Below are 69084 nucleotides of genomic sequence, written 5' to 3' on the forward strand. Positions count from 1 at the left end.
TAGTTCTGCGTCCACGGCCTCGACCACTTCGCGTGCCTTCCATCAATCTAAGTCAATATAGGTCACCAAATAAATATACTGTTAAAGGGCACCTAACCCTCCTTTCCGTAGCACCAGACAGGAACAATGAAACAAGAATAAGTAACTCAAACAATTACCGCGAAGAGCATTTAAACACATAACACGTATACATAGATCACATAACCAGATTAAGCAATTATACGGAACAGTCAGTCAAGTACATACGAAGTCATTCCATGAAACAAAAGGGTCCTCCAAAAGTACTATAGACACCTAGGTCACAAGTGCAAAAGAACTCACGAAAAGCTTTTCCCCTTCTAGGGCTTCGTCCAAATATTTATATCTTAATCAAGGTCGATCACGCTTAACCACACCCGAACAAACCACACGAAGTTCCATAGAATCTCCTTTCTAGTTCACCAAATCCTTTCTAACCTAGGCCCTCATATCTTTCGTATCCGGGCGCAAGAATCTCGTCTAAGATAATTCACATCTCGAGCCGGCCGGTCCCAAGAGTAAACCATCCTTATTAAAGATTCCTACCCGACATACATACCTAACTTCCTCGAGTCCCATAATAATGATTCGTACACTTATCACATGCCCGGTTCATAACTTACGCTCAAACGAGCACTTAGACATATTCATGAAATTAGGACCACAACACCACTTGGCCCAGTCTCACTCCGCGCAGAGACCACGCGAAGTGGCTCTGATACCACTTGTAACAGCCCCACTTTCCCCTAAGGCGAACCAAAAGGGTTAGCGGACTGTCTGCCCAGCTCTCGCCAGGACTAACGATGCAGACTAGAACTATCTATAGCGATCCGGAACTTACAAACGAGCGTAAACAGGTCAAAATGGTAAAATAACCTAAAATAAAAAAAATGAAATCCGGAGTCGGCCATGAATAGTAACCGACCCGTCAGAACCCAACCGAAATAGCTAACAAACATTCACATCTGCACTTTAGCGTTTACAAATCAAAATAACATACAAAAGCTTTCAAAAGTTAATACATATACACGGTTTGCCAAATCAAAAGAGAAAACGCCCCAAAAGTACACTTAGGGTTTTAATGGGTTTTAAAGTGATGATATTTGTGGTTTATTTCTTGGTTTGAAGTGATTTGGTGAAGTTTTTATTTTTTTGAGGAATTTTCTGGTTTAATATGAATGTGATGTTGTGGTCATCTATGATGGTTGATAATGAGGGGTAATGACTCTAGTAGGTGTGAATTAGTGATAATTGCAACCAATTTTGGGTTTGGATTGAAATGAGAAAAGTTAGGGTTTCATAACCCCCTTTTCTGTCCGGCTTTGGATCATAGGGTTAGAGGCTGAATTGGCTTTTGCTCAAAACATTAAAGTTGTAGGTATTGATGAGTTTGAGGTGTCTGTAAAATTTCAGGTCATTTGGAGTAGTGTAGAGTGAGATATGTCGATTTTACTGTTGCTGTTCTGGGTTGATCAGGATGGCAGAACTGCACTTGTAATTGGCCATTTTGACTGGAATTGGTTTGGATTTTGGATGTTGATGTCTTCTGATGAAATGTAGCTGGATGTCTTAGCTACCATATGCCTTTGGAATCAATGCATTTGGACCTGTATAGATTGAGTTGTACAAATTACAGCATAGTGTGATTTGTAAACCTGCAATTACGGTTCTGATTTGGTATTCTGCATTTTTGACCTAGTTGTGCTAGGATTTGGACTGAGTGGCCTTATACATTGTTGTAGCCCTGTCTTTTAGCTTCGAGATGGTGGGTTTTACACCCTCATCCGATAAGCGTAGCGCATTTTGTGCCATTACCGCATTAGGAGGCCAAAACTGTTTTTGTTGTTGGGTCAAATGAGTTGTATTTCCTGATTTTCTGGTTTGCTATAATGCTTGTATATGTTTGTAAAACCCTATTGGGGTTGTGATTGGCATTGCTTTATGACTCGTTATCGAGTCTCATTGTACTTGCTTACATGTTCTAGGGCGTGACGGTGGTTCACGACATTCTCCTGACGGAAGTGCATGAAATAGCACTTAATTGATTGGTGAGTATACTACTCACTTAAATGTTACAATGTGGCTTTCTTATATGTGCATTTGATGCCTTGACGGCTAATATGGCTATTGAAAATGATTGAGGTGAGGGTGTACTTGGCCGCCCTCACCCTCTTGTGATTCCATTCATGACTGTTTACCGTTTTACTGAAATACTGCACTTGCTATATGAGATATTGAATTCCATTCATGGAAAACTGATTTGGTGTCGTTTGGACGAATGTCCAACGGCCTTACTGTATTACTGAGCTCAACCCCGTAGGTAGTCAATTGGATCGAGCCGGCGAGGGCTTGGTCGTGAATATTGACGTGCCACGGGGACTGTACTGGGGAATCTTGTAGTAATGACACTCTTGGTTCCGGTATACTCGAGTATTATCAAAATGACTGATTGGAGTGCGGGCCCGGTTGGGGTATGTTTGGTGGAAGGAATGGAGTGAAGTGAGGTCTACGGTTGGTACTCATAAACGTTGACGGAGAGTCAATGAGATTGGATCAAGAATGTAAGCGTGGAAATGGGCTCTTGAGAGCCGTCCGTATCCTTTTACCGACTTGTTTTACTTCTTAATTGTGTACTTGAAATGAAAGATTATACTTATGTGATCTTTGTTGCTTATGTGGTAGTAACTCACTGGGCTTAAGCTCATTCCGTTCCATTTGTTTTCCTTACAGGAAAATGATCACTTTTGGAAGGGTTGTACTAGCAAGTTGAGCTCATGTAAATGTATCTTTTGAATAGCTCTTCGAATGAAACCCTAATGTGTATTGGGTTCACTTTCTTTTGATTGGCAAACCGAACATGTATATTCGTAATGAATGGTTTGATATGCCGCTTTGGCTTGAAAATGTTACATTTCAATGTATGTATGTTTGGTTGATATTTGGTTGAATTTCGGATCAACTCGTATTTCAAACGGCAAAAGAAAAATTTTGGCTACTCTCGGCCTAGTATCTGGATTCTGACGTGGCCGGTACTGTTCATCATCGGCTTCGATTTTTCTTCATTTTTTTTTATTTTTATTTTGTGATTTTGACTTGGTTGCGCGCATCGGTAAGTTCCGGAACGTATTAGATCGACGTAAACTGATCCGTTAGTCCTGGCGAGAGTTGGGCAGGCAGTCCGCTAACCCCTTTGGTTCGCCTTAGGGGAAGGTGGGGTTGTTACATTAATGGAATTAATAATAAATTATAATGAGTTTTAATTTATCTAGTTCTTATTTATTAAGAATTATAACTCATACATATTGTCAACGTATATGAGTATCTAATGGGCCACACACATTAAGAATTTCTATAGTTGGATTAAACAAATTTCAAGTGAGATTTGAAAGATAAATTTCATAACTTATAGTTTAATTTGCTAGACAAATTAAACTTGAGCGACTTATAATGTAAATAAGTTTAACTCTTCTAAATATAAATGTTGTATTAGAATAAGGAAACTAAACATTGTAAACTGGTTTTAGGTTTCCATAAGGCTATGGATATGAGGACCCGAAAAATTATTTTATAGTTATTTTATTTCTCTGAATGCATTCTCTTTATTTTAAATTATCACCTTAATTTCTTCGATATTTTTATAAGTGAGTCAAGTTTTAAATCATTTGGCGAGGTGCTGGCGGGGATCGCTGGCGAGGTGGCCCAGGTTGCTTCGCCGATGGGCCAGCTTCCTGATTTGATGGTATGGAGACCGTCACAATCTGGTCGATTCAATCTATGGACTACGTTTGAGCTGGTCTGTCGGCACGTCAATTCATCCTTCATGTTTCAGTGAATATGGCATCCGGTTTTACCCTTGAAGATTTCTTTCTTCTTAGTACGATTACTATGTGGGCGATTACCAGTGGACTGCTCTCTATGGAAATTTGGAATTTAGGGGCCCTCCGGGTGTGGGTGTTGTCTGTCCCCAAGTGTGGAAACGGTAGATCATGTGTTTGCTGGGGGTGGTATGGCGTCACAGGTGTGGCGCTTTTTCGGGGATGCTGTCGGTATTTCGTGGAAGGGCGTCGTTCCGCATGTGTATGACAACCTGGTGGTATGGGAAGAGGGGCAATCGGTACCTGACGTTTGTCCATCATGTGCTTCCATTGCTGGTTTGTTGGCATCTGTGGAAATTCAGGAATGCCAGGAAATATGAAGGGGTCCAGATTGGGTTGGATAGGGTATGCACCTTGGTCTTCACCGACCTCCTTGAGTTGTTTGCTCTTTTCTGTCTGAGACGTAGGTTTTTTCCCGCGACTTGGGTAGCTTTTATACGGAGATTTTCGGGTGGGCGCCACGTTTTATCTACAAGCCGGTAAGATGCGTTCGGCCTCTCTTTAGTGGTCCTAAACTCAATACTGATGGGTGTTCCAAGAGCAATCCCGGTATGAGTGGGGTGGAGGGGTTCTTCAGGATGGCGGCGGCAAGGTTTGCCCGGCGTTCTCTTGCCATTTTGGTCAGGCAACCAGTTTGCAGGCCGAAATGAGAGCACTTCTTGTGGGAGTATAGCTATGCGCTAAAAGGGGGTTTAACACCTTTGAAGTGGAACTCGATTCGCTCGTGCTGGTCAACATTTTGCTCGAAAAGGTAGGCTGCCCATGGAGTGTTTACAACGAGATGCAACAGCTGTGTGCCTTGAAGGATCGGTTTCTTCGGATAAGCCATTGCTTTCGCCAAGCGAATCGGGTTGCTGATGCTTTATCCAATATAGGGTGCTATCATCAGGGGGGTGGTTTACATTTCCCCATCAGATTTACCTTAGACAACTAGGGGTGCCATGGGCCTAGATAGATTAGGGGTTCCTTCCCTTCGACAATACCCTCAGGATCAGGAAGTCGGTCCTTTGTGACTTCCTCGTTTGTTTTCCCAACTTTCGTGGTAATAAAGTGACAAGGAGCATTTGAAAAAAAAAGTTTTAAATCATTTTCTTTGCATAAGTTAGTTCATGTTTAGTTTCAATTGCATTATGTGGGATCTGTGAGATCCCGGTTAACCTCTGATTTCAATATCATGTGATATTAAGGGCATTTTGTTCTATTTTGTATGAATTTAGTAGAAAACTCCAGTTTTCTTTTTGTATTGTGATAACTCAAAAAACAATTTAAAATTACATGTATGTTATGAATTCTTTTATTTTAATTGCTTAGATATTAGAAAATTACATGTAACAAATGAATGGTTAAAATAAATGCATAATTGAATTTCTATAACAGATTGAAAATTTAAACGCCACTTGAGTTATGCAAAATCCTAACTACAAATCCACTCTTACTACCTGAGCTTTAGGTCCCAATTTGATGCTCATTCACCTAGCAAAATATGCTAGAAAACTTGTGAGGAGCAAAGATGAAAACCGTTTAAGATTCAAGGATCAAATGATGAATACCGAAATTGCACTTCGGCCCTTTACTATATTTAGCCAAAAAAAAAAAAAAGAAGCCAAAAAAATCTTACTCCGATTCTGGTCATCTTGGCCGAGAATACCAAGGCTGGAAAGCCTTGAATCTTCATGATTTTTGCCCAGCCAAAGCATGACAAAGCGGGTAGGAACACTTGTCAATTTTCCAAGCCATTGAGTTGGCAAAACTCCAATCCTTGTCATGCTAGCTTAGGCTGCTATAAATACCAGACATCCAGGCTTAGTAAACACTTGGGCAATCTTCTTATTTTCACCGAAACTAGCAAGAAACTATCAGCTCACTTACTACAAAAATTGCACACAAAGCTGGCCAAAACCAATTCTGTTGAGAGCCGATTAAGCTGGATTTTTGCTGCACATCTGGTGGAATTTTTTCTTGCACTTTACTACCCTTTTATTAAAAGGTACCATGAGCTATACACCTATTTCATTTATAATTCATTTAAGCATCTTATATATTTAGAAAATCAAGTATCCCTGCTGAAAAACAAAAAAAAAATCCTATTATAAACATGCATATGAGCAGTTAGTGATTTTCCAGCTTTGTAGTTCAATTTCTATGCCAATTTTATGATGATTCTTGCCTGAATTTTGGCTATATATGTTTGCTATGCATGCTGGATACTAGGTGTACTTGTTTGATTGATAAGCTCTTGAGCAACCAAGACTAATTTGGGAATCAAAAAAAAAATGGAACCATATGCCACAAACTCGGTTTCTTCGGATGAAACAGTGGCCTGAAATCAGTTTTGGTAGAGCGACTATATCTTGGGCTAAAAAAAAAACTAGGATTGGGACGCCATTTGTAGCGTTAGAAACTAGCTTCACAGAACTATCTCTGGTATAAAAATCAGTTCCAAATTCATTCCCTATAAATACCAGTAAATCGGCAAAGTTTGCTGTTTTTTTTTCGGAACCTATTTTACTAGACCATTTGAGCACCTGTTTGCAACGAATTTTGACCCAACTCTGATCAGAATTTGAACCTGAGCCCTTCGGAGAAATTGTAGCTTCTTAAGTGCTTGTTGTGCCTACAAAATTTCAGGTCAAACGGAGGTGTGTAGGCTGAGTTATAGCCGAAACCCTCACTTAGCTTTCAAATTCTGGTTTGACCACGTTTTGTAGATTAGCTTCTGACCATGCTCAGTTCGCATGGATAATGATGAAACTGGGTAGTGGTGTCTTCATAAGAACTGTATATCTCTGTTTCACATTCAAAACGGTATAAAGTGCGTCCAAATCCGAGCTTCGTAGCTCCAGTTATAGCGAAAACAAGATCGTGTGTCAGAACTGCCTGGAACACTGGGCAGTTCTGACAGGTACTTTGACACCCACCTTTCGTTTGGTTCTGAGTTGATCCAAGTCTTGGCCAAAATATAAAAGTTTTAGCCTTATGTCTTAGCTTTCCAATGCCTTTGGAATTTCTTGATTTGGGTCTATGAGTTGTGAGTTATGGTTCTTCCACTAGACCCTGTCTGTCATCTAAACGTGCGAACACCTGGCACGTTTTTTCATACTTATGACCTGATTTTGTTCAGAACTGGATTGAGGTGTCTTCATGAAAGTTATAGAATTTCTCCTTAGCTTCGTGACGGTATCTCATAAGCCTCGATCTGACAATCGTAACCTACATTGTGTTGAAAACAGTTCTTGACGCCAAAACGGACAAGTTGCCGTTTCCGTTTCCATTTCCATTTCCATTTCCGTTTCCGTTTTCCATTTCCGCGCGCACATGGGTCGCATTTGCTGTTTTCCTTATTCGTATGCATTTGGATACCTGTTTGAGCAATGTTATGACTCAACCTTCTGTCACAGACGGTAACGAAGTGCTCGGAGACGGTGGGACCCACTGACGATTGAGTTTGACCAAGTGCGGTTTTTGTCTATTTTGTATTCTAAGTAAGTAACTGGAACGTTTATGTGTTAAATGTCACCAATGTGAATTGTGTGTGATATAAGGGTGCTTAGGCGAGCATGTACTTTATCTAATTCGACCTAAACCCTAATTTGTATTGCAATAGATATGAATTATGATATATGAACTGTGTTGGGACTGAATCCCTGAAGCATATGGCTTGGGATGACCTTTTGTGTGTGTGTGTTGTGGAACTATGAGTGGGCCCGATCTAAAGGCTAGACGAACTATTCGAACCAGTTAGGGATTGGTCGAAATTAGTCCAAGCTATCGTTAAGATCACCAATTTTGTGAATACAATTCGAATACGATTCGAAGCTCGAGCCATTTGTGTGTGTGTGGATATTGGCCAGAGTGGGCGTAAGGTGGTCGGAGGAAGAAAGCGGAGTTCTACGGACCATTCCTTGTGGTCGACGGAGGGTCAACAGGTGATCACGCGTAGCGAATGACTTGGCTTTGGAGCCAATCCGTATCCTTGAATTGTTTTGTTACTTTTGCTTTGATTTTGATGTATTTGTGGCATAAATATCTGACTTGATGCAAAATTACCATTTTGCCCCTGCTTGTTTACTAAGCTTTAAGTTTACCCGTTTTTCTTTGTTATTTCCTTAACAGGGGTCGTACGCGGGGATCACACTTCACAAGAGTTATAACCCTAGAATTTACCTTTGAAATTATACTAGTTGGACTTTCTAGGATGTTTTTCTTTATTCTCACAGTTAGGGTTAGGACTCTGCGTAAGATCCACTTTGTGGTTTTAGTCTTCACTTTTGTGTGATGTAGTGGACTGGAATGTCTTTTTTGAAGATGTACATATTGTAAATGGTACTTTTGGAGATGTATAAATGTGAATAGTATCTTTTGGTATTGGGATTCTTTTGTTGGACAAATTTATGTTTTACACTGATTGGAGATGTACTTGAGAGTGAATGTTCAGTTGTCCAATAGTAATGTTATCTTTGAAATTAATGTGAGTGAGTGAGTCCTGACGCGAGTTAGGCAAGCGGTCCGCCAAACCCTTTGGTACGTCTCTGGGTGCGGTGGGGTCGTCATAGTTGGTATCAGAGCGCCTAGGTTAAAGGATTTGGGTAATCGAGGCATATGCGATAGACACTAGGCAGATTTGATTCGTTTAAGATGAACTCTATAATTTAAACTGAGATGCCAGCGAACTAACGAATTAATGTTTTGTAGGTATGGATCCGGGTAGTTCGAGTGGTACGAGACCCAGCAACATGGGACCCAGACCGGGACTGAGACCTCCGAGCGTGGGGGGCCCGGTGAACCAGGTAGCGCGTAGACGGGTGATCCGTTACCAGAAGAAATCGGGGGAACCCTACACTCTATATTTACCCTTTGGTCAGATGTCACACCGACCTTGTGAGTGTCGTCTCACCTATGGCTACCCAGATGCCGTCGTCCTGGCGGTGGACGACGAGAGACGCCGCCTGGGGAAGGCAGTTGATCGCCTAAGCAGGCAGCTTGATGAGACCAGGGGAGTGACCCACGGCCAGACTATACACCTTAGTGAGATGGAGCGGAACCTTAGGGATGAGGAGGAGAGAACGGATTCCCTCCGTCGACAGTTACACGACACGCACCAGCACCTCTTCGCCATGAAGAGGCAGCTACGGGAGCGGGTCCAGAGCGTGATAGCCGACTGTGAGATTGTACTAGATGTGGTCGCAGAGGCGCCACCGAGGGCCACCGGTTCGGAGCCGATGGAGGATGCCGATACTTTGGGCTCGGTTGGGGATTGGGCCCCTAGGGGAGACGCTTTAGGGCCGCCTATGTGACTCTTATTCTACCTATCCATCTTTTGTATCTGGATTTGATCTGCTAGTTTTTGGGAGCCGAGGTGCTCTTGTATATAATGGGTTTTGCCCCGACTGGATGTCGGGTAACTTGTATAGTTTTGGCGTGCATTTGTATATGTGTGTACATATTGTTTTGGCTGGTATATATAAGCGTTTGCTTTCCATTTTACGAAATATTTTGTGTTTCATGTTTTTTTTTTGTAATTCATTTCTATTTTTTTTCCTTTTAGCTTTTTGAACTTAAAAATGGACTCCGGTAGTCGAGGTCAAGGTAGGGGGCGAGGTCGAGACCTCGAGGGAGAAAACGAACCTGAAAATAACCAGGTAGCTACAGCCATCTAGCGAACGGCTGATTTACTTGAGCAAATGGTCGCCCAACAGGGCTAGAATCAGGGAAATAACTCCGAAAATCCTGGGAGTAGTAGGGGGAACCATGAGGGGGAGGATCGTGTTTTAGAGCGATTTCAAAAATTTGCACCCCCTAAATTCATAGAAGGACCCAACCCTGATGTGGCAGAGGGCTGGCTGGAGCGTATGCTGGATATTTTTGCCGCCTTGGGATATATGGAGGAGCGGCAAGTATTATTCACTACCTTTCAATTCGAAGGGCCAGCTCGGGCGTGGTGAAATGTGGTAAAAGCCAAATGGGAACGAGAGCGGACCCCCTGGACCTGGAATAACTTTACCAGGGAATTTCATGAGAAATACCTTTCGCCGATGGTACAGGAGAGACGGGAAGACGATTTCATTCGCCTGCGCCAAGGGGCGTTGTCGCGCCCCATTTTTTGATAAATAAATAAATGGTTTAAAAATGTATTTTTGATTCAATTTGTGATTGGAAAATGAATTGTGATTTAAAAGAAAAAATGGGTCTAAATGGGGGTTTGAGAATGCGACGATTTGACCCAAAATTTATAGTTTAAAAAGGGTTTTTAAAATAAAAAAAATCGGAGTCGCCACTTGGTAATGAGTTAAGGTGTACCAAGTCACCTAAAATGAATTTTTAAAGAAAAAATAGGAAAAAGTAGTAAAAAACCCCTTTTAAACGACTCCTAGTCCACGTAAACCAAAGAAAAAGGTTCGGGAGTCACATTTGACAAAGGGGAAGGCAAGGATAAAATCCAAGGCACCCCTTTGACCTAGCCAAGGCTAGTTGCATGATTTAATCAAAGATTTTCTTGTTTTAACCAAAGAATTTATTACATTTGGATGCACTACATGAATGCAAACCTAAACCTAGGGGTATTGGGGGAAATTTCTCTTCAAAGGTTGAGTGGTGCCAATCACATTAATTGTGAAGCCCAATAACGATCCTTTGAAGAAGTCACGAATAATGCGAGTGGGATGCAAATGAATGGAATGCATGTATGCAATGTGAGGACATGAGTTTGACAAAGTAATAAAAGACAATAAATATGTAAATGAAAATGTGCACGTGAGTGGGCAAGGTACGGTATGTGAAATGATAATATGAAGTGCATGTGTGCAAGTGATGATAAAAGTGTTTGTGTGCAAGTGAAGAAACATAAAGGTGCACGTGTGCAAAATGAGAGGAAAAATGAAAGTGTGATGAGGGTATAAAATGGTAGAGTGGATTTAAAAATGCATGAGCCTAAGGAATTCAGGCATATTGGGTATGGGGAGACCTAAATCGTGACTCAATTTGCCCTTTTATAGAGGGAATACAAGCGTGCTAAGGCTTAGAAAAAGCCACACTCGTCTATATCCCATATTTAAGGGGACTCTCAAGCAAATGAACCCTATAACTAGCATGAAATGCAAAAATCCTAAAATGGAGGGAAAAGGGGTTCGAGGGGCATGCAAAATGATAAAACTAAAAAGAATGCATGACATGCAATGAACATGCAGACATGTACTAACGAGGGGAAATTCCTAAGGGTCTAGCGTTGGACTAGCCCATTCTATGAATTCCGACTAGCGTTGGACTAGCGAAAACGTACATTCATCCATCACATTCATTCATGGTTATGGAAAGTGAGTAGACATGCCAAACACTCGTAAACACATAGCACATAACATTTAGCATGCTCGACTAGATGCAAGGCCCTAACAAAGCAAATTAACACGTAGCAACTAAGCATGCAAGACACATAAGGCAATTAAAGCCCTAACTATTACATTTGCTAGCTAGGCACACGTCTTCGATAGGTCTTCATTGAATGCTCCTCCAAGCCCTATCTATTACAAGCCAAGAGGTGTACACATACCCCATAAAGAATAACTTAAATAAAAAGCAAAAGTAAATGACATAAATAAAAGAAATTAAAGAAAGGTTAGGAAAGCAAAGTAGACATGTATTTCTCATGTAGCACGTTGGATCACATAGGGGAGACAAGAAAGATAAAAGAAATTATACCGCCCTTGAGTTGATGCCTTAAATGGAGTGAAATCACTTATTCATCCTCCAAAATAAAAGAAATGATCAAGGTACCAATTTATTTGGAAAAATTAAAGAAAATGTACAAACACAAGCTCAATTGATCATAAAACCTTTAAAATTGTGACTTAAGTGCAATTTAAGCAAAGCATGGTAGCTAATTAAAGCAAACAAGTAATGAAGTTGTAAAAATTAAAACTATCAAGGACCAAATTGATGAAATTATTCAATTGATTGGGTCCTAGTGGAACAAGGGGAGACTTGGGGGGTCAAAGTGCAAATTTTCTGGAAATTATTCATGCAGATGCATGCAAACCAACGTGAAAGAACATCCTACAACAAAACAAACAAATTTGCTGCACCTTTGTTCCACTTTCAAACACTAAAATCCAAATTTGATCTCATACCTTAACCCAGGGCTTACTTGATCCAACATCAAATTTTGAACCAAACACACAAAACATGAAATTGACATCCGAACTAGCAAAATCATAAAAGGGAATCATGCAAACATAGAAAAACTTCAAGCAAGAAGGCATGAAGAAGCTTTCTGCCAGCGAAAGTTTGATGCCTCTCCATTTACAAATGCATGTTTATGGTCCGAAAGCATGGCTCCAATCTAGACATCTTTTCAAAATCCTAAACTAAACAACCAAAAACCAATGTTTACTTTTCTGGAAAACAACAAGGAAAACTGAACATAGAATCAGTAAAAAACTTGGAGCAGTGAGTACTTAACAAAGCTGGTGCTATGGCCTGCTATTATGCCATATTTTGCTGCAACAAACGCACACAATGGTATCGCCATCCAACAACGAACAGACCCAACAGAAAAATATCGAACCACAACAGCATTTTAATCACCCAAAGGAACCAGTCTTGTCGACCTCGCTGCAATAAGCCAAAACTTTGAACTTATTGCAGCAAAATTTATGTGCAAAAATCAGTTAAACCACATTTGAAATCAGCCAACAAAATCTCCGAACAGTCTTCCTACTTTGCAAAGGTAAAACCTGTGAATTTAGGCACAAAATTTAGAAACAAACATGCAAACTTGCGGCAAGAATTTTCTGCATTTTCTGGGTTTCATACCCGTCGCCTCTTATCAGATGAAAAACGCCAAACTAGCACAATAGTTAACATATACAGATTCAAATGGGTCGAGCCTGTGAGGACTCGCAAATTTCTTGTATTTTCCTCAAAAATTCCCTTTTATTTGAAAATTATTTGGTAACTATTATTTCATGTTATCCATGGTTCAATCACCCTAGAAAAAGTACCAATAACCATAGGAAATTAGGGTTTTCCTATTCGTTTTCAATTCAAGGTGAAATTGGATTTTTCGTGTAACCGCAGTATAATTATCCGGTACCGAGTAGGGATCAAATTTGGTGCTTAAGAGTGACTTTTAAGTGAGAAATAATATGTGATTAGAAGCAATGAAATAAAGTTAGTGAATGGGAAGTAAAAACCCTAGTGCGGGTGTTTTTAAGGAAAACGGCGCGAACTGACGGGTCCCGCGCACTACCGTTTGAACGCACCATTTGACCACCACTTTCTTACCCTACAAGCTCATTGATTTTTGAGCAAAATATCCTCTCAATATCAGCTAAGTCTGACCGAAAATGTTGACTAATTATGCAAGGAAAGAAAGAAATAAATTGAGTGGATGTGGTAGTGCCAAGTGTTGGCAAATGAATGACCAAGACCTTACTTAACCATCTTACCTTCTTATATCCCAAATTAGCTAAGTCTTCCACCTTATTTCTGCTGCTAAGAGCCGAGAGAGGGAGAGAGGAAGAATAAGAGAGAAACCTCTTCATTTCTTCTTGGATTCATCTATAAAGCAAGAATCAAACCAAACCAAACCGATTAATCTTCTCCTTGAGTGATTAGCTAGTGTTTGGTGGTGAAATTTTGGAAAGAGAAGGCTTGGGCTACCCTTGGAGAACTCAAATCAAGGTAAGAGGATGATATCTCTCTAACTTTCTCTTTCAATCATGGTTAAAGTAAGCTTAGTAGCTTGATTGGTGGTGGATTCATGGATGCTAGCATGTGTAGAAGTTTTTCCCCAATTTAATTGATGAACTAGGGCTGTGGAATTTCTGCCCAACTTGATGTGTGATACTTGTATGTTACCATTGAGGTTTTATAAGGTGTTTTGGGAGTGATTGGAGTGAGAAATTAGGGAAAATTTCACTAGAAACTACAAATTCCAGATTTCTGGAAAATTCTTGATCATTTCTGTCCGAATTTGTATCTATGTGTTAGAGGCCGAATTGGCCTTGGGTCAAAGAAGTAAAGTTGTAGGAAATGATGTTTTATAGGTGCCTATAAAATTTCAGCTCAATCGGAGCAACGCAGAATGTGAAAAGTCCAAAATACCCTTACTATTTTAAGTATTTCCTAAGCAGTCCGTGTGATCAGTTAAGTCCAGTTTATCCCATTTTTTGACTAGGATTCATTCTGATTTAGTGTTTTGCCAAAACATGAAAGTTGTAGCATTCTGAATTAGCTTTCAAATGCCTCTAAGAACACCTGATTCGGACTTGTGTACTCTGAGATATGTCCATTACAGTGTTCTGCGTTTAAACAGCCAACGAATTGGTTTCTGGTTTAGTAATTTGAGCATTTGACCAAGTTACATTAGAAACTGGACTAAGTGACCTTCATGAACATTGTAGCCCTGAGTCTTAGCTTCGAAACGGCATAGGTTGCGTCTTAATCCGATAAGCGTAGCCTCGGATAAGTTATTTCCGCTTTCATACGTCAAATCTGTCTTTTGCTAAATTGAATTTCTGCACTTGTTATTACTGTATTTCTTATTCTTATGATATTGTGAGCCTATGGAACGGCTCTTGACTTGAATTGCTTATGTGTGATGCTGGGTTGTGGTTGATGAAAAATAATGAAGCCGAAATGGCTGGAAAATTTGGTAAACACAAAGGGCGTGCTGCCCAAATTTTCGCTCGAGGGCTAGGTTTCTATTTGAACTTGTATACTTTTGTTTAGCCAATACCATGACCGGTTTTCCATTTTAAAACATGATTTTTCATCCTTGGGTTCAAACAACCCTCTTCTTACTTGAAAGTGATCTTTACACGTTTCATTCCTAATTAGTCGGGTTTCTTTGTTTCCCTTAAATGTTTTGCTCGATAAACTGTAATATGCTCTCTTGTTCAACCATAGGTTTCATTGGGGACTAAGGGTAATATCCGGAAGGATATTTTGCACGTTATTGTGCGTAAATAGGTGAGTGTTCTATATACGTTTTGTTTCTATGACTATGTGGATTGTTGGATCTATGTGATTATTTGTGACTATTTGATTAAATGTTACTTGTTTTCTATGATTTTTAAAATGAACTTTTGCTAGGTGAGTGTGTACTTTATCGCACTCGACCTAAATAAATATGAAATTTTCGGTGATTAAATGTTGAAATACTAGTTGCGCATGAATGTAAGCCTTTTGGCTGAACTGGGCCCTTGCTCTTGTTACCGATCGACTCGAGCCAGAAGCGGACTCGGTCGGGCGATATGGTGACCTGGGTGAATTTGGTATATTCGAGTATTACCTTGTAGTCCGGCTACGTCCGGATGGGTGGAGTCCGGCCAATGTCCGGATGGGTGGAGTCCGGTCAACGTCCGGAAAAGGGGATGAACGAACAAAAGGATGAACGAGGAATTCTACTTACAAAAAATGTATTTTCAAACGATTGGAGGAATAAGGGGAAATGTCAGGGGAACGAACGAACAAACAAATAGCTCCTCGTGAGCCTGTATCCTTTTAATGAATGTATTATCATTGCTTTATATTGGACATGTTTTCTGGATTAAATGTTATTACATGACTAATGTTCCTTGTTTAATTACTTGTTTATATATATAGAACCTCACTGGGCTTTTTAGCTCATACCACGTCAATTGTTTTCCTTAGCAGGGGAAGGCGAGCAAGGACGAGCGTTCTGTATAGTCTAGTTGATCTAGTTCTTTGGCCTTGTAATGGTTCTCGCCCTAGTGCTTGGCACGGGCTGGTTGTATGAGGAATGAGAACCCTTGTATATTCGATGTTTGTACTTGAATGGTAAAAAACTTTGAAGACTTCTGGTGTGTAGAAGTTTCTTATCTTTTACTTGAGCATCTATTGTCTATGGATGTATATACATGATTCGAGTTCCATAGTGAGTGAGTCCTGGCGAGAGCTGGGCAGGCGACCCGCTGAACCCTGGGGTACGCCCTAGGGGGAAGTGGGGCCGTCACAGGTGGTATCAGAGCTTAGGCTTCAGATCTCTGTAGTGTATCCTAGATTAAAGATTAGAATACCGGACTGTGGGATTTGATTGGACTTGAAAGTTAAGCGATTGAGGGATAAAATTTATAGTTGCTTCGCGTGGTTTCTACGTGGAGTGACCCTGGACTAAGTGGTGAATAAGTATGAGGGACTAAGTAAAGCTATGAATTGCGAATGTTATAGGTCTTTAATCTTTTCCATGGTATTTGAGGATCATAGATAGGTACGTCGGGTAGGAATTTCGATTGTAGATAGTTTGCTCTTGAGACTGCAGCTCGAGATGTGAATTATCTTATTTCGGATTCTTGTGCCTGAGTACTCTAGAGTTGAGGCGCTGCTAAGTACTTGAGACTTGCATTTTGAGAACATGAACAGGCTTTGTCTGACTAGAATGAGCACAAGAGATCAGGGACATCTAGTTTGGATAGTAAGTGACGTGAGAGACCGGACGGGCTGATACGGGGACGACTTCACCTTTTCCTTTTGATTTACCTGTATATTGTTACTACATGACGTTAGTATACCTGTATGTACATGGTTATCTGTCCAACTTGATACGTATTTGTGTATTTGCTTATCCGTCATCTTGGTATGGCGTGTTATGTGGGTATATGTTTATTTGAATATTTGGTGCCCTCAATAGTTACTTTAGTAACCTTATCGTGTTTATTTACTAAAAGTTCCGGACTTGTCTGAGGCAACTGAAGGTAAAATTTCGAGGACGAAATTTTTTTAAGGGGGAGAGAATGTGAGGACTCGCAAATTTCTTGTATTTTCCTCAAAAATTCCCTTTTATTTGAAAATTATTTGGTAACTATTATTTCATGTTATCCATGGTTCAATCACCCTAGAAAAAGTACCAATAACCATAGGAAATTAGGGTTTTCCTATTCGTTTTCAATTCAAGGTGAAATTGGATTTTTCGTGTAACCGCAGTATAATTATCCGGTACCGAGTAGGGATCAAATTTGGTGCTTAAGAGTGACTTTTAAGTGAGAAATAATATGTGATTAGAAGCAATGAAATAAAGTTAGTGAATGGGAAGTAAAAACCCTAGTGCGGGTGTTTTTAAGGAAAACGGCGCGAACTGACGGGTCCCGCGCACTACCGTTTGAACGCACCATTTGACCACCACTTTCTTACCCTACAAGCTCATTGATTTTTGAGCAAAATATCCTCTCAATATCAGCTAAGTCTGACCGAAAATGTTGACTAATTATGCAAGGAAAGAAAGAAATAAATTGAGTGGATGTGGTAGTGCCAAGTGTTGGCAAATGAATGACCAAGACCTTACTTAACCATCTTACCTTCTTATATCCCAAATTAGCTAAGTCTTCCACCTTATTTCTGCTGCTAAGAGCCGAGAGAGGGAGAGAGGAAGAATAAGAGAGAAACCTCTTCATTTCTTCTTGGATTCATCTATAAAGCAAGAATCAAACCAAACCAAACCGATTAATCTTCTCCTTGAGTGATTAGCTAGTGTTTGGTGGTGAAATTTTGGAAAGAGAAGGCTTGGGCTACCCTTGGAGAACTCAAATCAAGGTAAGAGGATGATATCTCTCTAACTTTCTCTTTCAATCATGGTTAAAGTAAGCTTAGTAGCTTGATTGGTGGTGGATTCATGGATGCTAGCATGTGTAGAAGTTTTTCCCCAATTTAATTGATGAACTAGGGCTGTGGAATTTCTGCCCAACTTGATGTGTGATACTTGTATGTTACCATTGAGGTTTTATAAGGTGTTTTGGGAGTGATTGGAGTGAGAAATTAGGGAAAATTTCACTAGAAACTACAAATTCCAGATTTCTGGAAAATTCTTGATCATTTCTGTCCGAATTTGTATCTATGTGTTAGAGGCCGAATTGGCCTTGGGTCAAAGAAGGAAAGTTGTAGGAAATGATGTTTTATAGGTGCCTATAAAATTTCAGCTCAATCGGAGCAACGCAGAATGTGAAAAGTCCAAAATACCCTTACTATTTTAAGTATTTCCTAAGCAGTCCGTGTGATCAGTTAAGTCCAGTTTATCCCATTTTTTGACTAGGATTCATTCTGATTTAGTGTTTTGCCAAAACATGAAAGTTGTAGCATTCTGAATTAGCTTTCAAATGCCTCTAAGAACACCTGATTCGGACTTGTGTACTCTGAGATATGTCCATTACAGTGTTCTGCGTTTAAACAGCCAACGAATTGGTTTCTGGTTTAGTAATTTGAGCATTTGACCAAGTTACATTAGAAACTGGACTAAGTGACCTTCATGAACATTGTAGCCCTGAGTCTTAGCTTCGAAACGGCATAGGTTGCGTCTTAGTCCGATAAGCGTAGCCTCGGATAAGTTATTTCCGCTTTCATACGTCAAATCTGTCTTTTGCTAAATTGAATTTCTGCACTTGTTATTACTGTATTTCTTATTCTTATGATATTGTGAGCCTATGGAACGGCTCTTGACTTGAATTGCTTATGTGTGATGTTGGGTTGTGGTTGATGAAAAATAATGAAGCCGAAATGGCTGGAAAATTTGGTAAACACAAAGGGCGTGCTGCCCAAATTTTCGCTCGAGGGCTAGGTTTCTATTTGAACTTGTATACTTTTGTTTAGCCAATACCATGACCGGTTTTCCATTTTAAAACATGATTTTTCATCCTTGGGTTCAAACAACCCTCTTCTTACTTGAAAGTGATCTTTACACGTTTCATTCCTAATTAGTCGGGTTTCTTTGTTTCCCTTAAATGTTTTGCTCGATAAACTGTAATATGCTCTCTTGTTCAACCATAGGTTTCATTGGGGACTAAGGGTAATATCCGGAAGGATATTTTGCACGTTATTGTGCGTAAATAGGTGAGTGTTCTATATACGTTTTGTTTCTATGACTATGTGGATTGTTGGATCTATGTGATTATTTGTGACTATTTGATTAAATGTTACTTGTTTTCTATGATTTTTAAAATGAACTTTTGCTAGGTGAGTGTGTACTTTATCGCACTCGACCTAAATAAATATGAAATTTTCGGTGATTAAATGTTGAAATACTAGTTGCGCATGAATGTAAGCCTTTTGGCTGAACTGGGCCCTTGCTCTTGTTACCGATCGACTCGAGCCAGAAGCGGACTCGGTCGGGCGATATGGTGACCTGGGTGAATTTGGTATACTCGAGTATTACCTTGTAGTCCGGCTACGTCCGGATGGGTGGAGTCCGGCCAATGTCCGGATGGGTGGAGTCCGGTCAACGTCCGGAAAAGGGGATGAACGAACAAAAGGATGAACGAGGGATTCTACTTACAAAAAATGTATTTTCAAACGATTGGAGGAATAAGGGGAAATGTCAGGGGAACGAACGAACAAACAAATAGCTCCTCGTGAGCCTGTATCCTTTTAATGAATGTATTATCATTGCTTTATATTGGACATGTTTTCTGGATTAAATGTTATTACATGACTAATGTTCCTTGTTTAATTACTTGTTTATATATATAGAACCTCACTGGGCTTTTTAGCTCATACCACGTCAATTGTTTTCCTTAGCAGGGGAAGGCGAGCAAGGACGAGCGTTCTGTATAGTCTAGTTGATCTAGTTCTTTGGCCTTGTAATGGTTCTCGCCCTAGTGCTTGGCACGGGCTGGTTGTATGAGGAATGAGAACCCTTGTATATTCGATGTTTGTACTTGAATGGTAAAAAACTTTGAAGACTTCTGGTGTGTAGAAGTTTCTTATCTTTTACTTGAGCATCTATTGTCTATGGATGTATATACATGATTCGAGTTCCATAGTGAGTGAGTCCTGGCGAGAGCTGGGCAGGCGACCCGCTGAACCCTGGGGTACGCCCTAGGGGGAAGTGGGGCCGTCACAGGTGGTATCAGAGCTTAGGCTTCAGATCTCTGTAGTGTATCCTAGATTAAAGATTAGAATACCGGACTGTGGGATTTGATTGGACTTGAAAGTTAAGCGATTGAGGGATAAAATTTATAGTTGCTTCGCGTGGTTTCTACGTGGAGTGACCCTGGACTAAGTGGTGAATAAGTATGAGGGACTAAGTAAAGCTATGAATTGCGAATGTTATAGGTCTTTAATCTTTTCCATGGTATTTGAGGATCATAGATAGGTACGTCGGGTAGGAATTTCGATTGTAGATAGTTTGCTCTTGAGACTGCAGCTCGAGATGTGAATTATCTTATTTCGGATTCTTGTGCCTGAGTACTCTAGAGTTAAGGCGCTGCTAAGTACTTGAGACTTGCATTTTGAGAACATGAACAGGCTTTGTCTGACTAGAATGAGCACAAGAGATCAGGGACATCTAGTTTGGATAGTAAGTGACGTGAGAGACCGGACGGGCTGATACGGGGACGACTTCACCTTTTCCTTTTGATTTACCGGTATATTGTTACTACATGACGTTAGTATACCTGTATGTACATGGTTATCTGTCCAACTTGATACGTATTTGTGTATTTGCTTATCCGTCATCTTGGTATGGCGTGTTATGTGGGTATATGTTTATTTGAATATTTGGTGCCCTCAATAGTTACTTTAGTAACCTTATCGTGTTTATTTACTAAAAGTTCCGGACTTGTCTGAGGCAACTGAAGGTAAAATTTCGAGGACGAAATTTTTTTAAGGGGGAGAGAATGTGAGGACTCGCAAATTTCTTGTATTTTCCTCAAAAATTCCCTTTTATTTGAAAATTATTTGGTAACTATTATTTCATGTTATCCATGGTTCAATCACCCTAGAAAAAGTACCAATAACTATAGGAAATTAGGGTTTTCCTATTCGTTTTCAATTCAAGGTGAAATTGGATTTTTCGTGTAACCGCAGTATAATTATCCGGTACCGAGTAGGGATCAAATTTGGTGCTTAAGAGTGACTTTTAAGTGAGAAATAATATGTGATTAGAAGCAATGAAATAAAGTTAGTGAATGGGAAGTAAAAACCCTAGTGCGGGTGTTTTTAAGGAAAACGGCACGAACTGACGGGTCCCGCGCACTACCGTTTGAACGCACCATTTGACCACCACTTTCTTACCCTACAAGCTCATTGATTTTTGAGCAAAATATCCTCTCAATATCAGCTAAGTCTGACCGAAAATGTTGACTAATTATGCAAGGAAAGAAAGAAATAAATTGAGTGGATGTGGTAGTGCCAAGTGTTGGCAAATGAATGACCAAGACCTTACTTAACCATCTTACCTTCTTATATCCCAAATTAGCTAAGTCTTCCACCTTATTTCTGCTGCTAAGAGCCGAGAGAGGGAGAGAGGAAGAATAAGAGAGAAACCTCTTCATTTCTTCTTGGATTCATCTATAAAGCAAGAATCAAACCAAACCAAACCGATTAATCTTCTCCTTGAGTGATTAGCTAGTGTTTGGTGGTGAAATTTTGGAAAGAGAAGGCTTGGGCTACCCTTGGAGAACTCAAATCAAGGTAAGAGGATGATATCTCTCTAACTTTCTCTTTCAATCATGGTTAAAGTAAGCTTAGTAGCTTGATTGGTGGTGGATTCATGGATGCTAGCATGTGTAGAAGTTTTTCCCCAATTTAATTGATGAACTAGGGCTGTGGAATTTCTGCCCAACTTGATGTGTGATACTTGTATGTTACCATTGAGGTTTTATAAGGTGTTTTGGGAGTGATTGGAGTGAGAAATTAGGGAAAATTTCACTAGAAACTACAAATTCCAGATTTCTGGAAAATTCTTGATCATTTCTGTCCGAATTTGTATCTATGTGTTAGAGGCCGAATTGGCCTTGGGTCAAAGAAGGAAAGTTGTAGGAAATGATGTTTTATAGGTGCCTATAAAATTTCAGCTCAATCGGAGCAACGTAGAATGTGAAAAGTCCAAAATACCCTTACTATTTTAAGTATTTCCTAAGCAGTCCGTGTGATCAGTTAAGTCCAGTTTATCCCATTTTTTGACTAGGATTCATTCTGATTTAGTGTTTTTCCAAAACATGAAAGTTGTAGTATTCTGAATTAGCTTTCAAATGCCTCTAAGAACACCTAATTCGGACTTGTGTACTCTGAGATATGTCCATTACAGTGTTCTGCGTTTAAACAGCCAACGAATTGGTTTCTGGTTTAGTAATTTGAGCATTTGACCAAGTTACATTAGAAACTGGACTAAGTGACCTTCATGAACATTGTAGCCCTGAGTCTTAGCTTCGAAACGGCATAGGTTGCGTCTTAGTCCGATAAGCGTAGCCTCGGATAAGTTATTTCCGCTTTCATACGTCAAATCTGTCTTTTGCTAAATTGAATTTCTGCACTTGTTATTACTGTATTTCTTATTCTTATGATATTGTGAGCCTATGGAACGGCTCTTGACTTGAATTGCTTATGTGTGATGTTGGGTTGTGGTTGATGAAAAATAATGAAGCCGAAATGGCTGGAAAATTTGGTAAACACAAAGGGCGTGCTGCCCAAATTTTCGCTCGAGGGCTAGGTTTCTATTTGAACTTGTATACTTTTGTTTAGCCAATACCATGACCGGTTTTCCATTTTAAAACATGATTTTTCATCCTTGGGTTCAAACAACCCTCTTCTTACTTGAAAGTGATCTTTACACGTTTCATTCCTAATTAGTCGGGTTTCTTTGTTTCCCTTAAATGTTTTGCTCGATAAACTGTAATATGCTCTCTTGTTCAACCATAGGTTTCATTGGGGACTAAGGGTAATATCCGGAAGGATATTTTGCACGTTATTGTGCGTAAATAGGTGAGTGTTCTATATACGTTTTGTTTCTATGACTATGTGGATTGTTGGATCTATGTGATTATTTGTGACTATTTGATTAAATGTTACTTGTTTTCTATGATTTTTAAAATGAACTTTTGCTAGGTGAGTGTGTACTTTATCGCACTCGACCTAAATAAATATGAAATTTTCGGTGATTAAATGTTGAAATACTAGTTGCGCATGAATGTAAGCCTTTTGGCTGAACTGGGCCCTTACTCTTGTTACCGATCGACTCGAGCCAGAAGCGGACTCGGTCGGGCGATATGGTGACCTGGGTGAATTTGGTATACTCGAGTATTACCTTGTAGTCCGGCTACGTCCGGATGGGTGGAGTCCGGCCAATGTCCGGATGGGTGGAGTCCGGTCAACGTCCGGAAAAGGGGATGAACGAACAAAAGGATGAACGAGGGATTCTACTTACAAAAAATGTATTTTCAAACGATTGGAGGAATAAGGGGAAATGTCAGGGGAACGAACGAACAAACAAATAGCTCCTCGTGAGCCTGTATCCTTTTAATGAATGTATTATCATTGCTTTATATTGGACATGTTTTCTGGATTAAATGTTATTACATGACTAATGTTCCTTGTTTAATTACTTGTTTATATATATAGAACCTCACTGGGCTTTTTAGCTCATACCACGTCAATTGTTTTCCTTAGCAGGGGAAGGCGAGCAAGGACGAGCGTTCTGTATAGTCTAGTTGATCTAGTTCTTTGGCCTTGTAATGGTTCTCGCCCTAGTGCTTGGCACGGGCTGGTTGTATGAGGAATGAGAACCCTTGTATATTCGATGTTTGTACTTGAATGGTAAAAAACTTTGAAGACTTCTGGTGTGTAGAAGTTTCTTATCTTTTACTTGAGCATCTATTGTCTATGGATGTATATACATGATTCGAGTTCCATAGTGAGTGAGTCCTGGCGAGAGCTGGGCAGGCGACCCGCTGAACCCTGGGGTACGCCCTAGGGGGAAGTGGGGCCGTCACAGGTGGTATCAGAGCTTAGGCTTCAGATCTCTGTAGTGTATCCTAGATTAAAGATTAGAATACCGGACTGTGGGATTTGATTGGACTTGAAAGTTAAGCGATTGAGGGATAAAATTTATAGTTGCTTCGCGTGGTTTCTACGTGGAGTGACCCTGGACTAAGTGGTGAATAAGTATGAGGGACTAAGTAAAGCTATGAATTGCGAATGTTATAGGTCTTTAATCTTTTCCATGGTATTTGAGGATCATAGATAGGTACGTCGGGTAGGAATTTCGATTGTAGATAGTTTGCTCTTGAGACTGCAGCTCGAGATGTGAATTATCTTATTTCGGATTCTTGTGCCTGAGTACTCTAGAGTTAAGGCGCTGCTAAGTACTTGAGACTTGCATTTTGAGAACATGAACAGGCTTTGTCTGACTAGAATGAGCACAAGAGATCAGGGACATCTAGTTTGGATAGTAAGTGACGTGAGAGACCGGACGGGCTGATACGGGGACGACTTCACCTTTTCCTTTTGATTTACCGGTATATTGTTACTACATGACGTTAGTATACCTGTATGTACATGGTTATCTGTCCAACTTGATACGTATTTGTGTATTTGCTTATCCGTCATCTTGGTATGGCGTGTTATGTGGGTATATGTTTATTTGAATATTTGGTGCCCTCAATAGTTACTTTAGTAACCTTATCGTGTTTATTTACTAAAAGTTCCGGACTTGTCTGAGGCAACTGAAGGTAAAATTTCGAGGACGAAATTTTTTTAAGGGGGAGAGAATGTGAGGACTCGCAAATTTCTTGTATTTTCCTAAAAAATTCCCTTTTATTTGAAAATTATTTGGTAACTATTATTTCATGTTATCCATGGTTCAATCACCCTAGAAAAAGTACCAATAACTATAGGAAATTAGGGTTTTCCTATTCGTTTTCAATTCAAGGTGAAATTGGATTTTTCGTGTAACCGCAGTATAATTATCCGGTACCGAGTAGGGATCAAATTTGGTGCTTAAGAGTGACTTTTAAGTGAGAAATAATATGTGATTAGAAGCAATGAAATAAAGTTATTGAATGGGAAGTAAAAACCCTAGTGCGGGTGTTTTTAAGGAAAACGGCACGAACTGACGGGTCCCGCGCACTACCGTTTGAACGCACCATTTGACCACCACTTTCTTACCCTACAAGCTCATTGATTTTTGAGCAAAATATCCTCTCAATATCAGCTAAGTCTGACCGAAAATGTTGACTAATTATGCAAGGAAAGAAAGAAATAAATTGAGTGGATGTGGTAGTGCCAAGTGTTGGCAAATGAATGACCAAGACCTTACTTAACCATCTTACCTTCTTATATCCCAAATTAGCTAAGTCTTCCACCTTATTTCTGCTGCTAAGAGCCGAGAGAGGGAGAGAGGAAGAATAAGAGAGAAACCTCTTCATTTCTTCTTGGATTCATCTATAAAGCAAGAATCAAACCAAACCAAACCGATTAATCTTCTCCTTGAGTGATTAGCTAGTGTTTGGTGGTGAAATTTTGGAAAGAGAAGGCTTGGGCTACCCTTGGAGAACTCAAATCAAGGTAAGAGGATGATATCTCTCTAACTTTCTCTTTCAATCATGGTTAAAGTAAGCTTAGTAGCTTGATTGGTGGTGGATTCATGGATGCTAGCATGTGTAGAAGTTTTTCCCCAATTTAATTGATGAACTAGGGCTGTGGAATTTCTGCCCAACTTGATGTGTGATACTTGTATGTTACCATTGAGGTTTTATAAGGTGTTTTGGGAGTGATTGGAGTGAGAAATTAGGGAAAATTTCACTAGAAACTACAAATTCCAGATTTCTGGAAAATTCTTGATCATTTCTGTCCGAATTTGTATCTATGTGTTAGAGGCCGAATTGGCCTTGGGTCAAAGAAGGAAAGTTGTAGGAAATGATGTTTTATAGGTGCCTATAAAATTTCAGCTCAATCGGAGCAACGTAGAATGTGAAAAGTCCAAAATACCCTTACTATTTTAAGTATTTCCTAAGCAGTCCGTGTGATCAGTTAAGTCCAGTTTATCCCATTTTTTGACTAGGATTCATTCTGATTTAGTGTTTTTCCAAAACATGAAAGTTGTAGTATTCTGAATTAGATTTCAAATGCCTCTAAGAACACCTAATTCGGACTTGTGTACTCTGAGATATGTCCATTACAGTGTTCTGCGTTTAAACAGCCAACGAATTGGTTTCTGGTTTAGTAATTTGAGCATTTGACCAAGTTACATTAGAAACTGGACTAAGTAACCTTCATGAACATTGTAGCCCTGAGTCTTAGCTTCGAAACGGCATAGGTTGCGTCTTAGTCCGATAAGCGTAGCCTCGGATAAGTTATTTCCGCTTTCATACGTCAAATCTGTCTTTTGCTAAATTGAATTTCTGCACTTGTTATTACTGTATTTCTTATTCTTATGATATTGTGAGCCTATGGAACGGCTCTTGACTTGAATTGCTTATGTGTGATGTTGGGTTGTGGTTGATGAAAAATAATGAAGCCGAAATGGCTGGAAAATTTGGTAAACACAAAGGGCGTGCTGCCCAAATTTTCGCTCGAGGGCTAGGTTTCTATTTGAACTTGTATACTTTTGTTTAGCCAATACCATGACCGGTTTTCCATTTTAAAACATGATTTTTCATCCTTGGGTTCAAACAACCCTCTTCTTACTTGAAAGTGATCTTTACACGTTTCATTCCTAATTAGTCGGGTTTCTTTGTTTCCCTTAAATGTTTTGCTCGATAAACTGTAATATGCTCTCTTGTTCAACCATAGGTTTCATTGGGGACTAAGGGTAATATCCGGAAGGATATTTTGCACGTTATTGTGCGTAAATAGGTGAGTGTTCTATATACGTTTTGTTTCTATGACTATGTGGATTGTTGGATCTATGTGATTATTTGTGACTATTTGATTAAATGTTACTTGTTTTCTATGATTTTTAAAATGAACTTTTGCTAGGTGAGTGTGTACTTTATCGCACTCGACCTAAATAAATATGAAATTTTCGGTGATTAAATGTTGAAATACTAGTTGCGCATGAATGTAAGCCTTTTGGCTGAACTGGGCCCTTGCTCTTGTTACCGATCGACTCGAGCCAGAAGCGGACTCGGTCGGGCGATATGGTGACCTGGGTGAATTTGGTATACTCGAGTATTACCTTGTAGTCCGGCTACGTCCGGATGGGTGGAGTCCGGCCAATATCCGGATGGGTGGAGTCCGGTCAACGTCCGGAAAAGGGGATGAACGAACAAAAGGATGAACGAGGGATTCTACTTACAAAAAATGTATTTTCAAACGATTGGAGGAATAAGGGGAAATCTCAGGGGAACGAACGAACAAACAAATAGCTCCTCGTGAGCCTGTATCCTTTTAATGAATGTATTATCATTGCTTTATATTGGACATGTTTTCTGGATTAAATGTTATTACATGACTAATGTTCCTTGTTTAATTACTTGTTTATATATATAGAACCTCACTGGGCTTTTTAGCTCATACCACGTCAATTGTTTTCCTTAGCAGGGGAAGGCGAGCAAGGACGAGCGTTCTGTATAGTCTAGTTGATCTAGTTCTTTGGCCTTGTAATGGTTCTCGCCCTAGTGCTTGGCACGGGCTGGTTGTATGAGGAATGAGAACCCTTGTATATTCGATGTTTGTACTTGAATGGTAAAAAACTTTGAAGACTTCTGGTGTGTAGAAGTTTCTTATCTTTTACTTGAGCATCTATTGTCTATGGATGTATATACATGATTCGAGTTCCATAGTGAGTGAGTCCTGGCGAGAGCTGGGCAGGCGACCCGCTGAACCCTGGGGTACGCCCTAGGGGGAAGTGGGGCCATCACAGGTGGTATCAGAGCTTAGGCTTCAGATCTCTGTAGTGTATCCTAGATTAAAGATTAGAATACCGGACTGTGGGATTTGATTGGACTTGAAAGTTAAACGATTGAGGGATAAAATTTATAGTTGCTTCGCGTGGTTTCTACGTGGAGTGACCCTGGACTAAGTGGTGAATAAGTATGAGGGACTAAGTAAAGCTATGAATTGCGAATGTTATAGGTCTTTAATCTTTTCCATGGTATTTGAGGATCATAGATAGGTACGTCGGGTAGGAATTTCGATTGTAGATAGTTTGCTCTTGAGACTGCAGCTCGAGATGTGAATTATCTTATTTCGGATTCTTGTGCCTGAGTACTCTAGAGTTAAGACGCTGTCAAGTACTTGAGACTTGCATTTTGAGAACATGAACAGGCTTTGTCTGACTAGAATGAGCACAAGAGATCAGGGACATCTAGTTTGGATAGTAAGTGACGTGAGAGACCGGACGGGCTGATACGGGGACGACTTCACCTTTTCCTTTTGATTTACCTGTATATTGTTACTACATGACGTTAGTATACCTGTATGTACATGGTTATCTGTCCAACTTGATATGTATTTGTGTATTTGCTTATCCGTCATCTTGGTATGGCGTGTTATGTGGGTATATGTTTATTTGAATATTTGGTGCCCTCAATAGTTACTTTAGTAACCTTATCGTGTTTATTTACTAAAAGTTCCGGACTTGTCTGAGGCAACTGAAGGTAAAATTTCGAGGACGAAATTTTTTTAAGGGGGAGAGAATGTGAGGACTCGCAAATTTCTTGTATTTTCCTCAAAAATTCCCTTTTATTTGAAAATTATTTGGTAACTATTATTTCATGTTATCCATGGTTCAATCACCCTAGAAAAAGTACCAATAACTATAGGAAATTAGGGTTTTCCTATTCGTTTTCAATTCAAGGTGAAATTGGATTTTTCGTGTAACCGCAGTATAATTATCCGGTACCGAGTAGGGATCAAATTTGGTGCTTAAGAGTGACTTTTAAGTGAGAAATAATATGTGATTAGAAGCAATGAAATAAAGTTAGTGAATGGGAAGTAAAAACCCTAGTGCGGGTGTTTTTAAGGAAAACGGCACGAACTGACGGGTCCCGCGCACTACCGTTTGAACGCACCATTTGACCACCACTTTCTTACCCTACAAGCTCATTGATTTTTGAGCAAAATATCCTCTCAATATCAGCTAAGTCTGACCGAAAATGTTGACTAATTATGCAAGGAAAGAAAGAAATAAATTGAGTGGATGTGGTAGTGCCAAGTGTTGGCAAATGAATGACCAAGACCTTACTTAACCATCTTACCTTCTTATATCCCAAATTAGCTAAGTCTTCCACCTTATTTCTGCTGCTAAGAGCCGAGAGAGGGAGAGAGGAAGAATAAGAGAGAAACCTCTTCATTTCTTCTTGGATTCATCTATAAAGCAAGAATCAAACCAAACCAAACCGATTAATCTTCTCCTTGAGTGATTAGCTAGTGTTTGGTGGTGAAATTTTGGAAAGAGAAGGCTTGGGCTACCCTTGGAGAACTCAAATCAAGGTAAGAGGATGATATCTCTCTAACTTTCTCTTTCAATCATGGTTAAAGTAAGCTTAGTAGCTTGATTGGTGGTGGATTCATGGATGCTAGCATGTGTAGAAGTTTTTCCCCAATTTAATTGATGAACTAGGGCTGTGGAATTTCTGCCCAACTTGATGTGTGATACTTGTATGTTACCATTGAGGTTTTATAAGGTGTTTTGGGAGTGATTGGAGTGAGAAATTAGGGAAAATTTCACTAGAAACTACAAATTCCAGATTTCTGGAAAATTCTTGATCATTTCTGTCCGAATTTGTATCTATGTGTTAGAGGCCGAATTGGCCTTGGGTCAAAGAAGGAAAGTTGTAGGAAATGATGTTTTATAGGTGCCTATAAAATTTCAGCTCAATCGGAGCAACGTAGAATGTGAAAAGTCCAAAATACCCTTACTATTTTAAGTATTTCCTAAGCAGTCCGTGTGATCAGTTAAGTCCAGTTTATCCCATTTTTTGACTAGGATTCATTCTGATTTAGTGTTTTTCCAAAACATGAAAGTTGTAGTATTCTGAATTAGATTTCAAATGCCTCTAAGAACACCTAATTCGGACTTGTGTACTCTGAGATATGTCCATTACAGTGTTCTGCGTTTAAACAGCCAACGAATTGGTTTCTGGTTTAGTAATTTGAGCATTTGACCAAGTTACATTAGAAACTGGACTAAGTGACCTTCATGAACATTGTAGCCCTGAGTCTTAGCTTCGAAACGGCATAGGTTGCGTCTTAGTTCGATAAGCGTAGCCTCGGATAAGTTATTTCCGCTTTCATACGTCAAATCTGTCTTTTGCTAAATTGAATTTCTGCACTTGTTATTACTGTATTTCTTATTCTTATGATATTGTGAGCCTATGGAACGGCTCTTGACTTGAATTGCTTATGTGTGATGTTGGGTTGTGGTTGATGAAAAATAATGAAGCCGAAATGGCTGGAAAATTTGGTAAACACAAAGGGCGTGCTGCCCAAATTTTCGCTCGAGGGCTAGGTTTCTATTTGAACTTGTATACTTTTGTTTAGCCAATACCATGACCGGTTTTCCATTTTAAAACATGATTTTTCATCCTTGGGTTCAAACAACCCTCTTCTTACTTGAAAGTGATCTTTACACGTTTCATTCCTAATTAGTCGGGTTTCTTTGTTTCCCTTAAATGTTTTGCTCGATAAACTGTAATATGCTCTCTTGTTCAACCATAGGTTTCATTGGGGACTAAGGGTAATATCCGGAAGGATATTTTGCACGTTATTGTGCGTAAATAGGTGAGTGTTCTATATACGTTTTGTTTCTATGACTATGTGGATTGTTGGATCTATGTGATTATTTGTGACTATTTGATTAAATGTTACTTGTTTTCTATGATTTTTAAAATGAACTTTTGCTAGGTGAGTGTGTACTTTATCGCACTCGACCTAAATAAATATGAAATTTTCGGTGATTAAATGTTGAAATACTAGTTGCGCATGAATGTAAGCCTTTTGGCTGAACTGGGCCCTTGCTCTTGTTACCGATCGACTCGAGCCAGAAGCGGACTCGGTCGGGCGATATGGTGACCTGGGTGAATTTGGTATACTCGAGTATTACCTTGTAGTCCGGCTACGTCCGGATGGGTGGAGTCCGGCCAATATCCGGATGGGTGGAGTCCGGTCAACGTCCGGAAAAGGGGATGAACGAACAAAAGGATGAACGAGGGATTCTACTTACAAAAAATGTATTTTCAAACGATTGGAGGAATAAGGGGAAATCTCAGGGGAACGAACGAACAAACAAATAGCTCCTCGTGAGCCTGTATCCTTTTAATGAATGTATTATCATTGCTTTATATTGGACATGTTTTCTGGATTAAATGTTATTACATGACTAATGTTCCTTGTTTAATTACTTGTTTATATATATAGAACCTCACTGGGCTTTTTAGCTCATACCACGTCAATTGTTTTCCTTAGCAGGGGAAGGCGAGCAAGGACGAGCGTTCTGTATAGTCTAGTTGATCTAGTTCTTTGGCCTTGTAATGGTTCTCGCCCTAGTGCTTGGCACGGGCTGGTTGTATGAGGAATGAGAACCCTTGTATATTCGATGTTTGTACTTGAATGGTAAAAAACTTTGAAGACTTCTGGTGTGTAGAAGTTTCTTATCTTTTACTTGAGCATCTATTGTCTATGGATGTATATACATGATTCGAGTTCCATAGTGAGTGAGTCCTGGCGAGAGCTGGGCAGGCGACCCGCTGAACCCTGGGGTACGCCCTAGGGGGAAGTGGGGCCATCACAGGTGGTATCAGAGCTTAGGCTTCAGATCTCTGTAGTGTATCCTAGATTAAAGATTAGAATACCGGACTGTGGGATTTGATTGGACTTGAAAGTTAAACGATTGAGGGATAAAATTTATAGTTGCTTCGCGTGGTTTCTACGTGGAGTGACCCTGGACTAAGTGGTGAATAAGTATGAGGGACTAAGTAAAGCTATGAATTGCGAATGTTATAGGTCTTTAATCTTTTCCATGGTATTTGAGGATCATAGATAGGTACGTCGGGTAGGAATTTCGATTGTAGATAGTTTGCTCTTGAGACTGCAGCTCGAGATGTGAATTATCTTATTTCGGATTCTTGTGCCTGAGTACTCTAGAGTTAAGACGCTGTCAAGTACTTGAGACTTGCATTTTGAGAACATGAACAGGCTTTGTCTGACTAGAATGAGCACAAGAGATCAGGGACATCTAGTTTGGATAGTAAGTGACGTGAGAGACCGGACGGGCTGATACGGGGACGACTTCACCTTTTCCTTTTGATTTACCTGTATATTGTTACTACATGACGTTAGTATACCTGTATGTACATGGTTATCTGTCCAACTTGATATGTATTTGTGTATTTGCTTATCCGTCATCTTGGTATGGCGTGTTATGTGGGTATATGTTTATTTGAATATTTGGTGCCCTCAATAGTTACTTTAGTAACCTTATCGTGTTTATTTACTAAAAGTTCCGGACTTGTCTGAGGCAACTGAAGGTAAAATTTCGAGGACGAAATTTTTTTAAGGGGGAGAGAATGTGAGGACTCGCAAATTTCTTGTATTTTCCTCAAAAATTCCCTTTTATTTGAAAATTATTTGGTAACTATTATTTCATGTTATCCATGGTTCAATCACCCTAGAAAAAGTACCAATAACTATAGGAAATTAGGGTTTTCCTATTCGTTTTCAATTCAAGGTGAAATTGGATTTTTCGTGTAACCGCAGTATAATTATCCGGTACCGAGTAGGGATCAAATTTGGTGCTTAAGAGTGACTTTTAAGTGAGAAATAATATGTGATTAGAAGCAATGAAATAAAGTTATTGAATGGGAAGTAAAAACCCTAGTGCGGGTGTTTTTAAGGAAAACGGCACGAACTGACGGGTCCCGCGCACTACCGTTTGAACGCACCATTTGACCACCACTTTCTTACCCTACAAGCTCATTGATTTTTGAGCAAAATATCCTCTCAATATCAGCTAAGTCTGACCGAAAATGTTGACTAATTATGCAAGGAAAGAAAGAAATAAATTGAGTGGATGTGGTAGTGCCAAGTGTTGGCAAATGAATGACCAAGACCTTACTTAACCATCTTACCTTCTTATATCCCAAATTAGCTAAGTCTTCCACCTTATTTCTGCTGCTAAGAGCCGAGAGAGGGAGAGAGGAAGAATAAGAGAGAAACCTCTTCATTTCTTCTTGGATTCATCTATAAAGCAAGAATCAAACCAAACCAAACCGATTAATCTTCTCCTTGAGTGATTAGCTAGTGTTTGGTGGTGAAATTTTGGAAAGAGAAGGCTTGGGCTACCCTTGGAGAACTCAAATCAAGGTAAGAGGATGATATCTCTCTAACTTTCTCTTTCAATCATGGTTAAAGTAAGCTTAGTAGCTTGATTGGTGGTGGATTCATGGATGCTAGCATGTGTAGAAGTTTTTCCCCAATTTAATTGATGAACTAGGGCTGTGGAATTTCTGCCCAACTTGATGTGTGATACTTGTATGTTACCATTGAGGTTTTATAAGGTGTTTTGGGAGTGATTGGAGTGAGAAATTAGGGAAAATTTCACTAGAAACTACAAATTCCAGATTTCTGGAAAATTCTTGATCATTTCTGTCCGAATTTGTATCTATGTGTTAGAGGCCGAATTGGCCTTGGGTCAAAGAAGGAAAGTTGTAGGAAATGATGTTTTATAGGTGCCTATAAAATTTCAGCTCAATCGGAGCAACGTAGAATGTGAAAAGTCCAAAATACCCTTACTATTTTAAGTATTTCCTAAGCAGTCCGTGTGATCAGTTAAGTCCAGTTTATCCCATTTTTTGACTAGGATTCATTCTGATTTAGTGTTTTTCCAAAACATTAAAGTTGTAGTATTCTGAATTAGCTTTCAAATGCCTCTAAGAACACCTAATTCGGACTTGTGTACTCTGAGATATGTCCATTACAGTGTTCTGCGTTTAAACAGCCAATGAATTGGTTTCTGGTTTAGTAATTTGAGCATTTGACCAAGTTACATTAGAAACTGGACTAAGTGACCTTCATGAACATTGTAGCCCTGAGTCTTAGCTTCGAAACGGCATAGGTTGCGTCTTAGTCCGATAAGCGTAGCCTCGGATAAGTTATTTCCGCTTTCATACGTCAAATCTGTCTTTTGCTAAATTGAATTTCTGCACTTGTTATTACTGTATTTCTTATTCTTATGATATTGTGAGCCTATGGAACGGCTCTTGACTTGAATTGCTTATGTGTGATGTTGGGTTGTGGTTGATGAAAAATAATGAAGCCGAAATGGCTGGAAAATTTGGTAAACACAAAGGGCGTGCTGCCCAAATTTTCGCTCGAGGGCTAGGTTTCTATTTGAACTTGTATACTTTTGTTTAGCCAATACCATGACCGGTTTTCCATTTTAAAACATGATTTTTCATCCTTGGGTTCAAACAACCCTCTTCTTACTTGAAAGTGATCTTTACACGTTTCATTCCTAATTAGTCGGGTTTCTTTGTTTCCTTTAAATGTTTTGCTCGATAAACTGTAATATGCTCTCTTGTTCAACCATAGGTTTCATTGGGGACTAAGGGTAATATCCGGAAGGATATTTTGCACGTTATTGTGCGTAAATAGGTGAGTGTTCTATATACGTTTTGTTTCTATGACTATGTGGATTGTTGGATCTATGTGATTATTTGTGACTATTTGATTAAATGTTACTTGTTTTCTATGATTTTTAAAATGAACTTTTGCTAGGTGAGTGTGTACTTTATCGCACTCGACCTAAATAAATATGAAATTTTCGGTGATTAAATGTTGAAATACTAGTTGCGCATGAATGTAAGCCTTTTGGCTGAACTGGGCCCTTGCTCTTGTTACCGATCGACTCGAGCCAGAAGCGGACTCGGTCGGGCGATATGGTGACCTGGGTGAATTTGGTATACTCGAGTATTACCTTGTAGTCCGGCTACGTCCGGATGGGTGGAGTCCGGCCAATGTCCGGATGGGTGGAGTCCGGTCAACGTCCGGAAAAGGGGATGAACGAACAAAAGGATGAACGAGAGATTCTACTTACAAAAAATGTATTTTCAAACGATTGGAGGAATAAGGGGAAATGTCAGGGGAACGAACGAACAAACAAATAGCTCCTCGTGAGCCTGTATCCTTTTAATGAATGTATTATCATTGCTTTATATTGGACATGTTTTCTGGATTAAATGTTATTACATGACTAATGTTCCTTGTTTAATTACTTGTTTATATATATAGAACCTCACTGGGCTTTTTAGCTCATACCACGTCAATTGTTTTCCTTAGCAGGGGAAGGCGAGCAAGGACGAGCGTTCTGTATAGTCTAGTTGATCTAGTTCTTTGGCCTTGTAATGGTTCTCGCCCTAGTGCTTGGCACGGGCTGGTTGTATGAGGAATGAGAACCCTTGTATATTCGATGTTTGTACTTGAATGGTAAAAAACTTTGAAGACTTCTGGTGTGTAGAAGTTTCTTATCTTTTACTTGAGCATCTATTGTCTATGGATGTATATACATGATTCGAGTTCCATAGTGAGTGAGTCCTGGCGAGAGTTGGGCAGGCGACCCGCTGAACCCTGGGGTACGCCCTAGGGGGAAGTGGGGCCGTCACAGAGCCAATCTGGAAATGAAATGCAACCTCCAGCTATAGCATTCAGGACAGCCTACACAGCCGATAAAATTCAACAAACAGCAATGACAAACCTCATGAACTCTCACGAACCCCATCAGCTAAAATCCATAGAAAGAAAAAAGCAAAGTCCCAAACTTCCCTCCCCAAAAACCAGACCAAAATTACAGACCAAACCCATTCAACTTCGTGAAGAGAAGGAAAAAAAATGCGTGAAGATTGACAGCTTTTGAGGTTCATGTTGAAATACCAACAAACGCCAATCTACCCGTAATCATCAAATCATGGCCCGAAAAAGGATTACAAGTTCACAACTTCAGCAACTAAATACAAAGTTCTAGTCTTGTACGGGAAACAGAAACAGAAAATCATGAGATAAATTGTCCTAGAGGGAAAAACTCTGATCGATGTATTCTACATGCTCATGCTCCCTCTTTGCAACAAAAAAAACATTGCTTGATGCAAAACATGAATCAAAGCCTCTTCCTTTCTTTACCCAAATACACAGATAGCAAGTGTAAGGAAAGAAGAAAACGAAAGAACGTGGCCATGGCCATAGCAGCAGAGATTTTGAAGCTTATGACATAACCTATGAACATACGGGAAAGAAAGATTACCTTTAGCTGTTTAGGAGTTAAACCAAATCCAAATCCTGGTGCAATGGATCTCTGTGAAACCCTTGTCTCCTTCAACACCCAGCTTTTCCTTCTCGGCCCGAAAGCTTGCCCTTTCTACTCCTCCGAAGCCCCTTTTTTATCGTTGGTTTCTCTCCTTTCTCTCCAAAACTTCCCTGCTTTTCTTTTCATCCCCTTACCCCTTGTTTTTTCCTCATCCTTTTCGTTCACCGAAGCCCTTTCAATTCTACTCCATAGCCGAGAGCTCTCTCGGTTTTTTCTATATCCTCTGCCGAAACCCCCCCTGTTTTCTCCTTCTCTGTTTTTTCTCACCAGCAACTTCCCCAAGTTTGCAGATTTCCCTTTGCCGTTTTCCCCCAGATTTTTCCAATTTCCCTCAGATGTGTTTCGCCTCTCTCGGCTCCCTACTCTCTCCTTTTGCGGCTCTCCTTTCTTTTTCTATTTATATGGGAGCCCCCCAACCTCTAAACCCTCAGCCAATCCAGCTTTATTTACAGCTAAGGAGCTGCCCAAGCCTGTGTTTGCAAGCTGCGGCAAAACGCAGCTTGCATGCCGAATTTCTCTTTTTTTTTTCATTGTTTTTCAATTTTTCATTCATTTTTCTTTTTCCCTTCCTTTTTCTTTTTTTTCAAAATAAATTAACAAAAATGCCAAAAGATTGAATTTGAACGTATTTTTGTGAACAATTTTCCTTTTTTTTTCTTTTTTATGATTTTTCTTTTTTTTCAAGAAATTCTATGCTAAAACTTAAAAATAAAAATAAAACTAGAAACTAAAAACTAACAATCGAATAAAACTAACACGATAAATAAAAAACTAAAAAATAAACTGTATATGAAATTACACCAAAAATTTGGTGTCTACAGTTTGCCCCTCTTTGTCTGAGTTTTGGAAAAACTTGAGACAAAGAAGTAGACACCAAATACTTACCTACGTTATTCGGCTGCGAATTACTCAAACGATGGGGACTGACCCCTGACAGGAAATTTTAAAATCGGGACTGACCCGAAACAGAAATTTAAACGGGACTGACCCGAACAAAAATTTAAACGGGACTGACCCGAACAGAATTGCAACGGGACTGACCCGAACAAGAATTTAAACAGGACTGACCCGAACAAGAAATTTAAACGGGACTGACCCGAACAGGAAATTTAAAACGGGACTGACCCGAACAGGAAATTTAAAACGGGACTGACCCGAACAGGAAATTTAAAACGGGACTGACCCGAACAGGAATTTAAAACGGGACTGACCCGAACAAGAATTTAAACGGGACTGACCCGAACAGAAATTAAACGGGACTGACCCGAACAAGAATTTAAAATGGGATAGACCCAGACAGAAATGTAAATGGGATAGACCCAGATAGAAATTTTAAAATCATGGGGCTGACCCGAATAAACATAAAATCATGGGACTGACCCGAATAAACTTTAAATCATGGGGCTGACCCGAATAAGCTTTAAAATCATGGGACTGACCCGAATAAGCTTTTTAATCATGGGACTGACCCGAATAAGCTTAAAATCATGGGACTGACCCGAATAAGTTTTTAATCATGGGACTGACCCGAATAAACTTTTTAATCATGGGACTGACCCGAATAAGCTTAAAAATCATGGGACTGACCCGAATAAGCTTGAAATCATGGGACTGACCCGAATAAACTTGAAATCATGGGACTGACCCGAATAAGTTTTAAAATCATGGGACTGACCCGAATAAGCTTAAAATCATGGGACTGACCCGAATAAAATGAAAATCATGGGACTGACCCGAATAAGCTTTAAAATCATGGGACTGGCCCGAATAAAACGAAAATCATGACTCCACTAGGGAAGTTTAAACAATGAATTGAGTTTTCACCTCAGGGTAGTTCAAATTTTGTACCAAGAGGGAGATTTGAGCTGATGTTGTTTGTTATGATCAGGCTTTGCCAATAGCATTATCTCTTCATTTTTGCTTGCTGGCGGGACAAACCCAGCTCCAGTGGCGATGAAAATAAAATGCTTACTGGCGGGACAAACGCAGCTCCAGTGGTAATGAAAATGAAATGCTTTGACAATCGGACAGTGGGATCAAACCCGAGCTTGCCGTGATGAACTTGATTTAATTTTGATTTTTTGATTTTTTTTGACTGAGAGCGATTTGTCGAAATAATTTGCCCCAGTATGATGAATTGGTCAGTGGGATTAAACCCAAGCTGTCCAATGGGAAGTTGGCGGCACGAAGTCCAGGCCCAACGTGATCTTGTGAAATTGGCGGCATGAAGTCCAGGCCCAATTTGATATTTGTGATGTTGGCGGCATGAAATCCAAGCCCAACGGGATATTTGGAATGTTGGCGGCACGAAATCCAGGCCCAACGTGAACTTTGTGAAGTTGGCGGCACCAAGTCCAGGCCCAACGTGAATTTTGTGAAGTTGGCGGCACGAAATCCAGGCCCAACGTGATATTGTGATGTTGGCGGCACGAAATCCAGGCCCAACTTGATGTTTGAAATGTTGGCGGCACAAAATCCAGGCCCAACTTGATTTTTGAAAAGTTTGTGAATGGTCAGTGGGATAAGACCCAGTCCTGCCATCCAATTGGTCAAGAAATTGAATTTGATTTTCCAAGAAACAAGGATTTGAACTTGATTTTTGATTTTTGACTCTTTTTGTTGTTTTTTTTTTTGAGAGAATCTTTTCAAAAATAATTTGCCCCAAGTGTAGGGCCCTTTTCCCTTCTTTCTTCTCTTTTTTCGGCATCGGCCTTCCACATCACTAGATGCTCTTTCGTTGATTTCAACTATGAATACCTGCACAAGGGGCTTGCCAAAGTATGACATGCATTCAAATTTCTTATTTGAAAAAAAAAACAACGTAATTGGTTTGACATCCTCAAATGTATTACAAAAATTTTTGCCCCAGTGTGGGCTATTTTGCAAAATCTCTCAAATGAAAATTTGCCCCAATGTGGGCCTATTTAATTGCAAAAAATTTGTTTTGAATGACTCTCCATTTATTTGAACAAAGTAAGCAATTGCTTTTCCTAACATAGCATGTGAAGAAAATTGAAATGTCTTGCTTAAACTCATATAGCGAATTTCATGATGAATTTCTCAAAATAATGCCAAATTACGAAAGATTTCTTCCCCACTTTAGCATCAATGCTTTAGGTAATGGGTCACCATTTCTTGTTGGTTCATCTGTCAGGACCAATCAAGTGATCTGATTTTTGAGGGGGTTAAGGGAAATGAGAAGACGAGATTTGTTTGGTTCTTGTGCCCAAAATTGTAATTCCTTCAATACAACATTTTAGTGAAAGCAAAGAGTTTGTCACCCTTATTTTTCAAGAAAACTTAGTCAACATACAAGCTTTCTAGGCATGCAACGTATGGACAGAAGTGATAGCTAAACATGTGGAAACAGGTTATACCCTTATGATCACAAATGATTTGATGAATTTCTTATGAGCATGATCCTCACTTTGGATTGTCATGAAGGAATAAGTCAACGATGAACTTTATTAGCTTGTAATTTGGCTTGAAAACAATAGCTAAAGAATAAAACTTTCAAGGACATAGAACTGAAGATCGCATTTTTCCAAAATTGCCCCTATTTTGAACTCGAAGATTCTGAACTTTGTTTGATCACTCAATAGGGACTTCACCATCGAATCCTTTGTATTTCCTTTTTGCTTTTTGCTTTTCCGTTTTCTTTTCTTTGATCTGGTGGGCTTTCCATGGTGAGTAGCGTCAACCTCATACTCAAGCAATTCAGAAATACAGCTAAAATTTTCCGGCATCAGAAATTTTCTTGACAGGGCCATTGCAAAAGAACAGAAGTCAGGACTTTCGGCTTTTGTAATGGGGTCAGGTGGGGTGCTTAAAAAAAGTTAAGGCTTGAAAGCGGATTTCAAAAGTGGTTTGAAGAATCTGAGATCGCATTGTTGCGCCAACCCTATTTTAGGGTTAAATCAGAATTTGCCCCAGTTTATGCTCAATTGAGGCTTTTTCTCTTTCATTTTCTTTCTTCTTTCGATTTTTCGGCTTTCTGCCATTTTTTTGAAATTTTCAAAATTTGCCCCAGTTTATTTGTGAACTGAGGTTCTCATTTCTTCTTTTGTCTTTTGATTTTGTGGCTTTTCACTTTTCACTTCTTGAAATTTTCCTTTTCAACTCAAACTTACCCCAGTGTGGGGTTTGCGATTCTCAGGGGTTGCCAAACGAAATAATTCATTCTGACGGCTCAAAAGGGATAACTAGGGATAGAATGTTTGATTGGAAAAGAAGAGGACCTGACTTTTATTCCGTTCCTTACAATAACTCTGAAAGGAAACTTTCATTAATGCGAAATTTTTTTGCATGTATCTGAATTAATTGACTGAGGAAGACTCTCCATAAGTGGTTCGTCGGACAAAACCCTTCCTTTTCTTCTTTTTTCGAAAATTGGAGCCCAAGTGGAATCAAATTTCCCCAATTCGCGGTTCCCTTTCCCCTTTTCTTTTTTTTTCTTTTCCAAAATTTCCAAATCTCCTTCCCCAATGTGGGGTGCGATCATATGTGCACTCGAAAAGAACTACCAATTTTTTGGCTGAAATGAGGATGCAAGGGATAAATGGTGTTTAGGTCGTAGAAACGATGGCCAAAGTATCATTCTTACACCTCATGACAATCAGAGTAACGCAATGCTCATTGAAAATCCACTCCCTTTTGATATTTGAAAATTTTCCATGTAGGGTAGTGATCATCAAGACGCTTATTTGAAACGAAATTATTCTTTTAAAGGCTCAAACGGGAGAGCAAATGATAAACTCTGTATAGATAGAGAAAAGACTGCTCAAAGTATCATTCCAACTTTTCAAAACAAACAAGAATAATGCACATTTTTTATTTCACTTACATGTGAATTGAATCGGTTAAACACAATGGATATTTTCAAGCAAAGATTGCCCCAATTTATGATTTATCAATCAATGTGACTGATTTTATTTTGGGGTCAAATGAAGGAGAAAAGGTATCTCATTGGGCCTTTTGAGTGACCTTTTTTTTTTTTTTTTAGCACTCTTATTGGATGACTCGGATCAACAATCTGGTGTACGTAAGGATTTTTGAAAGCAGACACTTGTGAATTTTCAAGCCAGAGGTCGAAAAAATCTCAATTTGGTCTTATTTCTTAAAATTCATCGTGAAATCTCCAATGAGCAAAAGAATGAAATATACATGAATATACATAAAACAATAATTGTCCAAAACTTTATTACTAGCAAGATTAAAACAAAATTTGTCGTTGATAATGAGAAAAGAGAAACTTGTAAAGAGCTCCACATATGCACTTTTCATCTCATTTTCTTTTGGAACAAAATGTATTAACAAATCAAATAAACAGAATTTCCCCTTCGGAAATAATTACAAAATCTCTCAGAGGCTTTAGCGTAGAGCTTCCAGATAGGTTATTTATTTTTCATTGTAGGATCTGCCCAAAAAATCACACAATACTTGCAATTTTGACACTTTATTAGATCCAATTATCATCAGATATAGAAAAATATTTTCACCTTATTGAAGCATTTTTTTTCTTTTTATGAATGCAGGGGAGGGGGAAAACAAAAGAAAAATACCCAGAGTTAGTAAGCAAAAATTGTAAAATCGGTATGCATGTCCTATGGGGGGACCCTTTTTGTGCCAAGGGTAGGTCTAGCATGAAAATGCAATCCTCTAGGGTAGGCACTATACCATACCTGACGGATCCGATCAACTTATTGAGTGAAAAAATAATTTTGAAAAATTTGGTCAATTGGAGTGACGAGAGACATTTGTCAAAATGAGGACAACGTCCGAATGAATTGATCACTTTTGATCGATACAAGAATTTGCAAAAACGCACGGGTTTGACCTTGACAAACTTTCTATTGAAGAGATTGAAATTCGTTGACAAATTTTCTCAGTAAAGCACGGGTCAAAAACCCCAACTGATCAAATGGCTGGAGGCAATGGATGGTTTTCTCAAAATCGACTAGGTTTCTCAATTTGAAATTGACATTGAAACCCTAATTGATCAAACGGGATTGACGATTTATTAAAAATCAACCGGATTACCCTAAAAAGGGAAACAGGTCAAATGAATTGAATGAAATTTAATTTATCCAAAATTAATCAGATCACCCTAAAAAGGGTAAATTGATCAAATAGATTAAACGAAACTTGATTTATTCAAAATCGGCTCGGTTGCCCTAAAAATGGGTAAATTGGCCAAATGAATGAAATTGAATTAGTGATTTATTCAAAAATCGGCCGAATGACCCTAAAAAGGGTAAATTGGTCAAATGAATTGACGATTTATTCAAAATCGACCGGATAACCCTAAAAAGGGTAAATTGGTCAAATGACCCTAAAAATGGTAAATTGGTCAAATGAATTGACGATTTATCGAATGGATCGGCAAAATGGATTGGTTGAATTGTCCGGCCATTGGTTATTTCAAAATTATTGAAGTGCATTAGTCTATGACCTTCTAAAAATCAAATTTTGGCCTCAATTTATTTATCGTCTCAAAAGGAGGAATCATTTGTGAATTTCTTCAAATTAATGTCCTTTGCGCAAGGGATTTTTACCAATTTTTGATAAAATGGCCAAAAGGTGATTTTAGACGCTCATATTCCAAAGATCACTCTATGAAAATGATCGGATCCTACCTTACCTTGTGCACTACCCCTTTGGATGGTACAAAATATAAACGTGCAAGTCTCGTTGGATTAAGTATCCGAGACACAAGGTGGGCTTATCCCTAATACGGGATCCCCTAAATGGCATTCCCTTTCTAGGGTTTAATGCATGATGCCAGTTATTAAAGCAATGTAAATATGTGACAAATACGGCCTAAAGGACATAAATAATGCATCGAGGGGAAAAGGTCTAAAGTGAAATGTACTTATTGAAAATTGAATGCAATAGCCGAAATTTAAACATGTAAGTTATCTAGTGGGTATGTCACTAAAGAGTGCCACAGAGGCCTCATATTGCTAGGGCACATGAATGCAATCCAAGAAAACAAAAAGAATGGTTAGTGCAATTGATAGTACACATAACACATTGGGAGCAATTAAGAAAAGAAATACAATGAAAGCAATAAAAGGGGTGGAACCCCTTCCCTCGTGCCTAATGTGCTTAAAAGAGGGTGAGGCTAACTCTAACCTAGGAAAACGCTAATATGGATGCATGAGGCTGGGGCTAACTAATGCAACTAGACTCGATAAGGCTTCGGCTCCCAAGCCTTCAGACCTAAAGGCAAAGGGTCATCACTCCCAAGGCCTTCGATCGGTGGCTCGAGTGATCCCTTAGGTAGCGCTATGAGCGCAGCGCACACCATCCGCCTACCCAAGGCGATCGATCCTAATCCTACAGGCGGTGTGGGAAACGCCCACGAAAAATAAAATAAAATAGGATAACAATAAATAAACGTGCACGTATGAAGTGCTCCCTATTTTGAGGGAAAGGGTTGAGAACCACGCGAGGCTCTAAAGGTGACACACACCCCCCCAAATGCAATGCAAGCGCGAGATAAGCAAGTAAACATACATCCAATCAACCAATCATACATTCGCGAGCGAGGGAGTAGTTGGACACGCGTGAAATGCAAAATCCTAAAAAAGAAAAAAATGCAACCCTAAAACACTCAAATGTGATATATGAAAAGGTTAAAAGAAGAAAAATGTTGATTAAATCAAATTTGCTCGGACTCTCGAAATTCCCCAGTGGAGTCGCTAACTGTCGCGCCCCATTTTTTTTGATAAATAAATAAATGGTTTAAAAAATGTATTTTTGATTCAATTTGTGATTGGAAAATGAATTGTGATTTAAAAGAAAAAATGGGTCTAAATAGGGGTTTGAGAATGCGACGATTTGACCCAAAATTTATAGTTTAAAAGGGGTTTTTAAAATAAAAAAAATCGGAGTCGCCACTTGGTAATGAGTTAAGGTGTACCAAGTCACCTAAAATGAATTTTTCAAGAAAAAATAGGAAAAAGTAGTAAAAAACCCCTTTTAAACGACTCCTAGTCCACGTAAACCAAAGAAAAAGGTTCGGGAGTCACATTTGACAAAGGGGAAGGCAAGGATAAAATCCAAGGCACCCCTTTGACCTAGCCAAGGCTAGTTGCATGATTTAATCAAAGATTTTCTTGTTTTAACCAAAGAATTTATTACATTTGGATGCACTACATGAATGCAAACCCTAAACCTAGGGGTATTGGGGGAAATTTCTCTTCAAAGGTTGAGTGGTGCCAATCACATTAATTGTGAAGCCCAATAACGATCCTTTGAAGAAGTCACGAATAATGCGAGTGGGATGCAAATGAATGGAATGCATGTATGCAATGTGAGGACATGAGTTTGACAAAGTAATAAAAGACAATAAATATGTAAATGAAAATGTGCACGTGAGTGGGCAAGGTACGGTATGTGAAATGATAATATGAAGTGCATGTGTGCAAGTGATGATAAAAGTGTTCGTGTGCAAGTGAAGAAACATAAAGGTGCACGTGTGCAAAATGAGAGGAAAAATGAAAGTGTGATGTGGGTATAAAATGGTAGAGTGGATTTAAAAATGCATGAGTCTAAGGAATTCAGGCATATTAGGTACGGGGAGACCTAAATCGTGACTCAATTTGCCCTTTTATAGAGGGAATACAAGCGTGCTAAGGCTTAGAAAAAGCCACACTCGTCTATATCCCATATTTAAGGGGACTCTCAAGCAAATGAACCCTATAACTAGCATGAAATGCAAAAATCCTAAAATGGAGGGAAAAGGGGTTCGAGGAGCATGCAAAATGATAAAACTAAAAAGAATGCATGACATGCAATGAACATGCAAACATGTACTAACGAGGGGAAATTCCTAAGGGTCTAGCGTTGGACTAGCCCATTCTATGAATTCCGACTAGCGTTGGACTAGCGGAAACGTACATTCATCCATCACATTCATTCATGGTTATGGAAAGCGAGTAGACATGCCAAACACTCATAAACACATAGCACATAACATTTAGCATGCTCGACTAGATGCAAGGCCCTAACAAAGCAAATTAACACGTAGCAACTAAGCATGCAAGACACATAAGGCAATTAAAGCCCTAACTATTACATTTGCTAGCTAGGCACACGTCTTCAATAGGTCTTCATTGAATGCTCCTCCAAGCCCTATCTATTACAAGCCAAGAGGTGTACACATACCCCATAAAGAATAACTTAAATAAAAAGCAAAAGTAAATGACATAAATAAAAGAAATTAAAGAAAGGCTAGGAAAGCAAAGTAGACATGTATTTCTCACGTAGCACGTTGAATCACATAGGGGAGACAAGAAAGATAAAAGAAATTATACCGCCCTTGAGTTGATGCCTTAAATGGAGTGAAATCACTTATTCATCCTCCAAAATAAAAGAAATGATCAAGGTACCAATTTATTTGGAAAGATTAAAGAAAATGTACAAACACAAGCTCAATTGATCATAAAACCTTTAAAATTGTGACTTAAGTGCAATTTAAGCAAAGCATGGTAGCTAATTAAAGCAAACAAGTAATGAAGTTGTAAAAATTAAAACTATCAAGGACCAAATTGATGAAATTATTCAATTGATTGGGTCCTAGTGGAACAAGGGGAGACTTGGGGGGTCAAAGTGCAAATTTTCTGGAAATTATTCATGCAGATGCATGCAAACCAACGTGAAAGAACATCCTACAACAAAACAAACAAATTTGCTGCACATTTGTTCCACTTTCAAACACTAAAATCCAAATTTGATCTCATACCTTAACCCAAGGCTTACTTGATCCAACATCAAATTTTGAACCAAACACACAAAACATGAAATTGACATCCGAACTAGCAAAATCATAAAAGGGAATCATGCAAACATAGAAAAACTTCAAGCAAGAAGGCATGAAGAAGCTTTCTGCCAGCGAAAGTTTGATGCCTCTCCATTTACAAATGCATGTTTATGCTCCGAAAGCATGGCTCCAATCTAGACATCTTTACCAGAAATCAAAATCCTAAACTAAACAACCAAAAACCAATGTTTACTTTTCTGGAAAACAACAAGGAAAACTGAACATAGAATCAGTAAAAAACTTGGAGCAGTGAGTACTTAACAAAGCTGGTGCTATGGCCTGCTATTATGCCATATTTTGCTGCAACAAAATGCAACAAACGCACACAATGGTATCGCCATCCAACAACGAACAGACCCAACAGAAAAATATCGAACCACAACAGCATTTTAATCACCCAAAGGAACCAGTCTTGTCGACCTCGCTGCAATAAGCCAAAACTTTGAACTTATTGCAGCAAAATTTATGTGCAAAAATCAGTTAAACCACATTTGAAATCAGCCAACAAAATCTCCAAACAGTCTTCCTACTTTGCAAAGGTAAAACCTGTGAATTTAGGCACAAAATTTAGAAACAAACATGCAAACTTGCGGCAAGAATTTTCTGCATTTTCTGGGTTTCATACCCGTCGCCTCTTATCAGATGAAAAACGCCAAACTAGCACAATAGTTAACATATACAGATTCAAATGGGTCGAGCCAATCTGGAAATGAAATGCAACCTCCAGCTATAGCATTCAGGACAGCCTACACAGCCGATAAAATTCAACAAACAGCAATGACAAACCTCATGAACTCTCACGAACCCCATCAGCTAAAATCCATAGAAAGAAATAAGCAAAGTCCCAAACTTCCCTCCCCAAAAACCAGACCAAAATTACAGACCAAACCCATTCAACTTCGTGAAGAGAAGGAAAAAAAATGCGTGAAGATTGACAGCTTTTGAGGTTCATGTTGAAATACCAACAAACGCCAATCTACCCGTAATCATCAAATCATGGCCCGAAAAAGGATTACAAGTTCACAACTTCAGCAACTAAATACAAAGTTCTAGTCTTGTACGGGAAACAGAAACAGAAAATCATGAGATAAATTGTCCTAGAGGGAAAAACTTTGGTCGATGTATTCTACATGCTCATACTCCCTCTTTGCAACAAAAAAAACATTGCTTGATGCAAAACATGAATCAAAGCCTCTTCCTTTCTTTACCCAAATACACAGATAGCAAGCGTAAGGAAAGAAGAAAACGAAAGAACGTGGCCATGGCCATAGCAGCAGAGATTTTGAAGCTTATGACATAACCTATGAACATACGGGAAAGAAAGATTACCTTTAGCTGTTTAAGAGTTAAACCAAATCCAAATCCTGGTGCAATGGATCTCTATGAAACCCTTGTCTCCTTCAACACCCAGCTTTTCCTTCTCGGCCCGAAAGCTTGCCCTTTCTACTCCTCCGAAGCCCCTTTTTTATCGTTGGTTTCTCTCCTTTCTCTCCAAAACTTCCCTGCTTTTCTTTTCATCCCCTTACCCCTTGTTTTTTCCTCATCCTTTTCGTTCACCGAAGCCCTTTCAATTCTACTCCATAGCCGAGAGCTCTCTCGGTTTTTTCTATATCCTCTGCTGAAACCCCCCCTGTTTTCTCCTTCTCTGTTTTTTCTCACCAGCAACTTCCCCAAGTTTGCAGATTTCCCTTTGCCGTTTTCCCCCAGATTTTTCCAATTTCCCTCAGATGTGTTTCGCCTCTCTTGGCTCCCTGCTCTCTCCTTTTGCGGCTCTCCTTTCTTTTTCTATTTATATGGGAGCCCCCCAACCTCTAAACCCTCAGCCAATCCAGCTTTATTTGCAGCTAAGGAGCTGCCCAAGCCTGTGTTTGCAAGCTGCGGCAAAACGCAGCTTGCATGCCGAATTTCTCTTTTTTTTTCATTGTTTTTCAATTTTTCATTCATTTTTCTTTTTCCCTTCCTTTTTCTTTTTTTCAAAATAAATTAACCAAAATGCCAAAAGATTGAATTTGAACGTATTTTTGTGAACAATTTTCCTTTTTTTTTCTTTTTTATGATTTTTCTTTTTTTTCAAGAAATTCTATGCTAAAACTTAAAAATAAAAATAAAACTAGAAACTAAAAACTAACAATCGAATAAAACTAACACGATAAATAAAAAACTAAAAAATAAACAGTAAATGAAATTACACCAAAAATTTGGTGTCTACAGGCGTTAAGTGTTGCGGAATACGAGACCCAATTCACTAAATTGTTTCGTTTTGCTCCGGATTTGGTGTCCATGGGGCAAAAACGGATCCGCCGCTTTGTTCAAGGGTTGAACATTGAGATCCAAGAGGCGTTGGCGGCCGCTCAGTTAGATACTTTTAATCAGGTGTTAGAAAAAGCGCAAAGAATTGAGACAGTCTAGGGTCAAGTAAAAGCATTTCATGATAGAAAGAGAAGGCAGCCGGGCACCGGAAACTTTAATACTGGACAAAGCTCGAGGAATGAGCCGCCCACTAAAATGGGTAGGGGAGCAGGAGATCCACGACCGGCAGGGACTTCAAACCAAGGAAATGCCGGAAGGGGACAAGCGGGGCGAGGGCCCTAGAGGGGTGGTCAAAGAGGAAGGGAGACTACAGGAACGAGACAGACCTGTAGTTTTTGCGGAGGCAATCATATCGCTGATAATTGTTGGAAAAATAGTGCGGTCAGGAAATGCTTTAAGTGTGGCAGTACGGAGCACCAGATTGCACAATGCCCGAATATGCAGACCGAAGGAAGCACTTCTCGGGCAGAAGGGACTACGCCAAAACCAACAAATGTAGCAGAGAACCGATCGAAAGTGCCTGTGCGAGTTTATGCCATGGACCATCAGGAGGTGACTGACCCTTCGGCAGTCATCGAAGGTACGCTTTCTATATTTCGGCGTATCGCAAGTGTGTTGATAGATTCTGGTGCTACCCATTCCTTTGTGAGTCCTGCATTCATGGCACATATAGATATTAAAGCAGAAAAGTTGCCATACGATTTAGAAATAAAAACTCCCATTACCAACAAAAGCATCCTTGCCAATATGATGTACAAAGGCTGTGACGTGTGGATAGGGGAACGAAAGTTATCAGTGGATTTAATAGAATTAGCACTTAAGGGGTACGATCTTATATTAGGTATGGATTGGCTAGTTAAGTATCATGCACGCTTAGACTGCAGTACGAAAAAGGTTGACTTTCACATACCGGGTGAGCCTACATTGCAATTAGATGTACAAGGGAAGTTAGCCTCCACCACTCTTATTTCTGGAATTCGGGCCCGAAAATTGCTAAGTAAGGGCGCCCGAGGGTTTTTGGCCATGTTGATTAATACCCTAGGAGAGCAATTAAAAGTAGAAAAGGTGCCGGTGGTGTGTGAGTTTCCTGAAATGTTTCCCGAAGAGTTGACCTCACTACCGCCAGAAAGAGAAATTATTGGATTGAGAATTTATTTAGGAAAGTGAATCTCTTTGGGGAGCCCCGGTACTATTCGTAAAGAAAAAGGATGGAGGTTTACGGATGTGCATTGATTACCGGGGACTAAATAATCTCACAATTAAGAACAAATATTCCCTGCCACTGATTGATGAATTATTTGACCAACTGCAGGGTGCAGTTGTATTTTCTAAACTGGACCTTCGACAGGGATATTACCAATTAAGGATTCGGAAGGAGGATATCCCTAACACCGCATTTAATTCACGGTTCAGGCATTTTGAATTCGCAGTCATGCCCTTTGGATTGACAAATGCTCCAACTGCATTTATGGACTTAATGCACCGAGTCTTCAAATCTTACCTAAACCAATTTGTTGTGGTATTTATTGATGATATTCTAGTCTACTCGAAAACTCGTGAGGATCATGAACGATATTTGAGGTTAGTGCTACAAACTCTTAAGGAGCACCAACTATATGCTAAATTTAGTAAGTGCGAGTTTTGGCTGGACAAGGTGTCTTTTCTTGGACACGTGATTTCAAAGGATGGAATAGCGGTGGACCCCGCTAAAGTGAAAGCCGTCACAGAATGGAACCGACCTAAGAACCCAACTGAAATTAGAAGTTTCTTAGGGCTTGCCGGATACTATCGCCACTTCATAAAAGATTTTTCTAAGATAGCGGGACCTCTGATGGATTTGACTAAGATTCACAACCAATTCATCTGGACTTCCAAGTGCGAGGCCAGTTTTCAAGAGTTAAAAGGGCGATTAACTTCTGCACCAATTATTACTTTGCCCAACGGAAAAGACAGCTTTGTAGTATATATGGATGCGTCTCGGATGGGTTTGGGATGTGTACTTATGCAAAATGGACAAGTGATAGCCTATGCATCTCGAAAATTGAAACCCCATGAGCAAAATTACCCGACTCACGACTTGGAATTGGCCGCAGTGGTATTTGCTCTTCAGAAGTGGCGACATTATTTATATGGGGTAACCTTTGAGATTTTCACCAACCATAAGAGCCTCAAGTATTTATTTTCGCAGAAAGAGCTGAATTTGAGGCAGCGTAGGTGGATGGAGTTCTTAGAGGATTATGACTGCACCATTAAGTACCATCCAGATAAGGCTAATGTAGTAGCTGATGCCCTTAGTCGAAAAGCTCAAGTATCTAGTCTACAGGTGAAAGAGTAGGAGCTACTAGAAAAAGTTGGGGAATGGAATCCTCAACTTAATCCACACAAAATGTTGTTTAGTAATATTCAGGTGATTTCCACGCCATTGCCAAGGATAAAGGAGACTTAGAAGAAGGACCCCCAGGTGCAGAAGTGGAAAGACAAAGTCGAGAAAGGGATGATACCCGACTTTAATGTGGGTTTGGATGGGATGTTAAGGTATAGAAATCGATTGATTATACCCCAAGATACGAATATCAAGAATGAGCTATTGGAAGAAGCTCACCGCTCGCGATACACAGTATATCCTGCTACGACGAAGATATATCAAGATTTGAAGAGTTTGTACTGGTGGGAGGGCATGAAAAAGGAGATTGCTCAGTTTGTGCAAACATGTCTAACCTGTCAGCAAATAAAAGCTGAGCACCAAAAATCATCAGGTTTGCTCCAACCGTTAGAACTGCCGGAGTGGAAATGGGAGCATATTACTATGGATTTCGTATTCGGTTTACCGCGAGCACAAAAGGGGCATGATGCTATTTGGGTAATTGTAGACCGCTTGACCAAATCAACTCATTTCTTACCCGTGAGCATGAAGTATACCCTAGAGAAACTAGCTCAACTGTATATGGATGAAATTATACGACTACATGGCGTGCCAGTGAGCATAGTTTCGGATCGAAACCCACGGTTCGTGTCACGGTTCTGACAAAGGATGCAAGAGGCTTTAGGCTCTAAACTTAATCTAAGTACAACTTACCATCCTCAGACAGATGGAAAATCGGAGCGAACGATACAAACTCTTGAGGATATGCTCCGAGCGTGTGTAATGGACTTTGGGGGAAATTGGAGCCAACACCTCACATTGATAGAATTCGCATACAATAATAGTTACCACTCCATACAAATGGCACAATTTGAAGCACTATATGGACGTAAGTATCGCTCACCAATCTTTTGGGATGAAGTTTGCGAAAGAAAGATCTTGGATTCGACTACGGTGCCATGAATAGAAGAAGCAGTAGAGAAAGTTCAAATTATTCGCCAGAGAATGCAGACGGCTCAGAGTCGGTAGAAGAATTACGCTGATCACCGAAGAAAGGATCTGGAGTTCAAAGAGGGGGACATGGTATTTCTCAAGATAACATCACTCTGAAGAACGATTGAGGCCAAGAAAGGGAAGAAGTTGAAGCCTCGATATATAGGGCCGTATAGGATTCAAAGCCGAGTCGGGACAGTGGCGTATCAGTTAGAGTTACCTATTAAAATGTCCCGAATCCACAATGTCTTCCACGTCTCGTTATTGAAGAAGTATCATCCAGATCCCGCACACATCCTACACACAGAGGACGTCGAGTTAGATGAAACTCTCACCTATGGAGAGCAGCCGGTACAAATTTTGCATCGAAAGGTGAAAGAACTAAGAAATAAACAGATATCTTTGGTAAAGATTTTATGGAGAAATCATGATGTGGAGGAAGCCACCTGGGAAATGGAGGAAGACATGCAGAAGGAATATCCTTCTTTATTCACAAACAAAGGTATTAATTTCGAGAACGAAATTGCTCTAAAAAGGGGAGGTTGTGAGATCCCGGTTAGCCTCTGATTTCAATATCATTTGATATTAAGAACATTTTGTTCTATTTTGTATGAATTTAGTAGAAAACTCTAGTTTTCTTTTTGTATTGTGATAACTCAAAAAAAAATTTAAATTACATGTATGTTATGAATTCTTTTATTTTAATTGCTTAGATATTAGAAAATTACATGTAACAAATGAATGGTTAAAATAAATGCATAATTGAATTTCTATAACAGATTGAAAATTTAAACGCCACTTGAATTATGCAAAATCCTAACTACAAATCCACTCTTACTACTCGAGCTTTAGGTCCCAATTTGATGCTCATTCACCTAGCAAAATATGCTAGAAAACTTGTGAGGAGCAAAGATGAAAACCGTTTAAGATTCAAGGACCAAACGATGAATACCGAAATTGCACTTCGGCCCTTTACTATATTTAGCCAAAAAAAAAAAAGAAGCCAAAAAAATCTTACTCCGATTCTGGTCATCTTGGCCGAGAATACCAAGGCTGGAAAGCCTTGAATCTTCATGATTTTTGCCCAGCCAAAGCATGACAAAGCGGGTAGGAACACTTGTCAATTTTCCAAGCCATTGAGTTGGCAAACTCCAATCCTTGTCATGCTAGCTTAGGCTGCTATAAATACCAGACATCCAGGCTTAGTAAACACTTGGGCAATCTTCTTATCTTCACCGAAACTAGCAAGAAACTATCAGCTCACTTACTACAAAAATTGCACACAAAGCTGGCCAAAACCAATTCTATTGAGAGCCGATTAAGCTGGATTTTTGCTGCACATCTGGTGGAATTTTTTCTTGCACTTTACTACCCTTTTATTAAAAGGTACCATGAGCTATACACCTATTTCATTTATAATTCATTTAAGCATCTTATATATTTAGAAAATCAAGTATCCCTGCTGAAAAAAAAATCCTATTATAAACATGCATATGAGCAGTTAGTGATTTTCCAGCTTTGTAATTCAATTTCTATGCCAATTTTATGATGATTCTTGAATGAATTTTGGCTATATATGTTTGCTATGCATGCTGGATACTAGGTGTACTTGTTTGATTGATAAGCTCTTGAGCAACCAAGACTAATTTGGGAATCAAAAAAAAAATGGAACCATATGCCACAAACTCGGTTTCTTCGGATGAAACAGTGGCCTGAAATCAGTTTTGGTAGAGCGACTATATCTTGGGCTAAAAAAAAAAAACTAGGATTGGGATGCCGTTTGTAGCGTTAGAAACTAGCTTCATAGAACTATCTCTGGTATAAAAATCAGTTCCAAATTCATTCCCTATAAATACCAGTAAATCGGCAAAGTTTGCTATTTTTTTTTTTCGGAACCTGTTTTGCTGGACCATTTGAGCAGCCTGTTTGCAACGAATTTTGACCCAACTCTGATCAGAATTTGAACCTGAGCCCTTCGGAGAAATTGTAGCTTCTTAAGTGCTTGTTGTGCCTACAAAATTTCAGGTCAAACGGAGGTGTGTAGGCTGAGTTATAGCCAAAACCCTCACTTAGCTTTCAAATTCTGGTTTGACCATGTTTTGTAGATTAGCTTCTGACCATGCTCAGTTCGCATGGATAATGATGAAACTGGGTGGTTGTGTCTTCATAAGAACTGTAGATCTCTATTTCACATTCAAAATGGTATAAAGTGCGTCCAAATCCAAGCATCGTAGCTCCAGTTATAGCGAAAACAAGATCGTGTGTCAGAACTGCCTGGAACACTGGGCAGTTCTGACAGGTACTTTGACACCCACCTTTCATTCGGTTCTGAGTTGATCCAAGTCTTGGCCAAAATATAAAAGTTCTAGCCTTATGTCTTAGCTTTCCAATGCCTTTGGAATTTTTTGATTTGGGTCTATGAGTTGTGAGTTATGGTTCTTCCACTAGATCCTGTCTGTCATCTAAACGTGCGAACTCCTGGCACGTTGTTTCATACTTATGACCTGATTCCATTCAGAACTGGATTGAGGTGTCTTCATGAAAGTTATAGCTTTTCTCCTTAGCTTTGAGACAGTATCTCATATGCCTCGATCGGACAATTGTAACCTACATTGTGTTCAAAACAGTTCTTGACGCCAAAACGGACAAGTTGCCGTTTCCGTTTCCGTTTCCATTTCCATTTCCGTTTTCCATTTCCGCGCATGCATGGGTCGCATTTGCTGTTTTCCTTATTCGTATGCATTTGGATACCTGTTTGAGCAATGTTATGACTCAACCTTCTGTCACAGACGGTAACGAAGTGCTCGGAGACGGTAGGACCCACTGACGGTTGAGTTTGACCAAGTGCCGTTTTTGTCTACTTTTGTATTCTAAGTAAGTAACTGGGATGTTTATGTGTTAAATGTCACCAATGTGAATTGTGTGTGATATAAGGGTGCTTAGGCGAGCGTGTACTTTATCTCACTTGACCTAAACCCTAATTTATATTGCAATAGATATGAATTATGATATATGAACTGTGTTGGGACTGAATCCCTGAAGCATGTGGCTTGGGATGATCTTTTGTGTGTGTGTGATGTGGAACTATGAGTGGGCCCGATCTAAAGGCTAGACGGACTATTCGAGCCAGTTAGGGCTTGGTCGAAGTTAGTCCAAGCTATCGTTAAGATCATCAATTTTGTGAATACAATTCGAATACGATTCGAAACTCGAGCCATTTGTGTGTGTGTGGATACTGGCCAGAGTGGGCGTAAGGTGGCCAGAGGAAGAAAGCGGAGTTCTACGGACCATTCCTTGTGGTCGACGGAGGGTCGACAGGTGACCACGCGTGGCGAATGACTTGGCTTTGGAGCCAATCCGTATCCTTGAATTGTTTTGTTACTTTTGCTTTGATTTTGATGTATTTGTGGCATAAATATCTGACTTGATGCAAAATTATCATTTTGCCCCTGCTTGCTTACTAAGCTTTAAGCTTACCCGTTTTTCTTTGTTATTTCCTTAACAGGGGTTGTACACAGGGATCACACTTCATGAGAGTTATAACCCTAGAATTTACCTTTGAAATTATACTAGTTGGACTTTCTAGGATGTTTTTCTTTATTCTCACAGTTAGGGTTAGGACTCTGCATAAGATCCACTTTTTGGTTTTAGTCTTCGCTTTTGTGTGATGTAGTGGACTGGAATGTCCCTTTTGAAGATGTACATATTGTAAATGGTACTTTTGGAGATGTATAAATGTGAATAGTATCTTTTGGTATTGTGATTCTTTTATTGGACAAATTTATGTTTGACACTAATTGGAGATATACTTAAGAGTGAATGTTCAGTTGTCCAATAGTAATGTTATCTCTGAAATTAATGTGAGTGAGTGAGTCCTGGCACGAACTAGGCAGGCGGTCCGCCAAACCCTTTGGTACGCCTCTGGGTGCGGTAGGGTCGTCCCAGGATCCGCTAATGCGGTGCGTGCGATAAATTTTTGAAGATTAAAAGGAGTTTTGTACAAAGGAATATTATTTTATAAGGTGTTAAAAAATAATTAGAGATTGGCTAGATATTTTAGTAATTAAAAGACAACAAGATGAGAATTAATCTTGGCTAAACATTTGTCACAAAATTCTTGGATTTTTTACCTTGACCAAAGACTTTCTTACCTCTTCACTAAAAACAAAATTTGACCAAAAATTCTTTCTATTTCCTCATAGCTTTGGCCGAACCATTGAGAGAAAAAAAAGGAAAGGAAACTTCATCTTCAACCTCCAAATCAAGCTTGAATCCTTCAGTTTTCACCATAAACTTGCAATCTACTCTATAAAAGTTGACCTTTAGGAAGGATTAAGGGCTTTGGTGGAGAGATTTTGGAGAGAGAAGCCCTTGGTTTCCATTTCTTCTTAGAGTATTAAGGTAACTACATCAAGAAACCATCTACTCTTTTATTTCTTGCATATGAATAGATTTAAGGCTTGCTTTTGGTAGTTTACTTGGAAAATTTCATGGCTTAAGTGGTGGTTGGCAAATTTCAGCTTTTGGTGAAAAATTTCAGCCTTGGTATGATGGTTTGAGTTTGGCTATGATTTGGTAGATTTGCCATATGAATTTTTTAGCTTTTCTAAGTTATTTTGGCTTACTTATAGAAAATTCCAGATTGTGATTATGAATTTCAGCTTAAGGTTTAATTTTCTAGCTTAAGTAGGTGAGGGTTATATGCTATATGTAACGGCCCCACTTCTCCTTAGGGCGTACCCCAGGGTATCGGCAGACCGTCTGCCCAACTCTCGCCGGGACTCAGTCAGTTGCTATAAGAGAAGGCAAGAAAATCCACAAAACAATCGAAATAACAATAATTCCAAACTTAAACGTAAACTTATATACATTACTGTCTCAATGGAAGTACAACTGTCAAAATATAGGTTCTCAATTCACCATACAACCAGCCCGTGCCAAACACTAGGGCGAGAACCTTTACAAAAGAAACCAAAGTACTAAAACGGCTAATCTATTCGTAGCTTCCGTCCTCGCACGTCTTCCCCTGCTAAGGAAAACAAAAACTAAAGGGATGAGCTGGAAAGCTCAGTGAGGTTCCGTACACATAGGCAACAAGAGAAACAAATGCATGTAAACAACAATTCACGATACAAGTACAATAAAGCGATAAACACATTCATTAAAAGGATACGGGCTCACAAGGAGCCAATCGTTCATTCATTCATTCTCCTTCCTTCAATCATTTGAAAATGGATTTTGTATAAGTAAAACCCCTCGTTCATTCATTCATTCATTTCATTCACCCCGTCCCTGGCTTTTGGCCAGGCTCCACCAACCTACAGGGTAATACTCGAGTATACCGGATCGTTCACCCAAGTTCCTAATCGCTCGACCAAGTCCAACTGGCTCGAGACGACCGGTAACAAGGGACAATGGCCAGTTCAGCCCGAAGGCCTACATTCATGCACAATTAACATTTCAATCGCTCAATCATTAAAATTTCACAATCATTTTGGCTAAGTGCGGTAAAGTACACACTCGCCTCGAAAATCATTTTAGCAATCATTGAAAGCGTTTAACACGTTATCAATCATTCAAACAAGCCATAAAATCAGGAAACATAACAAACAAGGAACACTCACCTAGACACGCAAAACAACGCCCACTTCTCAATCACCAAGGAAACCTAAAATCACAAGGATCACATTACAATCCATCTAACATGATTTAGATGAAATCAACAATTACCCGACTACTCGCGAGTAAACGTAAAAAGACTTTCAAAGTGTAACGAGGCACTTGGATTCGTAGACAAGAATAACCCTAATGCAACCCAAACCAAGAAGGTTATAAAATCTCTAAGAGGAAACACCCACTCCAAACAATTCGAAATTCCAATAGAGCTAAGAAAACATTCTTTCGGAATTGCGTATGTGATTCAAAAGCATATATATACAAATGGTCAATAACTAACCAATGCCTTGATAAAAATCGTGTGAAAAAGAGGACAAAATACTTTAACTTCCACACTTAAAACCTTGCTTAGAAACAATGCACTTATGGCCGATAAAACCCGAACTCATACCTCTATCGGTTGGAAAGGCTTAAGGACCATTTGAAGTTTGAAACGAAAAGGTATCATGTTTTCAAAAGATAAAACGGTCACATTATTTGCCAAAAGACAATATACGAGTTCGAATAGAAATTTAGTCTTTGAACCCTTATTCAAAGACCTGAAGATACTTCCAAGGAAATACGTTCAATATGATACAAAATACATTTTCGAAAAATCATTTTAACTTATTCAATTTACAAGAAAATAAACGGACGACATGTCCCTTGTGTTTACCTATTTTTCCAGCCATTAATGGCTTCATTGTTTTCCTCAAATCAGTCCCAACATGTCATATAGAATAATCTCATGTCCAAAAGCCGTTCACTAGGCTTAAAGTCATATAAATACAACAATAACTACGAAAAGCAAGCTAGAAACATTTTCAGATAAAACAATGCGTGACAACATTTTGCGGAAATGGCACTAAAGGCATTACGATTATTGGTTTAGGGTGTAAGACCCACCGTTTCGAAGCTAAGAGGCAGGACTACAACAATGTAGAAGGTCACTCAGTCCAGTTTGTAGTGAAACTAGGTCAAAAATACAAGACACTAGTTCAGAACCGTAAGAGCAGGGGGATCAACCACGTTTTGGTTAACGATCTACAATTCGGTCTACTTAGGTCCAAATCCATTGATTCCAAAGCCAAATGATAGCTAGGACATCAGGCTACATTTCATTAGAAGATCTCAACAACCAGTTCAGAAGTTTTCCTAGCCAAAATAGCTAATTACAGCAACAAATCCCAAGTTCGGATGAAACCAGAGCAGCAGGGGTAAATTCGATTTTTCTCACTCTACACTACTCCGATTGACCTGAAATTTTACAGGCACCTCAAACACATCAATACCTACAACTTTCATGTTTTAAGCAAATGCCAATTCGGCCTCTAACTAGGGTGAACAGTGCCAGACAGAATTGAAGATAATGAAGCCCTAAGTTTTCCAAATTTCCTTTCAAACAAGAAGTTCTTGCAATAAACCATCATTTACATTAACTCGCCTCATTCTATATCATTTCCACTCATCACACCCAGCCAACAAGCAATAATCATATGCAAATAGAAAATTCATAATTAATTAGAAAACTTCACCATAATCCACTAAACCTATGAAATCATTAACACTATAACAATCTTAACCACTAGAAACCACCATGATACCATTAGTATGACCAAAGAGAAAGTTTCTTAGCATCTCACCATAATCCCAAGAAAGATAGCCCTTAAGCTTTGCCCTTCAAAATCACTCCACCAAGAGCTTTAATCCCCCTTAACCAACACTTGTATGGAGTAGCATAAAAATCTATTGGTGAAATCTCAAGATTGAAGCAAAAGTTGAAATGAGAAAATGAAAGCTTTTCTTGGTTTTTCCTCTCAAGAGCCACGGTTGAGCAAGGAGCAAATGAAGATATTTTGGTGATCAAATGTGATAAGAAGGAAGAAAAAAACGCTGGTCAAACCAGCTGTCCCGTCAGAATCCGGCCGGATTCCTGGCCGGATATGAGGCCGAGAGGAAACAAATTTTTTTCAAAACTGCAGGGCAATCCGGCCAGCTATCCGGCCAAAAACTGGCCGGATTTCCGGCCGGATTTGGCCACTTCATTTTTCCAAAATTTTCTCTTCTTTTTCCGAATTCGATTGCCGCGCTCAACCGCACTTCTAACACATACACATATACACATATCTCACACACAAATGCACATAACAATGAACCTTCCATTGTTTAACCGAAAGGGTTAACAAATTTTCACTAAAAATAGAGAAAAGAAAATAAGCAAAAAGGCCAAGAAAGTTATGGTAGGTTAGGGTTCTCACACTATATATATGCTTGACTCAGTGAGTTGTTGGCCTGGTATGTATATGCTTGATTTGAGGCTATTTTGTAGTGAGAATGAAGCCTTGAAAATGGCTGGAAAAATTGGTAAACACAAAGGAAGTGCTGCTGAAATCTTTTTGCAGGAAACCTTGAGCAATCTTGGAAGATCTGTTATATCTTGGTGTAGAAAAGTTGGAATTGAGTTCTGTTTATTACGTTTGAAACTAGATTTAGGGTACTTTGTACCATGAAAATTTTAGAATTTTTCTCAATTTCTATGAATATCTGTGATTTTCCAAAGTTGACTGAATTTCCACACCTGTTCTGTCTTTCAACTGGATGAAGCAGCAACTTGAGGTTGGAATTTGACTGACTTGTAGATAGAATCTTACAAATGTTCTTCTAGGAAATTGTAATCCTTTGAGTCTATTTTCTGATAGTATAAATTTTATAAATTTTGGACTTAAGAAACTTGAAATATGATTTTTCAAATATTATCGCGCAAAACTAGAAAAATTCTATTTTCCTAGAACTGTTCTTACTTTCATTTCCAACTTTAAGATTGGAGTTGGTAAACTATTTTGAGTTTGGTTTATGAGTGGAATTGAGGTTTAAATGAAAGGAAATGAAGTTTTGAAACCTTAATTTCTTCATGTATTTTGGTTTTGTATTACTAGTCTTTTAATATAGTATGTGACCACAGGACTCAAGAGAGTTCAAAAAGACAAACCAGGGTTAAAGTGAAAGGTTGCAATTGATTAGTGAGTGTTCCAACTGCGTGTTACATGCTCACTGTTGTTAGAAATTGCTAGGTACTTGATTTATCATCTCATAGGCAAGTATGTATTTTATTGCACTTAACCTAACTCGACTAAACTTTTGATATTTTGTTAAAATATGTACTGGCCATTTTGTTATAACTGAAATGTGGCCAGAATCCGGCCACTTTCTAGTCGGATTTCTGATCGGGTTGTAGGCCAGATTTGAGACAGTGTGACGCCCCGAAAAAAAAAATGAGTTTGAGAACCCGGAAATTTTCTAAATTTCTAGGGTTTATTTTATTTCACCGCCCGCCTTTTCTACATTTTCTTTATTAGAAAAATTTCCCACATAAAGTTTATGAGCAAAGACAGTTTTAAAATGATTTTTCTAGTATCGGTTAGTTTTTGACAAATTAAGAGCGTATTTTGGACGTGGGACCCGCTAGTGCGGTAAATGCATTATATTTTTGACAACTTATTGGAATTTTGTATTAAGTGATATTATTTTACAAAGTGTTAAGATATTTGTATTGGAGAGACAAAAAGATAAGTTTTAAACCTAAAGGTGACAAGTGTCACCATAAGATTAAGTCTTGGACTTTGACTACACTATTCACTACTTTACCAAATAAATCAAAAAATTGCCAAAAATCATCCTTATTTCTAAAGCTTCATAGCCAGCTCTCTCTCAAAGGAAAAGAAAGAAAAGCTCTCAATTTCTTCCTTCTATTTCTTGCTCAATCTTCAAATCCAACCAATAAAACTCCAAATCATTTCATAAAATCTCTTTGCTAAGTGGTCTTGAGGTGTTTTGTGGAGTTGTTTGGAAAGCTAAGGTGACTAGTTGCTCTATCTCTTGTATTGCTAAGGTGAGTTGTGAAGGACCCCTCTCCTTCCTCTAATGATGTTCAATTCATGATTGGTGGTGGTATAAGATGCAATATTATGGATTATTTCTTGATTTGTGGTTGCAGTGATGAAGTTTTATTATTTTTGGAGATTTTTCTGTTTTAATATAAGCATGGTTGTGTGGCTATCTATGATGATTGGAAATGGTATATAATGATTCTATGAGGTGGAAAAAGTGGTCAATTGCAATCAATTTCTGTTTTGGAAGAAATTTCAGAAAATTAGGTTTTGTGAAGGAACATTCTGTCCGAATTTTTAACTCCTAGTTAGAGGCCGAATTGACCTTGGCTTAAAACATGAAAGTTGTAGGGAATGACATTTTAGAGGTTTCTACAAAATATCAGGTCAATCGGAGTAGCGTAGAGTGAGAAAAATCGAAATTACTATTGCTGTTCTGGTTTTACCCGAATGTAAGAATTGCACCTGTAATTGGTTGTTTTGGTCAGGATTGCTTCCGAATTAGTTGTTGAGGGCTTCTGATGAAATTTATCCCTGTTTCTTATCTATCAGATGGTTTTGGAATTTCTGGATTTGGACTTGGAGAGCCTGAGTTATGATGTTTCCGCTAGAATGCGTTCTGTGAAGCTGGTTTTGTGATTCTGGTGTAGTTTCTTGTGTTTTTGACCTGGTTACACTCGAAACTGGGTTGAGTGACCTTCTGTAATATTGTAGCCCTATCTCTTAGATTCGAAACGGTGGGTCTTGTACCTTCATCCGATAATTGTAGTGCCTTTGGTACCATTACCGCAAAATGACATCAAAACCTGTTTTTCTGGTTTTGAGCTTAACTTTCATTTCCAGACTTTTTCCTAGCTTGACTTGTCTTTGTACTACTTGGAGCTTGCTGAATGACTATTGGATGAACTTGTTGTTGTGTGTGTACCTTTGGGACTGGCTGAGGAAATAATGAAGCCCTGATGGCTGGAAAAGTAAGCAAATTTAGGGGAAGTGCTGTCCGAACTTTTAAAGGACTTGTTTGCATTGAGTTTGTGATCTAAGACTTGGATTTGAGCAAGGCAATGTTATATGATGGATGATTCTGAGCCATGGAGGTGAGTGACCTCAAACTATTTCTGAAGTTATTTATGAACCGTTTCCTGCATTATTTACTTTTGAACTATTTTCAAAGTTACTTTTGTACCGTTTTCTTGCATTATTTACCTTTAAACTGTTTCCAAAGTTACTTTTGAACTGTTTTCTTGCATATCATGCGTGCTTGCATATGAGTGTTCCTTATTTGCTATATTTTCTTGACTTCATGACTTGTATTATTGATTGATAACGTGTTAAGTGTTTTGAATGATTTCCAAAACGAGCTTTCTAGGCGAGTGTGTACTTTATCGCACTCGACCTAAATAACTGTGCAATTTTCAAGGATTTAATTATTGAAATGCTAGTTGCGCATGATGTAAGCTTTTTGGGCTGAACTGGCCATTGCCCCTTGTTACCGGTCGTCTCGAGCCAGAAACGGTCTCGGTCGGGCGATTAGGGATTTGGGTGAACGTTTGGTATACTCGAGTATTACCTTTGTAGGTTGGTGGAGGTTGGTGGAGTCTGGTGAATGAAATGAATGACCAAATGAGCGAGGCATTTATTTATAAAAGAAACGAAAATGCATTTTTCAAAAGTTTGAAGGAAGGAGGAAATGTCAGGAGAACGAACGTATCTTTTTCATGAATGTTACTATCGCTTTCCATTGTAAATATTCCTTGAATTATTGATACTCCATTTTAATGTATTGTAAATGTTCATTTGATTTATGACATCATTGAAATGAACTATTGTGAAACTGATTTAATTACTGATTTTAATGGTTATTCGCTGAGCTTCTAGCTCACCCCAAAAATATTTTATTCCTCTCCACAGGGCTCGTGGCGAAGGAAGGACTTGTAGTACTTGTTCACGTGACTGGATGGCATATATCTTGTATAATTTGGATTTGGAATCATTTTATGTATAGTTGAGAATTGTTTCCGCTTCGCTTATGACATGTAAATATTGGAGATTTATATTGTAATATTTGAGATTTATATTATAATTCATTTGAGGATTGTAGTGAACGACTGAGTCCCGGCGAGAGCTGGGCAGGCGGTCCGCCGAACCCTGGGGTACGCCCTAGGGGGAGGTGGGGCCGTCACAGACAGTGAGCATCAAAAAATTTTAAGTTCTTCCTGTCAATCCGGCCTTGAATCCGACCAATATCTGGCCGGATTTGCTGCCAAAATATCTGATTTCTGTAGTTTTTCTCTAGTTTTCTTGTTCGATCATGACTTCACACCCACCCGATTTTCAACTGTTTGGACTTGAAATACTTGAAATGCTTAAAACATGATATACTAAGCTTATTTGTGACTTGAACTTGTTTAGGCAAGTGTGCTCTTATGTACACTCAATTGACCTAACTTGACTAAACACTTGATATCTCATTCATGCATGAACAAGTAACTTGATGTGCATATGATCTGTATATTAATTTGAAATACTTGGAATACTTGATAATATGAATTGTTGGACATTACTTGTGACTTGATCATGGCTATGCGAGTGTGTCCTTATTTGCACTCGACCTCCATGAACTTGAATCAATTGCTCCTGCGTGTGGACTTGTATATTTATGTGCATGATTGTAGACTGGCTGCATTCATCTTGCAGCGGTTGAATTGTAGACCGGCTGCATTTCTCTTGTGGTAGTTGAATAGTAGATCGGCTATATATCTCTTGTAGCGGTTGAATTGTAGACCAGCTACATTTCTCTTGTAGTGGTTGAACTAGGCCTTGGACCTTATCTGAGACGTCGAGTAAGTGGAATCTAGGGTTACTAATGCGTATGCGTGAATATAGGTCGGTAATGGCTAAACTGAGCCCTCATTGGACCTCGTGCTTTAGATTAGCCTCAGAGCGGTCGGGTAAGCTAGGCAATCTTGGGTAAAGGACAAGTTCCTAATCTATTTACTCTTGACTAGAATTCATCACTTGAACACTGATATTACTGATTATGGAGCGTTAAGTCAACTAACATCTCCAATTATTACTGTGTGAGCATTGGATAACAGCCAATGACTCCACTCCTGAATACTGAATACTTGGAGCTATAAGCCAGATCCTGAATTCCTGAATATCTGGGATTATAAGTCCAACCCAGGGCTAGTTGGTCGAATCGAGCAGGCAAGGGCTTGGTCGAGAAGATCGACGAACTTTGGGTACTTCTTTGATGTTCGGGGCCAGTAAGGGGTATGTTTGGTGGACGGAAATTGATGTAAAGTGGTGATCTACGGACATTAAAATTCGTGGTTGATAGAGAGTCAACAGATCTTGATCAAGCTAAAGCGGAACTTGCTCCTGAGAGCAATCTATATCCTTTGCCATGAATGTGTTCTTTACTGTACACTTTTGCATGATCTATGTGGCTATTTACTTAACTATATACTGGGTCACGATCTATTTGAGTTTTGACTTGTTTCTTGATATCCGGTGTATGGTCTTACTTGTTATATTACCTGCCTGTTTTCTTGGAATCTCACTGGGCTTTTAGCTCATTCCTTGCAAATTTGTTTTCCTTACATGGATGAGAACATGAGAGGTTGAATTGAGGAAGGTCTAGATTTCATCTAAGTTCGTCAGTCGCTCACGCGAGAACTTCATAGATGTCTAGCTAGCTTGTTTGGTTTGATTTTTTTGCAAGTTTGATTCCTTGGTTGTATTATAGATTGTGTGGACATTGGAGGTCCATGAGTGTATATATTGAGGGTTGTACTTAATATTGCTTTTATTTTGAGGTTTCATTTGTAAATTTCATGAATTGTGACTGAGTCCTGACAAGAGTTGAGCAAGCGGTCTACCAAACCCTTGAGTACGCCCTAGAGGGAGATGGGGCTGTCACAGTGGACAATTTATTTGTTTATAAATACTTACTAAACTTTTGCTAACAAGACTAATCGATAAACAAATTGTCTTGTGAGATATTTTGAAAAAAATACCCAAAAATTTGTCCACAAAAATAAGGAAAAAATCACATCTCTTATTTCTCTTATTGGGGCAAGTTTTTTATGGTGAAAAGTTAGGGTTTTTCTTAACCAATTTGTGGGAGGTATCTTTGTGATGACCCCACCTCCCCTAGGGAATATCCAAAGATTTGGCGAATCGTCAGGGCAAATGCAGTGTTTCGGCCAAATACAAGTTCAAGATTTCCTATTACAATCTATTACTATTCTCATCTCTCTCATCCTCGTACCCTGTTAAGAAAAACAAACAAAGTAATGAACTAGAAGTCTAGTGAGGTTCCAAGAAAATAACAAGCAATTTATCAGGCATTATAACATTCATATGATGGCATGATCACGTATTTCATGAAGCAAGTAATATCCAAATAACTCATTTAATAATGTACAGTAAAGAACACATTCACGTAAAAGGATACAATATGCTCTCGGAAGTAGGTTCCGTAGCAGTTTGTCCACGATTCGTTGACACTCCATCAACCATGGAATTATAATGTCCATAGATCACAGATGAGGGGCAGGAGCGGTCATTCTATTCATGGCCAGATTTTGGCCAAAAAAATGTGCGGTCCAGATCGCTAGCTGTACATCGATTTTCACAACTTGTGTGGAGCCCGCAAAATTTTATACTAAAGTTACACGTTGTGCAAACAAAGTTACGCCGTGCGTGCTGTTGAAAATGACCAAAACCGCCAGGAATGGTTACCCCTTGTCCATAGATCACTGCTTATCCCCAGTCCCATTTCTCCGATCATCCCCTTGTACCAGACCCGAATTCCAAAGATAACATTAGAGGTAATACTCGAGTATATCGAATCCAGTAGAATAAACAATAAACAGTACCCCTAGTTTGTCAATCTTCTCGACCAAACCCTTACTGACTCGATTCGACCAACTAGCTAATGGACTGCATGGCATTTCACTTGTTTAGGTCACTTGTCACTTGTAAACATTGCATTCACTTATTTAGGTCACTTGGCTGTCCAACCTACCCGACCTCGCTAAGGTTAGTCTCAGATAGGAGTTCCAGTCATTACTCAAGATTGTTCAACCTAGCCAACCTCGCTAAGGCTGGTCTCGGATAGGGGCTTTAGCAAAGGGTCCAATTTAACCGATGCGATAAAGTACACATCAGATCTATATTCATGCATATGCACATTCAAGACCACATTCAAAATCATGAAATTCAAATTCATGGAGGTCAAGTGCGATAAAATACATATTCATCTAGTGCAGGATTTACTAATATTGAAGTACAACATTAACTTAATTAGTTACAAACTTATAATAATGATATTATTAGTCATATGTATTATATATTGCATATTAGTATATGTAATATAATTGATATTATCAATTATACTAATAATTATATATGTCTACAAATAGAAATTATTAATTATTTATAATAAATTTACTAATACATTTATACTAAATTCCTAATTACACTTGACACAATAACACTTTTTCTAAAAAAAAAAATACAATAATGATTTAGTGATTGTATTTGTCTCAAAAGTGAAAATTTGACTATTTTAGTTGTATTTGTTTTGTCATTAATAAGTGCATATTTTGTGTATTTTTAGTATATTTTATTAATTAGTTTTGGAGTGTTTTAATTATTTTTATAGCTAATGAACTAGGATTCTAGTGAAAATATACATTTTATGGTTTAAGTCGTAAAAATTACATTTTTTATGAATTTTAATGGTGAAAATTTCATATTTTGTGGGTTTAATGATTCAATCATTGAATGGAGTGAATTGAGAAGATATTTGGATGATTTTTGATGATTTGAAAAGATTTAAAGATAATATGAAGTGCAAATGTTCAAATGATGAAATGCAAGTTAGGCAGCTTTGACACCTTGGGTATTTCGGCTATATTTTGAGTTACAAGTATTGGATTGAGATGATTCTTAAACCAGTTTAGTCATTTTCTGATTTTTCTCCAAAAACAATCAAATAAAAATCAAATGAGATGAAAACGTTTTTTCTTAGAAAAATAAAGATAAGGATAGAGATAAATAAAAATAAAAATAAATAAATAGTAAAATTATTTATAAAATTTTTGGTGTCTATAACTTGCCCCTCTTTGTTTGAATTTCGAAAAAAATTTAAAACAAAAATATAGACACTAAATTACTTAATCGTCTGCTTTAGCTGCAATTGAATTAAAACAAACAAAGTGAGTGCTTAAACAAAATTGGAATTAGTAAACATTTAAATCGATCGGTAGGATCCACTCCAATCCCCAAACAACTAGAAAATTTATAAAATCGTTCTAAAACCAAATTTGATTGGTGGGATATAACTCAACTCTAGACAACTAGCAAAATCTGACGAATTAGTGGGATAAAATCCAAACCCAACAAATAAACGATTGATGGAATAAAATCCAAATCCAACACAATAAACGGTTGATGGGATAGAACTCAATCCCAATAAATAAATAGTTTGTGGAATAAAATCCAAATCCAACAAAATAAACAGTTGGTGGCATAAAACCCAAACCCAATAAAATAAACAGTTTGTGGGATAAAATTCAAACCAACAAAATAAAAGTTAGTGGAATAAAATCCAAACCTAACAAAATAAATGATTGATGGGATAAAATTCAAACCCAACAAATAAATGATTTGTGGGATAAATTCCAAACCTAACAAAATAAATAGGTGATGGAATAAAATTTAAACCCAACAAATAAACAATTGGTGGGATAAAATCTAAACCCAACAAAATAAACGGTTTGTGAAATAAAACTCAAACCCAACAAATAAACAGTTCGTGGTATAAAATCCAAACCCAACAAACTAAACGGTTGGTGGAATAAAATCCAATCTCTAAAAAAGAAATGATTTGTGAGGTAAAATCCGAACCCAATAAATAAATGGTTGATAGGATAAAATCCAAATCCAACAAAATAAACGGAGATATGAAAATGCATTACAATTAAAAGATAAGGTGTGAACCAACTTTTGCTAATTTTCTAAGCAAATATTGAACTCATTTACAAAATCATATATCACCTTTATGAAAAATTTGCCCCAGTACGTGTAGATCGGATTTAGCTAAACAAGTACTGTTCTTTCTTTCCCTTCAAGAAGGCATGCGTAATCCAATCCTGCAAAAGAAAATGGAAACAATTGCGATGAAATATGACACCACCACTATGATCCCTTGAGTTTTGAGAACCATATAAACGTGAGTTTTTTAGATGCCCAAAAAACTGTCTGGTTTGAAAACGTTGTGCAACCTGTTCCTGATCTGCTAGTGTTTGTACTCAATCAACTGTGCCTATACCATGAGACATACATGTTTATGCACCCATTACAATAAATTACGGGGATTGTCTCTCAGCAAAATTCATTGAAAAGCATAAATGGTTTTAAACAAGATTATTTTATGCAACGATACAAAAATAGAGAAAAGAAATAGTTTTCAATGATTTTTATTAAGTCTATAAAAAACAATTTAGAGATTCAAATACAAATTTGAGCAGGTTTGAGTTTTTCGACGGATCGACCCGCCGAAAACTAAAAATATTTTGGCCAAAAGTGGCTGAAATCTCGCCGGAACCTCATTTTTCAACTTTTAAGCACAGATCTTTACATATACATGAAGCTCATGCCATTTCGAACTCAAATAAATATCAAACAAGGTCCAAAAACCACATAATCATAGAAAACTATAGATCCAAGCTTCTTGAACATGCTCTCTCAGAAACACACTCAGATCTCTTGCATGAACGTCGAATAGGGTAAGGAAATGTCATAAAAATACTTGGGGATCCTTTTTGGATCAGATTGGAACAAGAAAACGCGAGGGGAAGCGAATTTGTTCCAACTCCAAGCCAAGTTGTAGCCAACGCAGGGATGGTGTGACAGCGACTTTGAGGCCGAATTTGGGGGCTTTTTAGATTTTTTTGTGAAAATTTTCTAAATGAAAGTTACTCTCCTAACTGCTATAATGCGCAGAAATTGAAATCTCCCCAAATGCAGCTATATCGGAGGAGAAAATTGGGTCGAAAAGAGACTGAAAAGTCAGTCTTATCTCTTGAAAAAAAGTGCAGGAAGTTTTCTCTTTTTCTTTCTGTTTT

The 69084-nt window shown here is 38.8% G+C and overlaps 2 long non-coding RNA genes across 2 annotated transcripts; both read left to right on the forward strand.

Moving 5' to 3' along the window:
• Positions 1 to 5725: 5725 nt before the first annotated feature.
• LOC140016387 (uncharacterized) lies at positions 5726 to 8258 on the forward strand. Its single transcript, XR_011822778.1, has 2 exons — positions 5726 to 5880; positions 7292 to 8258. It is a non-coding gene; the product is annotated as an uncharacterized lncRNA (long non-coding RNA).
• Positions 8259 to 52633: 44375 nt separating this feature from the next.
• Positions 52634 to 55161, forward strand: LOC140017085 (uncharacterized). The gene is made up of 3 exons (XR_011823404.1): positions 52634 to 52790; positions 54194 to 54278; positions 54910 to 55161. It is a non-coding gene; the product is annotated as an uncharacterized lncRNA (long non-coding RNA).
• The last annotated feature ends 13923 nt before the right edge of the window (positions 55162 to 69084 follow it).

Source organism: Coffea arabica, chromosome 11c (assembly GCF_036785885.1).
Source record: "Coffea arabica cultivar ET-39 chromosome 11c, Coffea Arabica ET-39 HiFi, whole genome shotgun sequence".
Lineage (NCBI taxonomy): Eukaryota > Viridiplantae > Streptophyta > Magnoliopsida > Gentianales > Rubiaceae > Coffea > Coffea arabica.